The sequence below is a fragment of the Schistocerca piceifrons genome, chromosome 1, assembly GCF_021461385.2.
Source record: "Schistocerca piceifrons isolate TAMUIC-IGC-003096 chromosome 1, iqSchPice1.1, whole genome shotgun sequence".
Lineage (NCBI taxonomy): Eukaryota > Metazoa > Arthropoda > Insecta > Orthoptera > Acrididae > Schistocerca > Schistocerca piceifrons.
In genome coordinates, this window is record NC_060138.1 from 594,366,446 (window position 1) to 594,438,534 (window position 72,089).

At 43.2% G+C, this 72,089-nt stretch overlaps 1 non-coding gene across 1 annotated transcript; it reads left to right on the forward strand.

The window, feature by feature from the left end:
• Positions 1-29,624: 29,624 nt before the first annotated feature.
• On the forward strand, positions 29,625-29,699 carry Trnat-ugu. The gene has a single exon. It is a non-coding gene; the product is annotated as a tRNA-Thr (tRNA).
• Positions 29,700-72,089: the final 42,390 nt, after the last annotated feature.

The following is a 72,089-nucleotide window of genomic DNA, read 5'->3' on the forward strand; positions in this document are numbered from 1 at the left end:
GCTGAAGGTTTTCTTTTATTATTGCACTGGATTCCCTCACTTTATGCACAATACCTTCCGTACTGTCAAGTCTTAGTTTTCACCTTCTTATAATATACGGATCAACCAAATCTTTAACGAGTTCGGCGAGAAACATGAGTAAATATCCACCTGACCTAATGAATCCACTCCACCTTTCGTCTCATTTTTTTTAGTCATCAGACTTCTGGCTGGTTTGATGTAGCCTCTCCTGTGCCAACCTCGTCATCTCAGAATAGCACTTGCAACCTGCGTCCTCAATTATCTGCTGGATGTATTCCAATCTCTGTGTTCCTACCATGGGTGTCATCCTCTGATGTTTTAACACATGTCCTATCATACTCTCCCTTCGCCTTGTCAGTGATTTCCACATATTCCTTTCCTCTTCGGTTCTACGCAGAACCTCCTCATTCGTCACCTTATCAGTCCACCTAATTTTCAACATTCGTCTATAGCATCACATCGCAAATGCTTCGATTCTCTTCTGTTCCGGTTTTCCCACAGTCCATGTTTCACCACTACACGATGCTGTGTTCCTTCGTTAAATTAAGGCCAATTTTTGATACTAGCAGACTTCTCATGGCCATGAATTCCCTCTTTGCCCCTGCTAGTCTGCTTTTGATGTCCTCCTTGCTCTGTCCGTAATTGGTTATTTTGCTGCCCAGGTAGCAGAATTCCTTAATTTCGTCTATTTCGTAACCATCTATACCGCCGTTAAGTTTCACGCTGTTCTCATTCCTACTACTTCTCATTACTTTCATTTTTCTTCGATTTTCTCTGAATCAGTGTTCTGTACACATTAGACGGTTCATTCCATTCAGTACATCAGGTAATTCTTCTTTACTTTCAAGCAGCATAGCAATGTCATCAGCGAATCTTATCATTAAATTTTAATTCCACTCCTGCACGTTCCTTTTATTTCCATCACTGTTTCTTCGATATACAGATTGAACAGTAGGGGTGAAATACTACATCCCTGCCTTGCACCCTTTTTAATCAGAGCACTTCGTTCTTGGTCGTGCGCTTTTATTATCCTCTCTTGGCTTTTACATTGTCGAACGCTTATTCCAGACCAACAAATCTTATGAACGTTTCTTGATTTATTTTTAGTCTTGCTTCCATTATCAACCGCCAGGTCAGAAATCCCTCCCCGCTGCCTCTACCTTTCATAACGCCAAACTGAGTATAATCAAATACATCCTCAGTTTTCTTTTCCATTCTTTTGTATGTATTTCTGTTCAGCAACTTCGATGCATGAGCTGTTAAGGTGATTGTGCGATAATTCTCGCACTTGTCAGCTCTTTCAGTCTTAGGAATTGTGCGGATGATATTTTTCCGAAAGTCAAATGGTATATTGCCAGTCTCATACATTCTACACACCAACATGAACAGTCGTTTTGTTGCCACTTCCCCCAATGGTTTTAGGGATTCTGATGGAATATTGTTTATCCCTTTTGCCTTATTTGATCTTAAGTCCCCCAACTGGATCCCTTATCTCTTCTAAATCGACTCTTATTGCTTATATCACATCAGACCAATCTTCCCCCTCATAAAGACCTTCAGTGCAGTTTTTCCACCTGTCCGCTCTCTCCTCTGCATTTAACAGTGGAAGTCCCGTTGCACTCTTAGTGTTAGCACCCATTCTCTTAATTTCACCGAGGGTTATTTTGATTTTCCTATATGCTGAGTCATTCCTTCCGGCAATCATTTCTTTTTGATTTCTTCACAGTTTTCCTGCAGCCATTTCGTCTTAGCTTCCCAACATTTCCTATTTGTTTCTTTTATCAGTGACTTGTATTTCTGTATTCCGTAATTTCCCTGAAAACTTTTGTATTTCCTTTTCTCGTCGATCAACTAAGTATTTCTTCTGTTACCCACGGCTTCTTCGCAGCTACCTTCTTTGTACCGATGTTTTCTTTCCAACCTTTGAGATTACTCTTTTTAGAGATTCTATTCCTCTTCCACGATACTGCCTACTGAGCTATTCCTTATTGTTGTATGTACAGCCTTAGAGATCTTCAAGTGTATCTCGTCAGTCCTTAGTATTTCCGTATCCCACTTCTCTGCGTATTGATTTTTCCTGACTAATGTCTTAAACTTCAGCCTACTCTTCGTCATTACTACATTGTGATCTGAGTCTATATCTGTTCATGGACACGCCTTACAAATCAGTATTTGATTTCGGAATCTCTGTCTGACCATGACATAACCTAACTGAAATCTTCCCTTATCACCCGGCCTTTTCCATACATACTTCTTCTTCTTCTTGTGATTTCCGAACACAGTATTCGCCATTACTAGATGAAATTTGTTACAGAACTCAATTAGTCTTTCTCCTCTGTCACTCTTTGTCCCAAGTTTATGTTCTCCTGTAACTTTTTCTTCTACTCCTTCCCCTACAACCACATTCCAGTTCCTCATTACTATTTGGGTTTTATCTCCCTTTACGTACTGTATTACCCTTCCTCATATACTTTCCTTATCTCCTCATTTTCAGCTTGGAACGTCGCGTGCATACCTGAAATATCGTTGGCGATGTCGTTTAGTTGTTGATTCTGGTGACAACAACCCTATCACTGTACTGTTCACAGAAACCCTCACTCCGCCCAACCTTCCTATTTATAACGAATCGTACTTTCGTTATACAATTTGCTGCTGCTCTTGATATTACCCTATACTCATCTTACAAGAATTCCTTGTCTTCTTTGCATTTCACTGCCCCCTATTGTATCAAGATTGAGCCTAAGATTTTCTAGCTTCCCTACTACATTCAAGCTTCTGACATTCCACGCCCCGACACGTAGAACTTTATCCTTTTGTTGGTTATTCAAGCTTTTTCTCACGGTCACCTCCCATTCGGCAGTTCCCTCCGGGAGATCTGAATCGTGAACTATCACGGAATCTTTTGCCAATGGAGACATCATCACGACACCTTTCCAATTACAGGCCACATGTCCTGTGGATGCACGTTATGTGTCTTTAATGCAGTGTTTCCTTTGCCTCCTGCATCCTCATTGCTGATTCTTCCGTCTTTACGGGCAGTTTCCCACCCCAAGGAAAATAGAGTGCCCTGAATATCTGTCCGCTCGTCCGCCGTCTTTGACAAGGCCGTTTGCTGAATGAGGGTAGCTTCGGTTGCTGGAAGTCTTCGGCCGCCAATGCTGGTTATTAATCAAAATTTACGCTGTGGCTGGTTTCGATCCGAGAACGAGAACTTTTTTTGATTACTATTCGAAGACGCTACCACTAGACTCATCATAGTACATTATTACTTCAAACTTAGAAGCACCTTCAGCAATGCCATTTGATATACGATGCACTGTAGTAAGTAGAATACACTTTTACCCTTTTTGGAACTTATGACAGTAAAGCATGGGCTCGAGTGGAAACTAAAGCTGTAGTATGTTCCTCCCGGCTTTTCTTCGGCAAATATTCTCTATGTACAAATGTTTTATTTTATTGAAGTGTTCCTATAGGTGTCAGCCAACGTTTTAGTAAGAAATATGATAGATCCATGGATGTAAGGAAATGATCCACTGTGATATTTTGTCAGCTAACGAAATAGTCTGTTGCAAGATGAGTGACAACATTGAAACCAACATTTTCACCTCTTTCTTTTCCGTGTTTACCGAGATACGATAGCCCTTTCAGTGGACAGAGATTTTTAGAGTCACATATCGAGAAAATTTTTATTCCATACTTTTCAGGTTCTGAACTCATACACTGCTTAAATGCACACCGTCCACGGAATGGAACTAACTGTTCATCGATGGTTAGATTTCCATTTGGTAGATAACAGTTGCCAAGATTATAATTTATGTTCTCCCAAAAGTCTTTTAACTCAGCAATTTTATCTTTCTCTCTTTGAATACTTCTTGTAGCTTTAGCATCGAATCGCAGAAACAATAACAAGTCTACAAATCTCGGACGACCTTTTGTGGCTGCAAATATTAGTGGACCGTACTTCTTGCTCCACAGCATCATTACAATGGGCAAATTGCTTTCTAAATCACGAGCTATCAATAGAACTATCAGAGCCCCTGTCTCTACGCTATCACATTTTCTTTAATTATTCTCAAAATTCTTTTCCTGGTACATCCTTTCAGTTTCGTTGTCAGTGAACTGTATCATTTTCTCTAAAATATCTGAAGACATGCGTAATTCAAACGCATCTGTCAGTGTTACAATAGGTTTCAAGGGAGGAAGCTTGACTGTTTTATTTTATATTGCATCATTCCTTAGTTTTGTCTCCTCGGTGCAATTTTACTCCATACATATCCTTTTTTTTTTCAAGAAATACACCTTAGTACATTCAGTATTTTGGATATCATCTTCTAAGCTCGAAATAGCTGCTACGTCAAGTACCTCAGTTACATCACTGACAACACTTACATAATTGTCTTTCCCATCTTAACCTTCATCACTTGTTATGTAGTCCGAATCTTCAGCACTGAAATCGCTGGTATCATCAGTTTCTTCCTGTACTTGAAGAACGTCTTCATGTGTCAATTTGCTCCCAGACACGTTGTATGACTAGCAGCCAATACGTTATGTGGCTGCCAGATATCGTTCAACAATGAAGCATTACACTGCAGGTATGTACAGTCAAAGATACATGAAATGAGTCTGAGGGACTCGGCTCAGGTACTAATGCTTGAATATCGTTAAAAATCAATTTAGGCATTATAATCACTATATAATCTTAGCACTTATTATTTATATGAGCAAAAGGTAATGCTGGGTGAATAAGTAAATGATGAAATTAAAGTACAAATATTTACGGTTATTAAAAAAAGACCGTTGTGGCCGAGCGGTTCTAGGCGGTTCAGTCTGGAACCGCGCGACCGATACGGTCGCAGGTTCGAATCCTGCCTCGGGCATGGATGTGTGTGATGTCCTTAGGTTAGTTAGGTTTAAGTAGTTCTAAGTTCTGGGGGACTGATGACCTCAGATGTTAAGTCCCATAGTGCTCAGAGCCATTTGAACGATTTGAACAAAAAAGGAAATTCAGTATTTTAAACATAGCTGCACAACAGCAACGGTTCCACGTAATAAAATTATAAACAGCCGACCAGTTGCAATGGATAAAGAATTCTTTACCTAGGTTTCAACAAATTTAAATTTGTCTTCTTCAGAAGGTGGCGATGATACATCAGACCATACTAATGTAAAATTGCCACCTTCTGAAGAAGACAAATTTAAATTTGTTGAAACCTAGGTAAAGAATTCTTTATCCATTGCAACTGGTCGGCTGTTTATAATTTTATTAAAAAAGGAAATGTAACGTAATGAGTCTCGCAGAATCACCTTATATGTTCTGTAGTTAATTATTAAGGATTAAAATGTGTATTTTTGTACTATAAAACATTTTCCACGATTTATTAGATTTGTAAAGCATTTGTGTAACCAACCATACTGCTTCGTCTCTAATGTACATAATAAATAACCTACACACCGGGTAAATACGTGCGCTTTTTCGCCTGGCTTCGATCTTTCTGTTGGTGTTCTTGCCTTTGTCCTCATCTTCGGATTCTAACTGCGTGACAGCCGTAAAGCAGTTTAATCCGTGCCCATTTCCACGCCATTCACGGCCTTGCCATGTGTTGCCTTCGCCGTAGCTCTCAAGCCCACTCAAATTCTAACAGCCGCCGGATTACCTAGGCACCCAGATAATATAGACCACGCATGACGTTATTACGCTATACTGGAACCAGCATCTAGATCAGCTGGCTAATGGCGACATCCATTTGCAGCCGACTTTTGAATTATTGTTCAATTTACTGAAAATACTACGATTAAGATGAAGGTTTCTTTATTGCAATGGTGGAATGCTGCACAGTGTTAAGTTAAATCTAAAGATACGTGAATGGAAGTAATATTTCGACCAACAGGCAAAGTTGATTTATAAGACACAAAATTTGCGAACACGGTTTTCGAGAATAAATCAATTTATTTATAAGCTACAGCCGTTATTAAGCAGACGTGAATGATATTCTAACTGAAAATATTCATTTGGGCCTAAATATTACGAACTGAACGCTAAGAGTCATTACTGAATGGTTTATTGAAGAGAGAGAGAGAGAGAGAGAGAGCTTCAGAAATTGAACAAGTCAGTAACGCGTTCGTCCACCTCTGACCTATATGCAAGCAGTTCTTCAGTTTGGCATTGATAGAATTGTTGGATCTCTTCCTATGAGATATTGTGGCAAATGCCACAAACCACTGCTGTCAACCGTCGTGTTAAAAAAATTAGCAGTAACACGTATGTGTTTTATCTCACAGATATTGCGTCTCATGGACGCCGTTACCGCCATGGCCGATAGCCGTCTGACAGAACTGTGAAGTGCAGCAGCACTTTTGTTGTACAGCAGCGCTTACTGGCCGGTAGTGTTGGGAAACAGCGCACAGCCGTTCCACCAGCTTAGCGCTGGTAGCTATCAGCGGAACACCGTTACAGCATTAAGCGAATGTATACGGCGCGCCCGGACACTGTTGCAAACCTTCAGTCTCCACTGTCGACGAGGGGAACACGGTCTGTACGGAAAAAGATCAGCGGCTACTCCCGCTGTTAGCAAACCAGATAATGTCCGAAGGGACTACAAGTCATTCTGTTCAGTTATTCATCCTTCCTCTACAGACTTACAAGTAGGGTCTGACAAATTCAAAAATGGTTCAAATGGCTCTTAGCACTATGGGACTTAACATCTGAGGTCATCAGTCCCCTAGAACTTAGAACTACTCAAACTTAACTAACATAAGGACATCACACACATCCACGCCCGAAGCAGGATTCGAACCTGCGACCGTAGCGGTCGCGCGGTTCCAAACTGAATTTCCTACAATCGCTCGGCCACATCGGCCGGCTGAAAAATTCCTGGATGAAAGGAGGAAGAACAGTTTTGACGATACACATTTATTCAACATATCCCCCACTCCCCATATTGGTGCAGTTTCTACATCATTGAAGCACCGTTTCTAATCCACTAATAAATAAATTGATAGTCTAACTACCTCACAGCAGCACGTTTGATATCTTCGTTGTCATCAGAATCGCGACCGTTCACGTGTTTTTCAAATAAGCAAACAGATGGAAGACACAATGGCATAGGTTAGGTGACTAGACCCTTCAATTTGGGCATCACAACGTGACAAATGTGCGAAGGTACATTGACATGCATCGTAAGCATCGCTTTGTCCAAATTTGCAAGAAGTTTCGTGTTAATTCCTTCCTTCAACTGGTCGATGACATTGACATTCTCCTTTTATACAATAGCATCATCTCTGTTACAGAAAATGGGAACCATGTCATTTTTGGACATGTCTAGGTTTTGGGACTCACTGTGGAGAAATACCTTTGATTGTTCTTTGATTTCTGGATCATAAATACTGAGCCGCTAAGCCGCTAAGCTAAACAAAAATTGCTTTGTAGTATCAAAACGGGCCTAAACAGCTGTGGATGTCTCATATCGTGCTTTCTACTGATAAATATCCAGCACCTCCTCTCCAGAGAATTTCCACATGTCCAGCTTATTCAGAACAAAACTTTCACTCTGCAGCGAAGTGAGCACTGGTCTGAAACTTCCTGACAGATACGAACTGTGTTCCAGTCCGAGACTCGCTTGTTACCTTAGCCTTTGGCGGGCAAGTGCTGGGAGGAATTTACAGGCTCTCAACGGCGAGATTATCAACGGTCGGGCAAGTAGTCTTCCAACTGAGCTTACCAAGAGCGACTCACGACCACGCCTCACAGCTTGACTTCCGCCGTACCTCACCTCCCAACTTCCACACTTCACTCCTCTGAAACTTTCAGGACTAGCACTGCTGGAAGAAAGGATACTGCGGAGACATGGCTTCGCCACAACCTGTAGGATGTTTTTAGAATGAAATTTTCACACTGCAGAGGAGTGTGCGTTGATATGAGACTTCCTAACAGATTAAAACTGTGTGCCGGACCTAAACTCGAACTCGGAAACTTTGTCTTTCACAGGCCCACGAAAATAAAAAGTCCAGAGCTAGAGTCTCGGACGAGAATACAGTTTTAATCTATCAGAAACTTTCTAGATTATTGTTTGTGACGGACACTACCCGGTCAATAGCCAGTATGTCGGTTGTCTTTCTGGTGAATATTCGCTGGTCTTCAAAAAATCTGCGTCACTTGTAGCCGGGTCTCTCAGTGTTGAGGACCGCCTATTGCGAAGTTTACCTTCAACGGTGAAATACTCAATCTAAAATCAGACACCTACATTTAGACAGTGCTGTAGAAAGAATTATTATTCCCTGGTACTTGTGACATATCTATGTGACTGTTGTTTGCGGACTTCTCCTGCAGAAGAAACCTCATGAAGTCCCATAACCTCACAGATACAAATTGCTTGTGTTTCTACCATTCCATTTTCTACTTCAATTTAAATTATTTACAGGAATAGGAAACGTGTTGTTTTCTGTTAATAAAAGATACCAAGCTTTCATCAGGGGCGTCTCGTTTTCTTACTGTGTTCACTGGCGCCACTACATTTGTTCGCTTTGTCTGTCCGTGAATAACAGCACCAGCGCTTATCAATAGCGCGTACTGTGGTACCGTCTTTGGAGCGGCCTCTAGTATTTCCGGGTCGTCGTGTGTCGATCGAGTTGAGTTGGGATGGACCAACGGACCAGCAGTGGGGTCCGGACAGCCAGTACTCGCCTGACCGCTGGCGACACACATGCTCTGTCCGACGGAAGGATGTGGTCGCGAGAGTGCAGGACCACGTCAAGGACCGAATTCAGTGAGTTTTAGTTGAATGGACCGTGATATTCGAGTAGCGCAATTTTCACCTGTGTGTGTGTGTGTGTGTGTGTGTGTGTGTGTGTGTGTGTGTGTGTGTGTGGGGGGGGGGGGGGGTGGTCCACCAGTCCAAGTGCCCTCATGGCAATAATTTGTCAGTCGACGATTCATACAACCGTTGGTTGGTCGTTCGGTGGGTCGTCGCAGCGGACGACGTGCATTTGGTCTCCCGACCGCTTCTGGCTTCTGTGTTTGTGCCGGCTTATAATTCGTCTGTGTTGTTTCACAGTGACTGGTTTTAGTATTGTGAGTTGTTGGTGGAATTGTTTTCCAGGATCCGTGTGTATCTTGTGGTTTTCAATGAGCAGATATTTTAATGCTGTCTGCATACTGGATTTGGTGAGGAGTTGCGAACAGACATCAGGGGGGGGGGGGGGGGGACGTTGTGCGAAGAGTTAACTGCTCATGCAACCTCGACTATTCTGTGATCTCGCCTATGGTTGGCGTGGAGGGTATTTGCCCCCAGGGCCACTGAGCCTGGCGGCAACGAGTGAAGTGTTTCGAGGCGGAGAAATATTGCAGCCTTCTCTATGTGTTATTCATCATTGAATTTTGTATTATTCTTATTAGTGAAGTGCAACGAGCAGTAGTTCCTTCATTGTGGTCGCTAACACCCCATTTACCTGCCTTGGAAGTTAGCGTACTTTTCCGGCAGTGTATCTTTCCTCGTCGTGTTGATGCTGTCTGACCCGGCTTGTAGTTCGACAGCCTCTTGTACTGTACCGTGAATTTTTTTTTTTTTCGAGATTTACCTTGGTTCTAGTGTTTCCTTCGGCCTTGGGTGTTTTCTGAAGACGTAGTGCTGTCTGCCTCTTCGCCCTTGACTAAAAATATTCCATCGTTGTACCGGTGATCGGACGTTAGGCTGATTGGTTTGTCGGTCGATCAGCGCTTAAGCTCCCCCTAGTTTGAGTTGCCATCCTGTTACGTGAGTACAACTCTTGGCTGTCTGTCTCACCTTACCTTATGTTTGAGTTACCTTCCCAGGCCGACCTTTGGACCACTTGCTGAGAACCGCTTGTCCTGATTCCTTAGATTGTGATCTTTGTATTAAGGATATTTGTAATTTTCTAATTATTGATGGTGTGGCCTTCAGCCGAGCAATAATTTCACTTCTTTGACGATAAGGCCTTCAGCCATGTTACAGTAAGTTTTTTTTTTTAAGCAAACTTGTTTTAAGAGCAAGGGATTTATTTTAAAAGTGCTATTTGGAACTGTTTTCCTGACTTCTAATTCAGGCCTTCAGCTGTCTGTTGTTTGAGATTACTGTCGGTGGCCTTCGGCTCTAAAACTGTGGATTTTTTTTCTGTGATAGGGCCTTCAGCTGTTGTACAGTCAATTAGGATTTTTAAGAGATTGTTTTAAAATTTTAATTTCTTTAAATAAAGTTCACGTATTTGTTGTGCAACCGAGGGTAACTGATTACGGCCTCATCCACAATCGTAACCTTATCGTCCCCCATCCTGAGAAACCAGTTCTCACGGATCAAAGCCAAGAATTTTTCACGTCGCCTTCGAATGGAGCATATTTTGGAGTCCGAGTTCGCTGCTTGACCGCTTAGATGTTTAAATTTTACTACCGTAAGATGTCACCACCCGAAATACGATGAAAAAATACACCTAGAACTACTGTGACAGGATATGTCATACAAAAATTACCCGGAACATTTTTACTGTCTGTCCAACGTGTAGAAGGCCCACAGACATAGTAGCTGAAGGGCATCCAACGCCATCGACCAACAGTTCGATACACACTTTATAATCCTACCACTACTATTGTAATTTAGTATGCTTTAACCTAAATAACAGAAAACCCTGTCTCTATGTTGCCACGTATATTATAGACCAACAGAACAAATAGTCCTGTCACGGGAAAAGCCACGTATAACCAACCTATTAAAATTTAGTTTAGTTCCCAAATAAATTACACTATGGGAGGATAGGGCGGGAAGGTGTGCCGGTCCCCGGCACTAATCCTCCCGGCGGATTAGTGTCGAGGTCCGATGTGCCGGCTAGTCTGTGGATGGTTTTTAAGGTGGTTTTCCATCTGCCTCGGCGAATGCGGGCTGGTTCCCCTTATTCCGCTTGAGTTACACTATGTTGACGATTGCTGTTCAAACACTTTCTCCACGTAGCGTACACCATAATTACTCTTCCATGGAAACATTGGTATTACACTCGTCTGGTGTGAGACGTTGAGACGTTCCCGGAGCGGGGGGAGGGAGGGGGGGGCGGCACTGGGGGCGGAACCGCACAATAACCGTGGGTTCGGTGTGGGGCGGCGGTGGGGTGAGTGGACTGCTGTAGCCTGCTGTGGGGTTGTGAACCACTGAGGGCTACGGCAGGAACGAAGCGTCTCCGTCGTTTCTAGGTCCCCTGTTCAATACAATACAATGGGAGGATAGTTCAGTTAATAGGGAAATCTAATCAACAGAGTCACCCTTTTTACAGGATTTGACAGTGTGTTGTGTCTAATGGAAAAGTAAATCAGACTATTCAATTCTTTTCCTAAGATCTTACCCAGCGGTTAGAAAGAAACGCAGTACGAATAGCATTTTATTGAAGCTAAGACAACTTGGTTCCAAGTTCATTTGTAAAACGATCGCAGCCTATCCAGGCAATGAAACAGTGAAGTATTGGAAAAGCAGAAGTATGAATGGTGCCTACTTTCTTGCTACTGTTTGATTTGGTTCTTCAAATTAAATATTACTCCACTTAAACAATGTTGTACTACACCCTTACACATTACGTTTTAAAAGCGAAAAAGCCCAGTAGGTAACTTCAAAGAAGCTAACAAAATTGGCCAGGGGGTACCTTTAGAAAAGCACTTTCGTAACCAACAAACTTTACTAAAATGCTTACATACTAGAGCACACACATTTTATACTGGACATTTCACTTCAAGAACACCTCTTTCTTAATGCAACTTACTTTAAAAAGCTATTATTCTTTGAACTAACTCTGTATAGACTTTAACAGATTCTAGTAACTTGGCTACACTCTGACTCAATTTTACGTAAGCAGACTTTTATTATAACACTTGGCAATAGTTAAGAAAACACAAAAACAATTTAAATGGAGCCTCTTTTTATTAACTTGGCACTTCATACGTCTATAAAATAGAATACTCGGATTAGGCAATCACCAGGAAGGAACCCTAAATAGGTGATTAAGACGGAATACCTGAGTGAACCAGTTTCTTCAAAGCTCAAGACTGATTATTAACACACTGTTTAAATTTATGGTACATGCTGTACAAAAGCAGAAATACAAAAAAAAAATCTTATCTAGTGACTGTAGTCTTGGGTGTTGCGAACAATTATGACGGCTTCACTACCCATCGTACTGCCTGCAAGTCTCTAGCTGTATGGGCTCAATTTCTCTTCTTGGCGTCGTTCAATTTTACATACAGTATCCCAGCAACACGCAGCTATGCCATAAGCCATTTGCAGCCTGCATCCCAGCCATTTTGTGCAAATTTGCTGGCAAAGCTTCCCCTGCTCCACAAAGGTGTTGCCTCAATCACTGCTGCCTACAGACTGTGTGACTTACTGCCCGTGCTTGCTCTTGATAGCGCGCCAATTCACCCTTGCTACCTTTTCCACTCCCCAGAGCCACTTTCGTTTCAAACGAAAGCACACTGGCTTTTACATAACACAAATTTCTTATATTGCTCCTAAGCGTGACCAATTGTCAAATTTACATCAACATGAAAAATTAGTACACAAAAATATTTTTAATACAAAATGTCATCAGCAAATTATTTAACGTAATAAACAATTTACATGCTATTTTACATACATTACTCGCATACAAACCAAACAACTTCAGACTCAAGTACACCACACTTTACATTACAGACAATACAGTACCAATATCCGAAAATTTTAAAGCAAAAAATGATAAAAATTTAAATGAATGAATCTAGAAGAATACTGTGGAATTACAAGTATTGAAATATGAGTGGGACATTGAACAAATGGTTTCATTCATATTTAACTGGAAGAGCACAGAAGATTGAATAAACGGTTCACATAATCCGCAAAAATCAACAGATTCCTCCAACTGCGTTAAATGCTTCGATTCTCTTCTGTTCCACTTTTCCCGCGACCCATGTGTCCTACCATACGATGCAGTGCTCCAAACGTACATAATCAGAAATTTCTTCCTCAAATTAAGACTCTTCTTCGGCAGGAATGCCCTTTTCGCCAGTGCTTGTCTGCTTTTAATGTCCTCCTTGCTCTGTCCGTCATGGGTTATTTTGCTGCCTAGGTTGCAGGATCCTTTCTTCATCTGTTTCGTGACCATCAGTCGTGATAAGTTTCTTGCTGTTCTCATTTCTGCTACTTCTCATTATTTTCGTCTTTTTTCGATTTACTCTCTATCCATATTCTGTACTCATTCCATTCCATTCAGTAGATCATGCAGTTCTTCTTTACTCTGCCGAGCGGGGTAGACGCGCGGTCTAGGGTTGCCCTGTCACGGTTTGCGCGGCTCCCCCCGTCGGATGTTCCAGTCCTCCCTTGGGCATAGGTGTCTGTGTTGTCTGTGTTGTCCATTTAGATTAAGTAATGTGTAAGCCTAGGGACCGATGACCTATGTAATTTGGTCCCATAGGAACTTACCAAAAATTTCCAAATAAATTCTGCTTCACTTTCACTCAGGATAGCAATGTCATCAGCTATTCGTTTCTGTGATATCCTTTCACCTTGAATTTTAATTCCACTACTGAAGCTTACTTTTAATTCCATCATTGCTTCTTCGAGATACAGACTGAATGGTAGGGGGGAAAGAGTACATCCCTGTCTTAGACCCTCTGTAATCCTAGCACTTCTTGTTATTCCCTCTTGGCTCTTGTACGTATTGCAGATCACCATTCTCTCAGAATTTCGAACAACTTAAACTACTTTACATTCTCGAACGCTTGTTTCAGGTAGACAAATTTTATGAAGGTGTCTTTATTTTTCCTTAATCTTGCTTAGACTATCAATCGCAACCCCAAAATTGCCTCTATGGTGTCTTTACCTTTCCTAAAGCCCAACTGATCGTCAACTACCAATTATCTTTTCCGTTCTCGGGAATATTATTCTTGTCAGCAACGTGGGTGCAGGAGCTGTGAAGCTGATTGTGAGATATATCTCGCTCTTGTAAAATTTTGTAGTCCCCGGAATTGTGTGGATGATACCTTTACGAAAGTCAGACGGTATGTCGCCAGACTCATAGATTCTGCACACCAACGTGAATAGTCGTTTTGTTGCCACTTCCCCCTATGATTTTAGAAATATTGATGGAATGTTATCTATCCCTTCTGCCTCGTTTGGTATTAAGTCCTCCAAAGCTCTCTTAAATTCCGATTCTAATATTGGATCCCCCAACTCTTCTAAATCAGCTCCCGTTACTTCTCCTATCATATGAGACATATCTTCCCCCACATAGAGGCCCTCAATGTACTCTTTCCATCGACCCGCTTTCTCCTCTGCGTTTAACAGCGAAATTCCCGTTGCACTCTTAATGTTACCACACATGCTCTTAATTTCGCGAGGATTATTTTGACATTCTTATGTGCTGAGTCTTTCATTCTGACCATTATTTCTTTTTCTATTTCTTCGCATTTTTTTGCAGCCATTCCTTCCTATTTATCTTATTCCTTTGCGACTTTTACTTCTGTATTCCTGAATTTCCCTGAACATTTTTGTACTTTCTTCTTTCAACGGTCAAGTGAACTATTTCTTGTGTAAGCCATGGTTTCTTCGCAGTTTTCTTCTTAGTAATATGTTTTTCTTTCCATCTTCTGTAATTGCCCTTGTTAGAGAAGTCCATTCCTCTTCAAATGTACTGCCTACTGAGCTATTCCTTACTGCTGTATCTACACTCCTGGAAATTGAAATAAGAACACCGTGAATACATTGTCCCAGGAAGGGGAAACTTTATTGACACATTCCTGGGGTCAGATACATCACATGATCACACTGACAGAACCACAGGCACATAGACACAGGCAACAGAGCATGCACAATGTCGGCACTAGTACAGTGTATATCCACCTTTCGCAGCAATGCAGGCTGCTATTCTCCCATGGAGACGATCGTAGAGATGCTGGATGTAGTCCTGTGGAACGGCTTGCCATGCCATTTCCACCTGGCACCTCAGTTGGACCAGCGTTCGTGCTGGACGTGCAGACCGCGTGAGACGACGCTTCATCCAGTCCCAAACATGCTCAATGGGGGACAGATCCGGAGATCTTGCTGGCCAGGGTAGTTGACTTACACCTTCTAGAGCACGTTGGGTGGCACGGGATACATGCGGACGTGCATTGTCCTGTTGGAACAGCAAGTTCCTTTGCCGGTCTAGGAATGGTAGAACGATGGGTTCGATGACGGTTTGGATGTACCGTGCACTATTCAGTGTCCCCTCGACGATCACCAGTGGTGTACGGCCAGTGTAGGAGATCGCTCCCCACACCATGATGCCGGGTGTTGGCCCTGTGTGCCTCGGTCGTTCGCAGTCCTGATTGTGGCGCCCACCTGCACGGCGCCAAACACGCATACGACCAAGGCAGAAGCGACTCTCATCGCTGAAGACGACACGTCTCCATTCGTCCCTCCATTCACGCCTGTCGCGACACCACTGGAGGCGGGCTGCACGATGTTGGGGCGTGAGCGGAAGACGGCCTAACGGTGTGCGGGACCGTAGCCCAGCTTCATGGAGACGGTTGCGAATGGTCCTCGCCGATACCCCAGGAGCAACAGTGTCCCTAATTTGCTGGGAAGTGGCGGTGCGGTCCCCTACGGCACTGCGTGGGATCCTACGGTCTTGGCGTGCATCCGTGCGTCGCTGCGGTCCGGTCCCAGGTCGACGGGCACGTGCACCTTCCGCCGACCACTGGCGACAACATCGATGTACTATGGAGACCTCACGCCCCACGTGTTGAGCAATTCGGCGGTACGTCCACCCGGCCTCCCGCATGCCCACTATACGCCCTCGCTCAAAGTCCGTCAACTGCACATACGGTTCACGTCCACGCTGTCGCGGCGTGCTACCAGTGTTAAAGACTGGATGGAGCTCCGTATGCCACGGCAAACTGGCTGACACTGACGGCGGCAGTGCACAAATGCTGCGCAGCTAGCGCCATTCGACGGCCAACACCGCGGTTCCTGGTGTGTCCGCTGTGCCGTGCGTGTGATCATTGCTCGTACAGCCCTCTCGCAGTGTCCGGAGCAAGTATGGTGGGTCTGACATACCGGTCTCAATGTGTTCTTTTTTCCATTTCCAGGAGTGTATATCCGTAGAAATCTTCAGGTGTGTCTTGTCCTTCTTTAGTAATTCCACTTCCCAATTTTTGCATAATGATTATTCCTGACTAATCTCTTAAAATTCAACCTACTCTTCTTCATTACTATATTGTGATCTGAGTCTATAACTGGTCCTGGGTACGCCTTACAGTCCAGATTTCGGGGTCTCCGCCGTACCATGAAGTATTCCAACTGAAATTTTCCCGTATCAAATGGCCTTTTCCAAGTATACCTCCTCTTCTTGTGATTCTTCAACAAAGTATTCGCTGTTACTAGCTGAAATTTACTACAGCATTCAAGTGGCCTTGCTCCTCTCTTATTTCTTGTCCCAAACCCGTAATCTCCTGTAACCTTTTTTCTTCTCCTTCCTGTACAGTTGCATTCAGTACCCCATGTTTACTAGATTTTCATCTCCGTATTATCCTTTGAATATCTTCATGTACTTTTTCTATCTCTTCACCCTATCGCTTCCGTATCACTGAACTGTTCACAGCAACACAATCTCCGCCCTACCTTCCCATTTACAACGGAACCTACTCTCGTTATGCAATTTCCTCTGCTATTCATATTACGCTATACTCAGAAATCCTTGTCTTCTTTCCATTTCACTTCACTGACCCCTACTGCATCTAGACTGAACCATTGCATTTCCCTTTTCGGATCCTCTAGCTTTCTTACCATGTTCAAGCTTATGACTTTCCACGTCCCAACTCGTAGAACGTTATCATTTGGGGGTGTTGGTTATTTAATTTTTTTGTCATGGTCGCCTCCCCTTTGTAGTCCCTTCCCAGAGATCCGAATGAGACTATTCAGGTTTCTCTTGCCAGTGGAGACATGATCATGAAACTTTTTCAATTACAGGCCACATGTCCTGTGGATACACGTTATGTGTCTTTAATGCAGTGGTTTTCATTGCCTTCTGCATCCTCATGCCGTTGATCATTGCTGATTCTTCCGCCTTTACGGGCAGTTTCCCACCCCACGGAGAAGAGATGCCCTGAATCTCTGTCCGCCCCTCCGCACTCTTTCAAAAGGCCTTTGGCAGAATGAGTGTGACTTCTGTTGCCGGAAGTCTTCGGCTGCCATTTCTCATTATTAATCAAAATATAAGCGGTGAAAGTTTCAAGCTTGGGACCGAAGATGTTTTGATTACTGATTGAAGACGCTCCTCCTAGACCGCAGGTTATAATGTGGGGTCTATAATTGTTCTTAATACACTACTGGCCGTTAAAATTGCTACACCAAGAACAAATGCAGATGATAAACGGGTATCCACTGCACAAATATATTATACTAGAACTGACATGTGATTACATTTTCACGCAATTTGGGTGCATAGATCCTGAGAAGTCAGTACCCAGAACAACCGCCTCTGGCGGTAATAACGGTCTTGATACGCCTGGGCATTGGGTCAAACAGAGCTTGGATGGCGTGTACAGGTACAGCTGCCCATGCAGCTTCAACACGATACCACAATTCATCAAGAGTAGTGACTGGCGTATTGTGACGAGCCAGTTGCTCGGCCACCATTGGCCAGACGTTTTCAATTGGTGAGAGATCTGGAGAATGTGCTGGCCAGGGCAGCAGTCGAACATTCTCTGTATCCAGGAAGGCCCGTACAGGACCTGCAACATGCGGTCATGCATTATCCTGCTGAAATGTAGGGTTTCACAGGGATCGAATGAAGGGTAGAGCCACGGGTCGTAACACATCTGAAATGTAACGTCCACTGTTCAAAGTGCCGTCAATGGGAACAAGAGGTACCGGGACGTGTAACCAATGGTACCCCATACCATCACGCCGGGTGATACGCCAGTATGGCGACGACGAATACACGCGTCCAATGTGCGTTCACCGCGATGTCGCCAAATACGGATGCGACCATTATGATGCTGTAAACAGAACCTGGATTCATCCGAAAAAATGACGTTTTGCCAATCGTGCACCCAGGTTCGTCGCTGACTACACCATCGCAGGCGCTCCTGTCTGTGATGCAGCGTCAAGGGTAACCGCAGCCATGGTCTCCGAGCTGATAGTCTATGTTGCTGCAAACGTCGTCCAACTGTTCGTGCAGATGGTTGTGGTCTTCCAAACGTCGCCGGCCGTTGTGGCCGAGTGCTTATAGGCGGTTCAGTCTGGAACCGCGAGACCGCTACGGTCGCAGGTTCGAATCCTGCCTCGGGCATGGATGTGTGTGATGTCCTTAGGTTAGTTAGGTTTACGTAGTTCTAAGTTCTAGGGGACTGTTGACCTGAGATGTTCAGTCCCATAGCGCTCGGAGCCCTTAGATTTTTGCAAACGTCCCCATCTGTTGACTCTGGGATCGAGACGTGGCTGCACGATCCGTTGCAGCCATGCGGATAAGATGCCTGTCATCTCGACTGCTAGTGATACAAGGCCGTTGGGATCCAGCACGGCGTTCCGTATTACCTTCCTTAACCACCGATTCCATATTCTGCTAACAGTCATTGGATCTCGACCAACGCGAGCAGCAATGTCGCCATACAATAAACCGCAATCGCGATAGGTTACAATCCGACCTTTATCAAAGTCGGAAACGTGATGGTTCACATTTCTCCTCCTTACACGAGGCATCACAACAACGTTTCACAACTGCTGTTTGTGTATGAGGAATCGGTTGGAAATTTTCCTCATGTCAGCACGTTGTAGGTGTCGCCACCGGGCCGGTCGGAGTGGCCGAGCGGTTCTAGGCGCTGCAGTCTGGAACCGCGCGACCGCTACGGTCGCAGGTTCGAATTCTGCCTCGGGCATGGATGTGTGTGATGTCCTTAGGTTAGTTATGTTTAAGTAATTCTAAGTTATATGGGACTGACGACCTCAGAAGTTAAGTCCCATAGTGTTCAGAGCCATTTGAGCCATTTTTGTCGCCACCGGCGCCAACCCTGTGTGAATGCTCTGAAAAGCTAATCATTTACGCATCACAGTATCTTCTTCCTGTCGGTTAAATTTCGGGTCTGTAGCACGTCAGCTTCGTGGTTAGCAATTGTAATGGCCAGTAGTGAACATATTACCGACTTGCCACTCTATAATCATGAAGATGCGAAGCTAGTTCTTTTTGCTGATGTTTAAAGTATAGTTATCACACTCAATAAACAAGAATTAGCTGAGAAAGTTTTAAATAATGTCTTTGAAAAATTAAGTTATTCTCTGCAGCTGGACTACCATTAAATTTTAATGCAACACAGTGTATACAGTTCTGTAAAGTAAATGAAGCAACACCATAAATAAATAGTTTGAACAGAAGTCTATAATTTAGACGAATATTCCAAATCTTCTGGTGTGTGCATTGACGACAGACTGAATTTGAAGAAACACATGAGTTCGGCTACTTGTTCTATGGTTTTTGGGACTTTCGCGTAACTTTTCTCTAATACCTCCTCACTACGTATAGAAAGTATCGTCAGGCAATATGGAAATACGTCTTTAATCTATATGAAGGTCACTATCCCGAAAAATGAAATCTTCAAAACTTACTATAAACGTTGAAGGATTTAAACTAGTTCCACACTTTTTATTATTTCTGAATGTGTTCGATGTATTACTGTCTTCATAGCCGTTCGCGATGTTTCCACCAACACGATACGAGATACTAGGCAGAAAATTGCATACGTGACAGCGGACTGAGTTTCAAAATGGTAGATGTATTAGAGATGTACATTACATATTGCTGACGCCGGTCGTCAAAATCTTAGCACATACCCGAGACGAATTTTCTTATTAATACATTGTTGCCTTTATCCTTCTCCTCTACCAAAGCTTTGTAATAGCTTCATAGTTTCAGTCAAGTATTTTTTTATTTATTGGGCGTTTAATCATCTAGAATTTCGTCCGAAACTCTGAAAAACTCTTTACTTCACAGTTACTGAGAAGCATGTTAGAAACCTAGTGGTAGAGCTATACCACAACATCTCAGCTAAACGAAGAGTCGGTTGTGCCAGCACGACCAACAGCGGATGGTTAAAGAAAGCTGCGGCGCCCGGCGTTTGTGTGTAATACGAGAGACTGTCGTCGCTCCCTTTGTCTCTGGTAGAAGCTACTCTTACAGAGCACACGCTGTGAGTTCTCTAGGTTCATTAGCAAGTCAAAAACCTCTATACGTTGCGAAAGACGGATCCCATACAGTTTAACGCTATAGTCGGGCCGCGGTAAAATGAGACGTCTCGCTTGCTGTATCCGCAGCACTCTACTGGTCTATTCGTCTACTCTCGAACAGACAGAGCTCAAAAGCGTGAGCCGCCAGGACGAAATAACTACTTTGTGTATCATTAAAGGCAAAGAATAACACGAAAAAAAGTACAGAACACTTATCTCGTCATGTGTTTCTAAGTAGGCGTGCTGACTTATCAGAAAGGATATTCAGCAAACCTTAAAATTGGTGCGTTTTTGTTTTTTTTTTTTTTTTTCGTTGGTGACAGCTATTCCGTGGAACAAATAAGTAGCTACAGAAGCGTCATAGGTTTTAAATAATGTTGATAAGCATATCGCTCCATTTTAGTGTAATTCTCCTTGCAAATCATGGTTGCAGAACGATTACGTTAAGTGGAGTTTACGGTAGAGACTATTGTTTACATTATGGAAAGTAATACATTGCTTGTATTCTGTAACATTAGCTATTGCTATTTTCTTTCAGTGTTACATTTTTGCCGTCTATTGACGAAAACAAATCAATGGCACAGGCCATGGACATGGCAGGTGTAGCGGCTCCAACTACAAGCAGCGGTAACTTCGGGCAGCCACCTTAAACAGATTGGCAGACGAGGCTAGTCGCAATAGTTGATGAAACATCTCCTCATCTACTGATTACACTGCGGATATTATGCGGCAATTATTTTCAATTATGTTATGGATTTATTACAATCTCTGTCTTCCTCTACAGCTTTTGGCTCTACAGCTCCCTCTAGTACCATGGAAGTCATTTCCTCATGTCTTAACAGTTGTCCATAATCCTTCTCCTTGTCAGTGATTTACACATTCCTTTCCTCTCAGATTCTGTGCAGAACCTCCTCATTCCTTACCTTATCAGTCCATCTATTTTTCAACATTTGTCTATGACACATCTCAAATGCTTCGATTCTCTTCTGTTCGGTTTTCCCACAGTCCATGTTTCATTACCATACCATACTGTACTCCAGACGTACATTCTTAGAAATTTCTTCCTCAAATTAGGGCGTATGTTTGATACTAGGAATGCCCTTTTTGCCACTGCTAGTCTGCTTTTGATGTCCTCCGGGCTCCGTTCGTCACTAGTTATTTTGGTGCCTAGGTAGCAGAATTCCATGACTTCATCAACTTTGTGACCATCAGTCCTGATATTACGTTCATCGCTCTTCTGGTTTCTGCTACTTCTCATTACTTTCGTACATTCATACTCATTAGGCTGTCCATTCCGTTCAACAGATCATGTAATTCTTCCTGATTTTTCATTCAGGATAGCAATGTCATCAGCGAATCTTATCATTGACATCTTTTCACCTACAGTTTAAGTTCCACTCCCGAACCCTTCTTTTATTTTCATCATTGCTTTTTCGATGTAAAGACTGAACAGTAGGTGCGAAAGACTACATTCCTATCTTACACCCTTTTTAATCCGAGCACTTCGTTCTTGCTAATACATTCTCCGTGTACTAAGGTATCCGGCCCCTTCGTCGTGTACAAAATAGAAGCTTCTAAGTCAATGCAATTGACAAAAACGGCGATTTATGTCACTTGTACATATTGTAGATTACCCAAAATGTGTTCAAATGTGTGTGAAATCTTATGGGACTCAACTGCTAAGGTCATCAGTCCCTAAGCTTACACACTACTTAACCTAAATTAGACTAAGTATAAACACACACACCCATGCCCGAGGGAGGACTCGAAACTCCGGCGGGACCAGCCGTACAGTCTGATTGCAGCCCCTTAGACCACTCGGCTAATCCCTCACGGCGTAGATTACCCCCCCTCTCTCTCTAAAGCTTACCCCTATTTTTCTCAGTATTTCGAACATCTTACAAAATTTTACATTGTCGAATGCCTTTTATAGGTCGAGAAACCCTATGAACGTAACTTCATTTTTCTTTACTCTTGCTTCCATTATCAACCGCAGCGTCAGGATTGCCTCTCTGGCATCTTTACATTTCCTAAAGCCAAACTGATCGTCATCTAACACCTCTTCACTTTTCCTCTCCATTCTTCTGTATATTATTCTTGTCAGCAACCTGGATGCATGAGCTGTTAAACTGATTATGCGATAACTCTCGCACTTGTCGACTATTACAGTCTTCGGAAATGTGTGGATGATATTTTTCCGAAAGTCAGATGGTATGTCGCCAGACTCATACATTATGCACGCCAACTTGAACAGACGTTTTGTTGCCGCTTCCCCCCAATAATTTTAGAAATTCTGGTGGAATGTTGTCTATCCTTTCTGCTTTATCTGATCTTCAGTCTTCCAAAGCTCTCTTAAATTCTGATTACAAGACTGGATATGTTGCAGTACTTCTTCTTTTAACCGTGGTTTGTTCGCAGTTACCTTCTAGGTACCTACGTTTTTCTTTCCAACTTTTATTATTGCCCTTTTTAGAGATATCCATTCCTCTTCAACTGTTTTTGCTCCTTAGCTATTCCTTATTGCTGTATCCATAGCCTTAGAGAACTTCAGGAGTATCTCGTCATTCCATAGTACTTCCCTATGCCCCTTTTTTGCGTATTGATCCTTCCTGATTAATCTCTTGAACTTCGGCCTACTCTCCCTCATTACTACACTGTGATCTGAGTCTATATCTGCTCCTGGATACGTCTTACAATCCAGTATCTGTTTTCGGAATCTCTGTCTGCCCATGATGAAACCTAATTAAAATCTTTCCTTATCGCCCGGCCTTTTGCAAGTATGCCCCCTCCTACTGTGATTCTTGAAGAGGGTATTCGCTATCACTGGTTGAAATTTATTGCAGAACTCAATTAGTCTTTCTCCTCTCTCATTCCTTGTCCCAAGCACAAATGCTCCTATAACCTTTTCTTCTACTCCTTCCCCTACAATTGATTTCCAGGCCCCCATGACTATTAGAATTTCATCTCCCATAACGTACTATATTACCCTTTCAGTATTCTCATACACTTTCTCTCTCTCTTCATCTTCAGCTTGCGGTGTCGGCATGTATCCCTACACTATCGTTGTCGCTGTTGGTTTGCTGTCGTTTCTGATAAAAACAGCCCTATCACTGAACTGTTCACAGTAACACACTCTCTGTCCTACCATCCTATTCATAACGAATCCTACTCCCATTATCCCATTTTCTACTGCTGCCGATATTACCCTATACTCATCTGATTAGAAATCCTTGTCTTCTTTCACTTCACTGATCTCGACTATATCTAGATTGAGCCTTTGCATTTCCCTTTTCAGGTTTTCTAGCTTCCCTGCCACGTTCAAGCTTGTGACACTTCAAGCCCCGACTCGTAGAACGCTATCCTGTCGCTGTTTATTCAGTCTTTTTCTCAGGGTCACCTGCTCCTTGTCCGCCTGCTTAGCTGGGTGGTAAAGTGTTTGCCTCCCATGCAAGTAGGCCCGGCTTCGATTCCCGGCCGGATTGGCGATTTTATCTGCTCGTGGACTGGGTATTGTGTTGTCCTTATCATCATTTCATCCTCATCAGCGGCGTGCAAGTTTCCCAATGTGACGTCGAATGAAATAAGTCTTTCACTTGGCGGCCGAACTTCCCCGAATGGTGCCTCCCGGCCAACGGCGCCAAATGCTCAGCCCCTTGGCAGTCGCCTCCCGGAGATCCAAATGGGGACTATTCTGGACTCTTTTGCCAATGGAGAGATCATTATGACACTTTTCCAATGCCAGCCATACGTCCTGTGGATACACGTTATGTGTCTTTAATACAGTGGTTCCATCGCCTTCTGTATCCTCATGCCGTTGATCAATGCTGATTCTTCCGCCTTTAGGGGCAGTTTCCCACCCCTAGGACAAGAGAATGTCCTGAATCTCTGTCATCACCTCCGCCCTCTTTGACAAGGCCGTTGGGAGAATGAGGGTACTTCTTATGCCTGAAGCCTTCGGCCGTCAATGCCGATTATTGTTTTAGGTCCCAGAAGGCTTTGTCAAATGGGTTCTGCTGCGGCTGCACCAAGGAGGATGAATTTTCTACAGTAATTTAGTTGTCCTATCTCTGACTGTAGTTGCTGAGTGTCCTTGAGAGTCAGAAGCTTTTGGACAGCTTGAATATACTGTGGTGTGGGTTGTATTCCAGAGGCAGAGACATATCCTAGATATTAGTCTTATGGCACAAAGAAACAGCAATTTCTCTTTTTGCACTTGGGATTGGTGCAAAACCCGTCTGGCTTTTCCACGACGACGATCGGTGTGGCCCACAGGTACCGTCATAAAGGTGTTTTCCTCCGTAGGCGCTGGAAATCCACTTGTAACTTCTCCGTGAGCACGAAGAGAGCACTGGGAGTCTTTAAGAAACGGAGCATGGCTGGCGGGAGTAGTACGATATGAGCGTCAAAACCTGTGACGGCTGTCGAATATTGAAAGAAAACTGACTCCAGTTTGTTGCACAGTTATCGGCAATATCAGCTGGCTATCGGAAGCTGTACGCTGTTAGCAGAGTCATGGACTTCCAACGCCAAGGCGTTATAAAAGTCCAAACAAAGTAAGTTTCTGGGTGCCTGTGAATTGACCAATAAGATGCGTGCTGTGAAATCGAGAGAGTGGTGCTGAATCCGAGCAGTAAACTGTCCTTTGACTTTAATAGTATCGTTCCTGTAGATAGTGGAAGAATTCGTTTCAACCTGGAAAGCCCAGCAAACGGCATTGATTTCAACCGAGAGAGTTAAGAGTCTGAGATAGGGAGCACAGCCTGGACTTGTACTAAATTTACCGTGTAGGCCTTGTACCCCTCATATAATCGCAGAGTAGAGGAGTCCATACGGCACAATTTACGGTCATTTTGATGGACGACTGACAGTCTTCAGCTTTGTGTCCTTTTTCGCACAACAAGGAGCATTTTACGCAGCTGTTTCGGCAACGTTTGCCGCAGGTGGGTTATGAAACAATTGCTGCAGGAGGACAGTAGGCTGCAGGCGTCGTGCACCTGCCGGAGCCCTGCCCATAGCAGGCGATTCAGTTCAGTGGGGAAGCCGTGGTTAGGGCTGTCAGCGGTGATTCTGGTGCACTGCAGATACTTGAGGTATGTCCTGCAACGCCACTGAACACTGGAGAGATTGTCAAAAAACCCTAAAGAATGGGAGGCCTGTCTCCAACGTAGAATTCTTGAGTTTGAGGAAGTCACTGCGAAGTCCACCGTCTGGAAAGCAGACGAGCATCACGTCCAGGACTAGGAAAGCTGCGTAAGATTGTTCATATCAGGAACTGGCACACTCGAATTGGCAGTCTCTAGACAGGTCCTGAGACTTGGCTATCTACTCCCTAGGACTCTCCACAGAGCTTCTGGCCGTTAAAAACCTCGTGGCGGGCAATCGCAACAGGCGCTTGTGTATCGAAATATTTGAGGATACAAGATTTCAAACATCCATATGAGAGAGTTTTGCGCTCCACTTTCGGGTTTAGCTGCTGTAGAAAGTGGTAACTTTTTGGGCTTTTGTATACCAAAAAAAAAAAAAAAAACACGCGCTTCTGAGCGTCGCCTGTGTTACCATGGCCAGAAAATGTTGCTCCATCTAAGTAGTCCACGCATGGCTGGATCTGTATACCGAAAACATGGCGCCGTCGAGAAACCTGTCACCAGAGACAGGCAGACAGGCGGACAGGCGTTGGGAGAATTCCAGGTTTGACGTGGTGATGGCAGCGATAATTTCGACCAATACATGCACGGTCTGTTGCATGTTCTGGAGCAGCTGCAGTGGTTTATATATGTTGGAATGAACGAGCAGTATGAGCGTACTCACAGCAGAGGAGTAACACGCAAAGCAACTTTGTCTCTCTGAGTCGTAGTACACACACGAAAAATTAGGTACGCATCAAAATATCTCGTCGCCACTTGATATGTCCAGCAACGTTTTAGCCACAATGAGAACATACCACATGTACACAATGTAGAAAAAGTTTATTGAGAAGTTCATAAACAAAAGCTCCTTCTTGGCGTAAGTTAATTATAAGAACAGATTGTTTGTAGTGGTTCGTGGTAATCAGTGAATTTACATCAGTTCAGTAAGCAGGCCTATGGCCCCAGTTAAAAGATAAAGTGGATGTCAGAGTTCAATCTGTAGGAGAACAGTTACAGCGTGAGAGAATTAGCAGTCTCGGGCATAGGCGGCACTTGCTGGAGGGAGATACTCACTGGCGGCACCACGGGCAGCGGTGACTGCTTGTAGTGGGTCGGTGCCGGCCTAAATAATAAGCGGGGCCAGCGTGCAGCTGTATCTATATGCAGTCATGGACTGTGCGGCTGGTCCCGGCGGAGGTTCGAGTCCTCCCTCGGGCATGGGTGTGTTTGTCCTTAGGATAATTTAGGTTAAGTAGTGTGTAAGCTTAGGGACTGATGACCTTAGCAGTTAAGTCCCATAAGATTTCACACACATTTGTATCTATATTAGGCCACGTGAACCACGGAAGTAATCAGATCCGTGGGTTCAGTGATTTCTGCTGGATCAGGTGAGCATACTTCATCTTCTTTCTGTCTGCTAGTGCGACTCTTGTGGCTTTGCCAGATTAGGCGACTTGCAAGTTGCCTGTCTGAGGAGTGTTGTTGTCGGAGTGGGCGAACGGCCTGTACACACCAAGTGCAGTATTGTATCAAATTAAAACGAGGGCCATGAAAAACTCGAAATGATATTTTCGAAATGTGAAGCCTTAGAAGAACGTTAAAAACTAAGCGAAGGTCTAAAATGCTTACGATTATTAGTTTAGCACAGCAATCTTAGCAAAATTGTGACCAGACGATAGGACTGGGTTTTTGGGATTTATTATTATCTTCTTGCTTTCCTTTCTCAGACATTTTGTCTGGTTAAAAATGGAAAGTGACACGGACCTTGATCAAGCGTGACTTCCTTTTAACTGTACGGTATATGTTACATTGCATTTAGGAACTTTCGGGTTATTGAACATGTATCAATAATTACAGATTTCTGTAGTTGTATATATACGTTTGGATGTGGCTGTATTGCGTTGATGGACTGGTGGATATTGAGTGGTATGACTCCTGTAGTTGATAGTATAATGTCAACTTTATCCTGATGCCACATGTCCTTGACTTCCTCAGCCAGTTGGATGTATTTTTCAATTTTTTCTCCTGTTTTCTTCTGTATATTTGTTGTATTGGGTATGGATATTTCGATTAGTTGTGTTAATTTCTTCTTTTTATTGGTGAGTATGATGTCAGGTTTGTTATGTGCTGTTGTTTTATCTGTTATAATGGTTCTGTTCCAGTACAATTTTATTATTATTATTATTTTGATTCTCTGCCTCTAGAGGAGGATGTTCATGTTCTGCCTGATGATGTGGTCAGAGCATTTAGAAACATGTATGCATGAAGAATTACTTCATCTTCAATACACACATTTGTACGAGAGTTGGAACTTTAATAATGGCAACTATTTATTTACATCTCCTACAAAATAGATACGTGTTTCAAAGCTTTACTGATCATCAAAGTAGTCACCAGAATTTTGTATAGCCCGTTTCCAGCGATGTGGAAGTCGTAGGATACTCTTAGCAGTGCCAGTTGTGTTGACAGTTCGAGCGGCGCGGTCTATTGCCCGACGAATTTGTAGCAGTTCTGAAGCGAATGCCGTGAAGTGTTTCCTTCAGTTTAGAAATCGAGTTGAACTCACGAGGGCTTAAATCAGGGGAGTGCAGTAGGTGGTATAGCACATAGCAGCCACATCAGTCAAACAAATCAGTAACATCTTGCACTGTACGTGTTTGAGCATCGTCCTGGAAAATGATGGCCATGTCCTGCAGAAAGTGTCATCACTTCTCTCTCTAAGCTGGTCGTAGGTTGTTCCAAAAATGAACAGAGGTGAGAAAGGAGATAGTCAAATGCGTCGTAAGTATAATGTTTGTTTCCAATTATTTTCTACTTCATTAACGAAACAGTTATTATATATTTGCGTTCCGTGCGTTAGTATATTACGAACACACATAAATTACCGTGAAATATATGTAAAAGCTACAATTTATTCGTGAAGAAATACTTCCGAATGTATGTATATTTTCAGCTTACTCTACTGAAAGCGAGAATGTAAACTCATATTTAGTGCATGAGAAGGATGTATTTATGTTATCTGTTGCTATTATCATAGGCACTATCCTTGACACTTAGAATTTTCTTATACTTCGCTCGACTTCCTACTTCGCTAATATTTTTGTACATGTAATTATTTTTGCTTCAAAACAGAATACTCGTATGTTGAAGATTCTTGCCGTTGTGACCCAGATTTAGCAACAACTGTGGAATTTGTTTTCATGTGTTGGGAAACCGTCTTATCGCTTTTGACGATTTATCTCGTCCATGTGGTTTTACCTTGAGCTACAGGTGTGTTGGCTTATTTGGTATGTATTATATTCCACACAGATTTCTTACCTTTGCTGATGGAGCCGTGAGTGTAGCGAACAAAGTTGCTTTGTTGGGTAGATACACGACGTCTTTCTGCAAAAGGACAGGTCTTCTCCTGTTTACTAGCAGTTTTTCGTTATTAAGGAAAAACAACATTATTCAGTAAGTATCTGTAAGTTATAAGAAACACGTGAATAAATTGTCCTATAATGCACCGTTCAGTACCTCCCAGGGTGCCTAGGAATTGGTAGAATGACAAATGTGGTGGAATTTTTTATGGCACTAGATCTTTTAAAAACTATGTTACAAATTAATGTAAAAGTTAGCATATGCAGTAATCCGAACATCGTATTCGGAAGTCTCGCTTGCCGGCCACTTTGAGCGGTGCTACTATGTGGCTAACAGTGTCGCGACTGTTATGTCAGACTGTGTTAAGGTGCGGTTACCCGTTTGCGCCTTGCGCCAAGTCACAGTGGGATTGTACTTGCACAACATGCAAGTAGAGGCACGGCTGTAGATTGCGTGCATCTTACTCATCACGTGCGTGCCTCTAATTCCATTCACACCTGTGTTCACACTGGGCGCCTCTACTTCTATGTTGCGCGATCTACAGCCGCACGGCGGCTATACCTCGTTCCTCATAAGAATAAACCTGACGTAAACAAACACAAACGCGATAATTGGTCAGCAGCCGTAGCTCTCACACACTTGTGTTGTTCCGGTCTTGGAAGTAGGTCCAACTTATGTATTATATGTCTAATTACTATGAGTCTGTAAATGAAACTAAGACATTCTGATGTATTAGTAGCCAACAACGTTTTTAACTATATATGACGGTAGTATCTGTTCCCGAAAGAACAGTTACCGTGGATGACCATGCAGCTTTGCTAGAAATGAAATGATAATTAAATAGACACCCTAGCTGCAAGGGATAAGTCCCTGCAGACGCACTATCCTCTGTGCCCACGGTGGCTCAGATGGATAGAGCGTCTGCCATGTAAGCAGGAGATCCCGGGTTCGAGTCCCGGTCGGGGCACACATTTTCAACATGTCCCCAATGAAGTGTATCAACGCCTGCTTGCAGCTAGGGTGTCTATTTAATTATCATTTAACAACGTTTTTCTTAATCATACTTTAGCTAAGTAACTTTTATCTCAAAAATCGTGTAAAGTCACAGTCTCCGTAAACGTCACTTGTGCTCTGACTGTCTCGCTAATTGTACGTACCGTAAAAGTGGATTACACTGCTTCCTGTCTCGTTGTGAAACATGCAAGTGGAACACCGTCAACGGCGAGATAGAAGTTGCTCCTAATGTTTTTCACAAGGTTACAATCGATGGAAATGGTGCAGTGGTTATCACACAGGACTTGCAATCGGGAGGACCACGGTTCAAACCTGCGTCATATCCTGATTTAGATTTTCCGTGATTTCCCTCACTTCGCTTCTGCCAAATACCGAGATGGTTCGTTCCCTAATCCGATACGACCGATGACCTCGCTGTTTGGTCCCCTCCCTGAAACCAACTAACACAAGCTTACAGAGAAAAATCGGCTTTGACGTTTCTTGACAAATAATATGTAATATTTCAAGTATATGCGGTGTGCAATCTGTAGTGTCACAGATAAATAATCCCGTGTGCTTGTGGGGGTGGTTCGATACCCGTTGTGATCTGTAATTTTTTTGTTCAGTTTGAACACCTAAATCTTTCAAATATGAAATTCATCAAATATATGATAATTAACTCATACTTGGCCATTTTTCAAGAAAAATGCGCGTCATCTAGTTTCTAATTACATATCGCACGCAAAATTCTGGTTTTCATTGCAAATGCATTTCTCAGTTGTTGATACTTTGTAGAAGATTGATAAAAATTGTTGACGTTAAGAAAACATTACACAATTATATTTTTTGGAGAAAAATGAAAAGTCAATTACTCTGTTTCAATATGCTCACTGTTTTGTCTCATAGAAGCCATAGTGATAAGCGAAGTAGAAATATGGAAAAAAGTAATTTTCAGGGCGTCGAACACACTGTACCAAAATGCTGCATTTTTACACTTGTCACATTAACACTGCAATCTGAATCCAGTGGAATAGATCTGGAGCCAATTCAGGAATTTGTCGCGAGAAATAATTGGACATTTAAGATGCCAAACGTACTGAAACTAATGCACGAAGCTTTGTGACACGTCACTGTGGAACGATGGCGAAATGCAGAACAGCAACTCATAAAAGAGGAGGAGGAAATATGGACTTTTTTGGTGGCTTGGGATTCTATTGCTGGTTGCCTCGTTATCAACGTAGCAGTACTGAAATGTATTCCCCAGTCCGCTATGGAAGGAGTTCAGAGATTACCAGACGATTGGCTGTAATAAGTTCAGTGGCTTCAATATCTAAACACATGGTGAAATCCCAGCAGTGCGTTTTTACGCCGCACATGATCCACGCAGAAAAGTTCCCATGTTAAAATCAGGAATGTTCATCACTCTTGTTTTTAATTACAGTAGTGTGTTAGGGAAGATCGAGAGCATGTTATGTTTTTCGTCCGATCACCTAAGAAGCGTATCGCTTCAGTTTTGCCGTATATAATTCGCTTCTGTTTAAAAATTAAATGACATTCAAAACTATATTGTTCTCTGCCCGTCTCTTTACGTCCACATTGCAAAAATTGACTAGCACAGAGCAACAAAAATGTTCTTTGTGGTTTGGACCCTTATGGAAATGAATAACCGGCAAATCGGTGAGACAGCTTTTCGTGAATAATACCGGGTGATCAAAAAGTCAGTATAAATTTGAAAACTTAATAAACCACGGAATAACGTAGATAGAGAGGTAAAAATTGACACACATGCTTTGGAATGACATGGGGTTTTATTACAACAAAAAAACAAAGTTCACAAAATGTCCGCCAGATGGCGCTGGACGGCAAAACGTCAGTGACTGCGCATGACAATCGTGTATAAATGGAGCTGTAATGAGAGAGAGAATCAGATGCGCCAGCAGTCGCAGCATGTTGGCGTTACCTGAAAAGGCGCTTTCAGTGAAGCTGTATTATCAGAATGGGGAAAATGGTAGTTCAGCGTTACGATCCTATTGCCATAGGAAGGGGATTCGAACGAACTGTTGCCTGGCGATTTAGTGAAGCGGAGGGCATTTGCGGTGTGGGCGTTTCAAAAGATGGCGGAAGATGACGATTGGTTGAGTAACGTGTTGTGGACCGACGAAGCTCATTTCACGCTCCGAGGGTCTGTCAACGCCCAAAACTGCAGAATTTTGGCTACCGAAAATCCTAAAACTGTCGTGGAAACTCCACTGCACGACGAGAAAGTCACGGTATGGGTTGGATTTACCACATCTATCGTTATCGGGCCTTTTTCTTCGGGGAAGTGCGTGATTTTCGTTTTGTAACTGCTACCGTGCCCGGTGAGAGGTACGCCGATATGTTACAGAATCGCATCATCCCCAGCCTGACTGATAAACACATGCTGGAACGTACGATGGTTATGCAGGATGGCGCTCCACCCCATATTGCTAGACGCTTGAAAGATCTCTTGAGTGCGTCGTTTGGTGATGATCGTGTGCTCAGCCGCCACTTTCGTCATGCTTGGCCTCCCAGGTCCCCAGAACTCAGTCCGTACAATTATTGGCTTTGGGGTTACCTGAAGTCGCAAGTGTATCGTGATCGACCTATATCTCTAGGGATGCTGAAAGACAACATCCGACGCCAATGACACATCATAACTCCGGACATGCTTTACAGTGCTGTTGACAACACTATTCCTAGACTACAGCTATTGTTGAGCAACGATGGTGGACGTATTGAGCATTTCCTGTAAAGAATATCATCTTTGCTTTGTCTTACTTTGTTATGCTAATTATTGCTAATCTGATCAGATGAAGCGCCATCTGTCTGACATTTTGTGAAGTTTTGTTTTTTTTTGTTTTGTTTTGTTCAAATAATGTCATTCCAAGAATGTGTGTCAATTTGTACCTCTCGATCTACATTATTCCGTGATTTATTAAGTTTTGAAATTTATACTGACTTTTTGATCACCCGGTACATATCATACAGGGTGTTACAAAAAGGTACGGCCAAACTTTCAGGAAACATTCCTCACACACAAAGAAAGAAAATATGTTATGTGGACATGTGTCCGGAAACGCTTACTTTCCATGTTAGAGCTCATTTTATTACTTCTCTTCAAATCACATTAATCATGGAATGGAAACACACAGCAACAGAACGTACCAGCGTGACTTCAAACACTTTGTTACAGGAAATGTTCAAAATGTCCTCCGTTAGCGAGGATACATGCATCCACCCTCCGTCGCATGGAATCCCTGATGCGCTGATGAGGCCCTGGAGAATGGCGTATTGTATCGCAGCCGTCCAATACGAGCACGAAGAGTCTCTACATTTGGTACCGGGGTTGCGTAGACAAGAGCTTTCAAATGGCCCCATAAATGAAAGTCAAGAGGGTTGAGGTCAGGAGAGCGTGGAGGCCGTGGAATTAGTCTGCCTCTACCAATCCATCGGTCACCGAATCTGTTGTTGAGAAGCGTACGAACACTTCGACTGAAATGTGCAGGAGCTCCATCGTGCATGAACCACATGTTGTGTCGTACTTGGAAAGGCACATGTTCTAGCAGCACAGGTAGATTATCCCGTATGAAATCATGATAACGTGCTCCATTGAGCGTAGGTGGAAGAAACTAAAATGAGCTCTAACATAGAAACTAAGCGTTTTCGGACACATGTCCACATAACATCTTTTCTTTATTTGTGTGTGAGGAATGTTTCCTGAAAGTTTGGCCGCACCTTTTTGTAACACCCTGTATAAAGTTGATTCACCGTAAGATAGATAGATGTTAGTAGAATGTATACATGCTGTTTCAAAATCCATGACGGTGTGCTTTAGGCCCTTATGGTTCTCAGCGCCTCAGCTGAACAAAACGTAAAGGCAACAGTGACAGTGAAATGCTATTGAGTAGTTGCTTACATAGGTACAACTACGAATGAAGTATTCGTATCAATTAGCGTGCATTACGCACAGTCCTTTCGTGCCTGTGGAAAGAGTTATGAGGCACACGGGACGGCAGCAGTTAACCCAGTGCTGGTACGGGCTGCCGTGGAGAGCGAGGCTAGCAGGTGCAGGGGCAATTGTGGAGGCAGGGGCGGCGCGGCGCGGCGCGGCGTGCAGCGCGGCTTTTACTGCCCGGCGCGGCGGCGCCGAGCGATAGCCACGTCGGGCCCCATAAAAGACGGGCTCAGCGTGATGGGAGGCCGCTATCTCGATGACGCCGCGCTGGGTAATTTATAAAGGAAGTCAGCGACACAAAAACGGCGGCAGCAGGGGTGCACGGCCCAAACTGCGGCCAAACGCCGGGTGCAGCAACTTCGGCAGGCGTCAGCATCGCACCTGGCCTCTTCGGAGCCGATCGTTAAAGAGTTGGGCTTTCGCAGCCTGAGTCCGGTGTAACCGTTATAACGGAGGTCGCCTGCAGGCTGTATCGACCACACGAATTATTCGCCTACTTTGCTTCATTATGTACAAATCAGGATTTTTGCTCTTTAACTTATGTACCATTGCAGCCAGAAAGAAGTAATGAAATCATAAAGTAGAAACGTCTTTGATTCTGTGCATGTCAGGATGTGGCTGAGGTGGAATTGGGGTCCAAAAAAGAACAAATGTTAATTTTTCAACTCCAGTCGGCAAATTGCCTCCCGTTTATTGAGAAAACATTTACTGATGACCTAGCCGGGGTACATTATGTGAGTTTAGCGGCGCTAAGGTGCAAACAGATTGAGCCGGGGCTCGAAAAGTGCACGGAGGTAACAGGCCAAAGCGCCTGATCTCGTCGGGGGCCTGTCAGTAAAAGAGGGCGATCCACACGCCTCGTTCGCGCAGCTCGGCGCGGTGGGCGCTCACACGTGGTCTCTTGGACCTTTCTGATTGGCTGCTGTAGGAGCTCTGCCTAGGCAAGCGTCGCTTCCCTAAGCGTCACCCCGTCAGCAGAAAGGTTGTTTGTTCGTCGAGCACGTGAACAAGCCTTGGGATAGCGGCACATACTGGAAAAATCTGATGTGTCACCAACCCAGGGCCCGTGCACGGCTTTGTGAACATCCACTGCCATCCATAGCTCACGCATTTAAGAAAAAATTCCCTTTCCTTTATTGAAAATAAAGGACTCCCGTACTCAATCTGTCAGCACCTGTACAATTCTAAACTACAATGCTTGTGAGTTTACAAACCTGGCATTATGTCAGATGGAATACGCGCAAGACGCGCGGCAGCAAGCCAGCTCGCTGCACAAAGGGCTTAGTCGATACGAAGCTCCTCAGAGCTACGAGAGACTTCATGCCTGTGGCCAAATGACATTTCCAGCTACTGAGTAAAAGTGGGAAATACATGAGAAATAGTAACATTCAATCTAATGCAGTCACAGAGATTGTGTGTATTGAGTTCACGAGTTGATATCGAACTTCCTTGTAGGACCGTTAATTCACGAATAACACAACTTTTTTATAAACTATGATTTATTTAACAAATATTTAAAAGCAAATTACTAGCAACCCAATGCAACTAACCCCTTAATGATTTTTTCAAACTGAATTTTATGTACACAGTAAACACACAATAGCTTGATTTACCTGAAACGTATAGGATTTGATCAAATAAATCAGAAAACAATGTCATCCACAGAAACTCCTTGTATAGCGTCAGCATGTCTTCAGTTATACTGCTGCACCTTGAATAAGTACAGGAGTGGGTTTGGGGAATTCTTGTGAATTTAGCGCAGCTATGGCTGGAAGGCAGTAGTTCATATATGTTCATATGTGTGCGAAATCTTATGGGACTTAACTGCTAAGGTCATCAGTCCCTAAACTTACATACTACGTAACCTAAATTATCCTAAGGGCAAACACACACACCCATGTCCGAGGGAGGACTCGAACCTCCGCCGGGACCTACCGCAGTAGTTAAGGGACCGATTGGCATATCGGATGACAGGCGTGGCGATGTTCATATTTTGCAAACGATTCTGCGAGCAAGTTTACGACACCTCTTGCAGGCTAGAAGGCACGGCCCAACAGGTACTGTATAGAAATGTGAAGTAGTCAGGGCAGCAGAGGGCACCTATGTGCTGTGAAGAAACCATACGTTGCAGTTACAACACCGCCTAGTAATCTGCGTGTAGGGGCCGACGCGGGCTGAGGAAATCTGACGTTGTAATTATCAAAGAGCACTCACTTGTCCCCTACTGAGGAACTGCGTCACAGGCGTAGGGAAAAGACGAGCCCGGAGGGTCAAAGGAAGCAGTCATGTCGCCATTTTGTCCGCGTCTAGTTCCAAAGAGAATGAGGATTGTTTGAGTTGCTGGCCAACCACGACGACCTTCTGGTGATGGATATTGGCGGCCAACCGGCCTGCTGAAGCTACCTCCAACCTCCGCTGCACGGACTCGTCATTGCTATGACGTGGCGCGTCGCAACTTGGAGGTACGCCGGTGCAAGGAGCGAGAGGGCTGCTAGCCTCCGCTTTCTGGGTGGCATCGTCCGCAGGGGCGGGGCCGGGGCGAGAACTCACGGCCTCCCGGGATCAGAGCTGTCTGCGGGCACTGAACGAGCTGCCCTGGGTGCACGGCCGGAGCTGCTAAGACTCACTACAACGACGACGGTCGGCTGTTTCCCTTCGGCGCTCTACGTGGGGGTCCACGAGTCGCGCTTGAGGCAGCAGTCAGCCCTGTTCCGGGCCACGAGCACAGTTAACACAAGCGGCGGCCACTTAGCTTTGGCTCGAGTAGGAGCGAGGCTCAACAACCGGACACCGACGGCCCAGATTCCGGCATTTCGCGTTGGCGCTGACCCATGCACGCTGCGTGGCGCCACCGCTGAGTCCAGCATCTACGACGTAATGAAGGCAATGACACATTTGCCTGTGTTTCTCTGCACGCCTCGGCGTGAGTCATCCCTCTCTCCCAAACCATACCTCTCGATCGTTCCGACGTATTACAATCCATGAGCTCGGGGGAGGGGAGTTTGTAACAGTATCTTCAATCTTTTCCTAAATACGGTTAATATTATCTCCAAATAAATTTTACCTGCCAAATTATGTATTATGTTGGTGGATTATATCAGGTTATTACGTAAATCAATCACAAATTAAAGCGGCCGCTGTGGCCGAGCGGTCGTAGGCGCTTCAGTCCGGAACCGCACTTCTGCTACGGTCGCAGGTTCGAATCCTGCCTCGGGCATGGCTGTGTGTGATGTCCTTAGATTAGTTAGGTTGAAGTGGTTTTAAGTTCTAGGGGACTGATGACCTCAGAACTTAAGTCCCATAGTGCTCAGAGCCATTTGAACCATTTTTGAACCACAAATTAAATCTGGCATGTTTTAACGGTGAACTAATAGTATCACAAGGAAGAATAGAATCTGTGTACGTTCTCGGTATGGCATAGTCATATATCTTGACGTTCTATCCATCTTAAAGCTTTTATTGATAAATGCTATAATATTCGTGATAGAATGTGGGAGAGTAATCAGTATGAGAAGCAGTCTAAGCCGAAAAAAAAACAACGGACCATAAATGAACTATCCGAATCAAATTGACTTTCATGCAAGCAGCTATTTGGCTTGCCATTGATTGAGAGAGTTGTTGGATGTCCTCCTGACGAACATCCTGCGAAATTCTCTCCAATTGTCATATTATGTCGTCAAAATCCCGAAATGGTCGGAGGAGCTTCACATAATGCTTCAAACGTTCTCAATTGGGGAGAAATCTAGCGACTTGCTGGTCAAGATAGGATTTGACAAGCATGAAAACAAGCAGCACAAAGTCCCACCGTGTGCTATGAAGGGCAACAAAACGGGCCGTAGAATAGAACTGACGCACCACTGTTCTGTAATAGAGTCGTGGATGATAACCATATGGGTCACCCTAGACCATCATACCTGGTTGTAGAGCCGTGTGACAGGCGACGGAATCTCACTGACTGGAGTAGAATTGTGTTCAGTGACGAGTCCCGCTTCGAACTCACCCCGGTGACCAACGAAGACGTGTCTGGAGACTCGGCAGACATCAGTGGGATAATAGCCTGACTACTGAGGCGACACAAATTGAACAGCCGCGTGGACTTACTCGTTGCCACATTGCTCTTTAGTGATGTGTTTGTTTTACGACTGAAGGCCGTTAGCTTGCTACAAGTGATTGTGTACCGTGGCGAACTTCTATGAACGGTAGAGCTCTTCTTACATTTGACAATGGAAGCAAGACTAAAGAAAAATCGTATTATAATGTGAAATGGTGCAAGAAGTTCGAAATTCTGAGGAAAATAGGAGTAAGCTAAAGGGATAGACGGGTAATACACAATATGGACAAGAACCAAGAGGAAACAATAAAAATGGAGGACGAACAACGAAGAGCTCGAATTAGAAAGGGTTTAAGACAGGGATGCTGTGTTTCATCCCTTCTATTCAATGTATACATTGAAAAAGCAATGACGGAAATAAAGGAAAGGTTCACGAGTGGGATTAAAATTCAAGATGAATAGATGTGAGTGATAAGATTCGCTGGAATTACAGGATCTGTTGGACGGAATGAACAGTCAGATAAGTACAGAATATGTATAGAAGTTGTGGTGCTACAGAAGAACGTTGAAAACTAGGTGGACCGGTAAGACAAGCAATGAAGAGGTTCTCCGCATCAGGGAGTAACCTCCTCGGTGCTAGAGGGAACTGTAAAGGGGCAAGATATGTAAAGGTAGACAGAGACTCGGATACATTCGACACATAATTGAGAACGTAGTGTGCAAGTGCTACTCTGCACTGATGAGGGTGGCGGGGCAGAGGAATCTGTCATGGCCCGCATCAAACCAATCAGAAGAGAAAAAATATACAGTTGAGTACAACTGACGAAATTTCATCGTATTGTTTCGGGGAGATTTAGGCCTTGGGCTTAGAACTGGATTAGCTGAATGTATTGGTGACTTTGCCAAATAGTCCGCTAGTTTGCGCAAGTTAACTGCAGTCGTGATTATTATTATTATGCAACATGAGACGGAAAAGACACGCTTTTAATTACGTTTTGTAAGGCATTCATCTCATTTGATTGACTTTGACTGACAATAAAGTATTCCATCTTTAAATCAAAGTCGTCATTGTGTTGACTACATTACCTAATCTCCTATTCCATTTATTCCCTCAATTTTAAAGTGTTTGATGTGTAACTATTCGTTGATGTTAATGATTGCCTGCCTTTGTTTATGTAGAATCGATGTCTCCTGTAAAACTATACGTTTAACAGCGGGCGCTGTTACAAGGGTAAAAGAACGGTTTGGCGTTCTTCCACTTCTCAGGCACAGAGCTAAACGAGTGTACAGTGTGTCCACTCGCTCGCTGGCCATTAAACCAGCGACGTCAGGAAAGAAGTAAGAAATATTATTTATTGTACACGTACGGTATGGTAGTAAGAATACTTGATTACATTCATAGATGATTTGGGAGCATGCGGGGCGCGAAATTTAGCACTCAAGCCAGCGACCTTTGGCAGCAGCAACGACTCTACCGCGGCAGGGCATCTAGTCCAGCTGAGCTTGGATGGCAGACACGGCTACGCCATTCCGTGCCTCTTCAGCTCTGTGCCGCACTTCGTCAGTCGTAGTGACTGGTCGTCTTCCAGTCTATCAGCACCCGTGATCACATGTTCTCAGTTTCTGAGAAATTTGCCCAGGGAAACTGTCGGACACTTCCTGTGTCAGGTACGTCAGCTCCGCAGGCGCAACATGCAGTCTTGTGTTATGTTGAAAGATTACGTCACGGAAATTCGAACACAGATCACACTTGCCAGCCTTGATACGCCAAGGATGTCTTGCCAGCGGACCTGCCATCTCTTTTAGGCAACACTCGGACTAATATGGTTAAAGTTTTAAAGTTCTGTGCCATGTCAAATGTTTTTACAAAGATTTTAGGGAGAGGATCTTAGCTTGCTCACTGTGTGACAAGCTCGCCCATATTTTATGTAAGTGGCCAGCCAATAACAATTTCCTGTGGACTTCTTGTTGCTACGTTTTCCCCTTCCTTACGTTTTAATTCATTATGTAGCATTTTCCTTCTTTCCGGCTTTCTTTGTGTGTGTGCTTCAGTTTTATTAGGTCTGCCCACATTCTTTCCCTTAAATGTGTGTCGGGGCGCTGATGACCTCTACGTTGAGCGCCCATAAGCCCCAACGCACACGCACATGCACACGCACACGCACACGCGCGCTCCGCTCTCCATATTACTGACTAAGCGAACTACTCGTGGCACCCTATTCCACCACGCCAGGCGCTGAGCTCGTTAAAGGGTGATGACTGTAGTCTGGGAACGTTCGTTCGGCTCGGATCATCCATACATCTACAATGACATCATACTCAGCAAGCTACCTAATGGTGCGTGGCGGAGGGTACTTTCGGTACCAGTACCTGATCTCTCCAACCCTGTTCACTAGCGGATAGTGCTTGGGAAGAATGACTGTCGCTATGCCTCTGTATTGGCTCAAATTTCTTGAACTTTCTCCTCGTGGTCAATACGCGAGATGTATGTGGGGGGAAGTAATACGTTGTCCGACCCCTCCCGAAAAGTGCTGCCCCGATATTTCAATAGTATTTATCTCCGTGATGCACAGCGTTCTCTTGTAACGTCCGCCAGTGGAGTTTGTTTAGCATCTCCGCCACGTTCTCTCTCCAGTTAAAAGATCCAGTGACGAAACGCGCCGCTCTTCGTTGGACATTCTCTATCTCCTCTATCAGTCCTACCTGATGGGGATCCCAGATAGATGAACAGTACTCAAGAATCGGGCGAACAAGCGCCTTATAAGCCACTTGTTTCATGGATGAGTTGCATTTCCTTAAGATTCTTCCGATGAATCTGAACCTGGTGTCTGCTTTTTCCAGTATCTGTTTTATGTGGTCATTCCACTTAAGATCGCTCTGGATAGTTACACCTAGATATTTTACGGCAGACGCTATCTCCAGCTGTTTGTCATCAATAGTATAGCTGTACAGTAGTGGATTTCTTTTCCTGTGTATGAGCAATATGTTGCATTTATTTACGAACATGGTCAACTGCCAAAGCCTGCATCAATCATCAATTCTCCGCAGGTCGTTCTGCAAATTCGTTGCTACTTTGGTATAGATAACTGCATCATTTGCAAATAGCCTTAAAGAGCATCTGACGCTTTCTACTATATTTTATGTATACTGTAAACAACAACGGTCCTATCACACTTCCCTCTAGTATTCCGTATATCTCCTCTACATCTGTCGATTTAGTTCCGTTAATAGCGATGTGTTGAGTTCTGTCTGCAAGAAAGTCTTGAATCCAATCGCAAGTCTGCTCCGATAATCCGTAAGCTAGTTTTTTTTTTTTTTTTCATTAAGCGGCAATGCGGAACGGCGTCAAATGCCTTACTGGAATAAGGGAACACGGTATCAGCATGAGCGTCGTTGTCCGCTGCGCTGTGAATCTCCTGGAGGAACAGAGCGAGCTGAGTTTTGCAGGATCTCTTTTTGCGGAATCCATGTTGATTTTTATAGAGATGTTCATCTTCGAAGGGTAAGTCCACCTTGAGTCTGTCTACAGAAACGAGAATCGTTACAAGGGACGTCGTGGTTGCACTCACGTGTCCAGTGTTGTCATGTGGCAGACCACTGTCGGTGTCTCTTTTTGGTGGAGATGATGCATCATCGGTCGTTGTGTTGACATACCGCGCTGCTCCAAACGTCATCTGTCGCTCCTTATGGATACGTACTTGTCCTGCTCCAAACAAGCCCATATCTTGAATCAAGACCAAGACGTCACGTGAGTTAACGTTGCTCCACAGCCAGGCAAACAAATTGGGGCACCAACCGCGTGGAACCTTGCAGATTCTGCACCATATTAAATATAGCCCACCTGAATCAATAAATTCCTTATCCAATTGATAGTTTTGGGTTCCCGTCTAATGTGAGCAGTAATATCATGGAAAGATAAACCGATAAACCCTCGTCTCTACAGGCCACGACCCAGCCGCTGTCGGATTCCGACACGTGCTGGAAGATGTTTCCTCTTGTTAGACTTAATACCATGTTTTCACAATCAACTGACATTCAAATTCGTTTCCTAAATCCATAATCCGCTGCGTAACCTTTCCATCTAAAAAAAATAAATAAATAAAAAAAATAAAAATTTAAAAAACGGTTCAAATGGCTCTGAGCACTATAGTACTCAATTGCTGTGGTCATCAGTCCCCTAGAACTTAGAACTAATTAAACCTAACTAACCTAAGTACATCACACACATGCATGCCCGAGGCAGGATTCGATCCTGCGACCGTAGCAGTCGCGCGGTTCCGGACTGAAGTGCCTAGAACCGCACGAATAAAAATAAAAATGAACTAGCGAACCCGTCACAATTGTTAATTATGTAACGAAATTGGATATGGTCTTTCGCCCTCCCCTCTCTCTGTCTATGTCGTCCTCCCCCTCCGCTCTCTTTGTCCATTTCCTCCTCCGCTTTCCTCTCTGTGTCCATCAGCTCCTCCCCCTCTCTTTGTCCGTCTCCCCCCCCCCTACCGTCTCTCTTCACTTCCTCCTCCCCTCTCTTTGTCCGTCTCCCCCCCTACCGTCTCTCTTCACTTCCTCCTCCCCTCTCTTTCGTTCTATATTCTTCTTCCCCTCTTCTCTATGTCCATTTCCTCCCCACTCCCTCTCTGCCCATCTCCTCTTCTCCCTCTCTGGGTCCTTGAGCCTTATTTACTGTTAATGTAAGTGAAATCTTGATTGGTAATTGAAATTGCTGAAAATAAATGGCTAAATCAGTTGGGATCACAGGTATACGGGGCACGAGACACCTCTCCTGTTGATGGTGGTCTGTAAGGATAATAGCTTCAGTGACAGTATTTCACATAGTTTTAATCTGCAAATGGATAGGGTTACAAAGGTTCTGGCGGTCCAGATTAGCTAGTGATAGTAATAGCAGTAGTGGTAGTAGTATTCCAATTACAGCCCGGTGAGTCACAAACGTAACTTTCCTGTTCTCTGTTAAAACCTACAGAAAAAAACATAGTTATCTGCACAATTTTTGTTTAAAATTATATATATCAGAAGAATGAATATATAAAGGAATAGCAATTTGTCTAATCCTTTAAATGCCCTGCTACCGTAGCTAAACCTATCTGTGAGAAAGAAAACGAAACCGCACATTTTCACAGCACAGTGTAGCACAGCATTTTCTTTCACTAAGTTGTTTTCAACAGAAAAAATGTGCAACGTTCTTCGCAAAATATGTATAGCTTATGTCCGTACGAACGTTTATTAGATTACCTTGTAAAAATTCGAAGTCAGTCAAGAACTTTTCACGATTTTTACTAATAAAATGTCTTTACATATTAGTATGTACGTAGTTATATACCACACATATTTAAAAATATATAGCTCGTGTCCGTCCAGTTGTTTATTAGAGTATCGTTTACAAATTTGAAGTACGTGGGTCAAGAACTTTCGGAGATTTTTACTAACAATGTGTCCCTGTTTTATGAGACGTATATATTTTTTATATTAAAATGTGTAGCCTTTGTCTGTCAACGTTTGTTAGAGTATCGCGTAAAAATTTCAAGTAAGTGGGTAAAATTTTTGGAGATTTTTTCTAAAAATCTTTTCTCTTTATATAGTACATATAGATTTATATACCATAAGTATTTAAACAAATATGTAGCTTATGTCCGTCCGAATTTTTATTGGAGTCTCGTGTAAACCTCAAAGACGACGTTTGTGGATGGACGGCAATTAAAATTCACTTTTTGTTGAATTTTCTAGCGTAGCATATTTACTGTCTAACAGCCCGCCTGCTTAGCTGAGCGGTTGCGTGCTTTCCAACCTTGCAGCGGGCCCGGGTTCGATTCCCGGCCGGGTTGGAGATTTTCTCCGCTCGTGGACTGAGTGTTGTGTTGTCATCATCATTTCATCCTCATCACCGGCATGCGAGTACCCCAATGTGGCGTCGACCGAAATAAGACTCGCATTCGGCGGCCGAACTGGATGGGGCCTTCCGGCCGGCAATGCCATACAATCATTTGATTTACTGTCGAACATACTGCGGACTAGTTTCGAATACTATGTTCATTTTCAAACAATTTCCTGTGTCTTAACCAGGTGAATCGGCATTATATAATGCCATGGAACAGTTAATTGTGTACTGCTTATTTTATGTTCTATTAAATAGTTCACAACAGTTCACATGATTACGAGTCACGGAATGATTTTAAAATGAACATTGTGTTCTACATTTACTTGTCAGTGTTGACTAGACATCTGTTATTGCACAGACTAATAATTTCTGAGATATCCTCCTGAAAGAAGCGATTTCTTTTTTAAATTTGTAACAGTATACTCAATAATGGTGACCTGCAGCTAAGCACAGCTTGGGATCCGGCCATTGGAAGATTAAAGGGGGTGTGGCAAAAGCGCAACAAAGACCTTATTCCTATATGGCGCTGGAGCGAGCACCAGTTACGTCACATATGGCAGCGCGCATCTACAGGGTGTTTCAAAAATGACCGGTATATTTGAAACGGCAATAAAAACTAAACGAGCAGCGATAGAAATACACCGTTTGTTGCAATATGCTTGGGACAACAGTACATTTTCAGGCAGACAAACTTTCGAAATTACAGTAGTTACAATTTTCAACAACAGATGGCGCTGCGGTCTGGGGAACTCTATAGTACGATATTTTCCACATATCCACCATGCGTAGCAATAATATGGCATAGTCTCTGAATGAAATTACCCGAAACCTTTGACAACGTGTCTGGCGGAATGGCTTCACATGCAGATGAGATGTACTGCTTCAGCTGTTCAATTGTTTCTGGATTCTGGCGGTACACCTGGTCTTTCAAGTGTCCCCACAGAAAGAAGTCACAGGGGTTCATGTCTGGCGAATAGGGAGGCCAATCCACGCCGCCTCCTGTATGTTTCGGATAGCCCAAAGCAATCACACGATCATCGAAATATTCATTCAGGAAATTAAAGACGTCGGCCGTGCGATGTGGCCGGGCACCATCTTGCATAAACCACGAGGTGTTCGCAGTGTCGTCTAAGGCAGTTTGTACCGCCACAAATTCACGAAGAATGTCCAGATAGCGTGATGCAGTAATCGTTTCGGATCTGAAAAATGGGCCAATGATTCCTTTGGAAGAAAAGGCGGCCCAGACCAGTACTTTTTGAGGATGCAGGGACGATGGGACTGCAACATGGGGCTTTTCGGTTCCCCATATGCGCCAGTTCTGTTTATTGACGAATCCGTCCAGGTAAAAATAAGCTTCGTCATTAAACCAAATGCTGCCCACATGCATATCGCCGTCATCAATCCTGTGCACTATATCGTTAGCGAATGTCTCTCGTGCAGCAATGGTAGCGGCGCTGAGGGGTTGCCGCGTTTGGATTTTGTATGGATAGAGGTGTAAACTCTGGCGCATGAGACGATACGTGGACGTTGGCGTCATTTGGACCGCAGCTGCAACACGGCGAACGGAAACCCGAGGCCACTGTTGGATCACCTGCTGCACTAGCTGCGCGTTGCCCTCTGTGGTTGCCGTACGCGGTCGCCCTACCTTTCCAGCACATTCATCCGTCACGTTCCCAGTCCGTTGAAATTTTTCAAACAGATCCTTTATTGTATCGCTTTTCGGTCCTTTGGTTACATTAAACCTCCGTTGAAAACTTCGTCTTGTTGCAACAACACTGTGTTCTAGGCGGTGGAATTCCAACACCAGAAAAATCCTCTGTTCTAAGGAATAAACCATGTTGTCCACAGCACACTTGCACGTTGTGAACAGCACACGCATACAGCAGAAAGACAACGTACAGAATGGCGCACCCACAGACTGCGTTGTCTTCTATATCTTTCACATCACTTGCAGCGCCATCTGTTGTTGAAAATTGTAACTACTGTAATTTCGAAAGTTTGTCTGCCTGAAAATGTACTGTTGTCCCAAGCATATTGCAACAAACGGTGTATTTCTATCGCTGCTCGTTTAGTTTTTATTGCCGTTTCAAATATACCGGTCATTTTTGAAACACCCTGTACATAAGGACGGAAGCGGCAACCAAAAGGCAGTCACTACTAGATAATCACCGAGGGGTACTCGGTCAAAAGCTCGTGGATTTTAAACCGCTTAAGGCGGCAGGAAGCTCGAGAGAATTTTATCAGTATATATCCCCGCGAAACCACGCATTCGTATACTTCTATTCTTGTTTGTTACATTCAATTCCTGTCATGTCACAATTGCCGAGGATGTAGTTTGTTAGGAATGTAAGAGCAAAGTTTCGACTGCTGCGAATGAAAAGAACAGAAATGACTTCTATTCTTATTTGTCACAAATACTTGACTGATCTTTGCCGAGTATGTCCTAATTTCCAAGCTTGCGGTTATACAGAAGCTAACACCCCAGCTAAGCTGCTGCGAGTGAAACGAAATACCACGATGCAAAACTGGTTGTTCGGAAGTGCCACGGTACTTGCAGCACCCATATAAAAGCGCCGGAAAGTCCACGGAACTGCGAGCGGTTGCTAAAGCAAATACACTGTTTGACCGAAGGCTCCGATTTTTGGCGGTTTCTGCCGACTGATGACTTCCGACGGGACGGTGGAGGAAGCAAACAAATAAGGCGAGGGGAGATGTAATTTAATTGCTCCTTCTGCCAGCTTTTTTTCTGTTACCAAGTTTCGGTAGGTACAGTCTACTGTGTAAATAAAAAGAGAATTCAGGAATAAACTTACTGAGGCAGATTAATAAGCATTACGCAAGTTGGTAGTCCTTGTGTCTACAGGCGGCTATATTCTGTTCGCCTGAGTTGAAACCTCATTTAAACAAATGCAAACGGGATATATACGTTGGTGATTAGATATCATACTAAAACCCTGTGTACAGTAGTTGCCATAGACTTTGTTTTCCTTACATTTTTTAAGGATTATAAACATTCGAATTTCTTTCCTTCAGTGAAACACTCACCTTTTCGTTTGCAACATTTGTCATCAATAAATATTAGTAACATTTTTCAGTAATGCTTCGTTTTTATTTAACCTACTGGAAAAATTATAATATTTCCTAAATAGTTGTATAAAAAACTGCAGAATGGCAATTTTACACGGGCGAGGGGTTCAGCTTCGGCAGTTCTCCCACGGGTGCAACATCAGCTTGGAATAGCTCTAAATGAACTATACATCACACGGGTCTCTTTGATACGCTGACAGTAAGCGTGTAACTTTCTCGCAGCCAAGTAAACCATTATAAGGGAGAATCGTGAAATGATGACGGTATACACAGTACAGCTCTAATTGCTTGTCATGAAGCCTGCATTTTCAAATATTGTAGTATCTGTAGGCCAAGAGAACTTGTAATGACTACTTCCTCTGGTAACATCTCAGGGGCATCAACGAATCCTGATCAACTGACAGCAACATTATTATTTTTGTAGCTTATTATAATTTGGTTACTAATACCTTGAATTACTTTATCCACCACGCAGTCGGAATGTAGCTCATACATGAATTTAATTTTTGAAGTCGTTTTTTTGTACTTGTTGCAGTAAGTGTTTTTTCTTTTTGTTTCATTACTTCATTTTCTATGTTTTTAATAATCTCACAAAATTCTTTGCCTTTCCACGGTTCGCGCGGCTCCGCTCCCCCCCCCCCCTTTCCCCCGACGGAGGTTGCAGTCCTCCCTCGGGCATGTGTGTGTGTGTGTGTGTGTGTGTGTGTGTGTGTGTGTGTTGTCCTTACCGTAAGTTAGTTTAAGTTAGAGTAAGTAGAATGTAAGCCTAGGGACCGATGACCTCAGCAGTTTGGTCCCATAGGAACTTACCATTGCTACTATCTCCTGGGATTCACAAATACAGGAAATGGTACAAATCCGGAATATCATTTTGTTTTTGATTCACATATTTCTCAGTTTTTCACATTAAGCAAACAAAACATCTGCAGTTCATACTTCAGGACGCATTTTAATACTTCCTATATTTTCGAATACATACCACACTATGAACATTGCTAAATTGGGCTTAACACAATTCCGATTATAGGGTACAAGTACGGAATAGCCCATTCGTTTCAAGCTTGTTTAATAATTCACTACCAAAGAAAACGCTGTGAAACATTGTAACACAATAGAAAAACTCACGAAATAACATTTTCAGTTATTAAATTCCTTTGTGTAAGTAATTTCACTTGCAGAAATAACTTACATGTAGTCCTTTATCGTAACCTGCACATTCAGTGTGCGCCCATATTTCCCACAGTAGACACACTACCTACTCTTCCCCTGCCTCGTCTTGCGAAAATTTACCTGAGAGAAACAGACGATTGCCATCTTCATTGGTGGGATCACTGTTGCCCAGAACGCTACTGAGTGTGAACGATTCATCTCTCACACTAAAAACATCATCCTCTGAATCAGGTGATCCTTGATGGCCTCTGTTTCTTTGTCTCCATTTAACTTTTTGCTGCCGTCGATATTCAAGAGATCTCTTGTACAGAGAAAAGGTTATGACTGCTAAAGGACCTACTTTTCTTCTCTCGTCCCCAGCCTTTACCTCTTTTGTTCAACGGGTGGGATTTTCCAAGGTGTAATTTCAGATGTGGCGGCAGGTGTTCCTCCTCCGACTTCAACATTAGCCTCTCCACTTTCAGAAAACACAGGTCTTGCAGATGGTTCATTGACTGGATCATTGGGTAAGTCCTTCATTGCTGTCCATGAAATCTGTATCCGTGCAAATATGAGGGTTTAACGGTTATATTCCTGTCAGCTTAAACCCACTGACTGCTATCTTCTCTATTTGGCACTTGTGGTAGGCCTTCCCACTCAGTTCGGCAGTCTCCATGTTACTTACTGGACGTGGATTTTCCTTCATCCATAGACGTACCTGCTCGGAATAACAGGCTCCCAAAGGACTTATGAAAGTTCTATCGAGTGGTTGCATCTTATAGAAGGCGTGAGGAGGCAGACACAAGATGTTGACATGGTTTCGCATGCTAAATTTATAACGTCTAAATTTTTTGGAGTGGCCCATTTTATTTTCTGTGACATTTTTAACTGCTGTTTGCATAGCAGACTCATCCTACTGCTTTAGAACTTGTGAAGTGACTTCTGAAGTAATTCCTATAAGTGAAGCAGGTTGTGAAAGTACAGAACAAATATGAGATACCAGGTTACAAATATGGAATTCTAGAATTCCATTTGAGTGACAGAGCCATCTTGAAATTCAGAACTGGACAACAAACACATCATTTTACGACTTAATAAATACGCTAAACAACCATTTACAAAATTTATTATTAATTTATGTATTATGACAAGAATGAAACTGAAAACCAGCAACCTGCTACAGTTATTCCTCCTAGTGAATTCGTTAAAACAGCTTCGCTCACTCGGAATGGTTGCCAACTGTAATACGAAAGCATCCCAAAGCAGTCTACAATTGGTACACGTAGTTTTCAACCAGCTCACGAAAGTACAGCACTTACAAGGCGAGAAACCATAGTACTCCATATTACTACCTCCACGCACATATATACTTCTTCCCCTGCTGTTACGTGTTTTTGTTTATGACAGGTCTCTCTTCACTGTTTCGGAATTCTAGATCTGGCTTAGGGAAATAAAACTTCTGTTTCACTTGCACCTTTAATCGCTACAAAAGAACAATTGACAGGACTTTGTACGTGTCTGATAGAAACGAGATGCCTCTGCTTTTGTTACCACAATTTCGATTCCCTTGTTTGTCCCTCGTTGAGGTGAAGCTCTCCAGTTTTCCAGTCGTCGGGGATCTTCCCTATTCTCTAGTTTTTTTATACAAATAGGTTGTACACCATTTGTGGATGTTAATGTATCCGCTGTTCAGATGTTACCGAATTTCCCTTTAATATATTGTTATTCTGATTTTCTTAATCTTTCTCTTGAATCCAGCTTTGTATGTCGTTGTAGCATCCAGGTTCCGTTACGCGCGAGCTGCAGAAAGCCTGCTTTACCGAGCAAGGTGGCGCAGTCGTTAGCACACATGACTCGCATTCGTGAGGACGACGGTTCAAACCCTGGTCCGGCCATCCTGTTTTAGATGTTCCATGACTTCCGTGAATCGCTTCAGATACACTCCGTGATCAAAAAGTATCCGGACACCCCCAAAAATACGTTTTTCATATTAGGTGCATTGTGCTGCCACGTACTGCTAATACACCAAATCAGCGACCTCGGTAATCATTAGACATCGTGAGAGAGCAGAATGGGGTGCTCCGTGGAACTCAAGAACTTCGAACGTGGTTAGGTGACAGGGTGTCATTTGTGTCATACGTCTCTACGCGATGTTTACACACTCCTAAACATACCTAGGTTCACTGTTTCCGATATGATAGTGAAGTGGAAATCTGAAGAGGCACGTACATCACAAAAGCGTACAGGCCGACCTCGTCTGTTGACTGACGGAGACCGCCGACAGTTGAGGGGGAGGGGGGAGTTGTTCGGGTGAGATCAGACAGCGAGGTCATCGAATTAGGGTAGGACGGGGAAGGAAGTCGGCCGTGTCCTTTCAAAGGAATCATCCCGGCATTTGCCCGAAGCGATTTAGGGAAATCACGGAAAACTTGATCATGATGACCGGACGCGAGTCCAGTGAGCTAGCCACTGCGCCACCTCGCTCATTCCGACAGTTGAAGAGGGTGTAACAGGCAGACACCTATCCAGACCATAACACAGGAATTCCAAACTGCATCAAGATCCACTGCAAGTACTATCACAGTTAGGCGGGAGGTGAGAAAACTTGGATTTCATGGTCGAGCGGCTGCTAGTAAGCCACCATCACGCCGGTAAATGCCAAACGACGCCTCGCTTTGTGTAAACATTGGGCGACTGAACAATGTGGCGATCCGATGGCAGAGTGTGGGTATTGCGAATGCCCAGTGAACCTCATCTGCCAGCGTGTGTAGTGCCAACAGTAAAACTCGGATCCCTCAGACCCAGCGTTCACACTTGCAACCGACCAGGAGGTCACACGCATCCTGGCCCAACCAGCGCGCAACATCATCCGACATCCTAGGACATCTGAGGTCAAATGGGTCATCATGCATACCACCGCTAGGAAGGCCTCTTGTCACGATGACATTCAAAACCGTGTCCCCCAGGAGTTCACGGACAAAGCAGTAGACTACCTCACACACATCACGAACGCCATACTTAAACACCAACACTTCCCCACCTTTTGGAAGACGGCCAAGGTCTTGACGTTCAGGAACCCAGGGGAAGACCACTCCCTCCCACAAAATTACCAACCATCAGTCTGCTGTGTGCGCTCAGCAAGATCTTTGAGAAGGTAATACTAAAACGACTCACTAGGCACTGTATCACATACTACAAACTGAGACCGGAGCAGCCGGCCGCGGTGGCCGTGCGGTTCTAGGCGCTTCAGTCCGGAACCGCGAGACTGCTACGGTCACAGGTTCGAACCCTGCTTCGGGCATGCATGTGTGTGATGTCCTTAGGTTAGTTAGGATTAAGTAGTTCTAAATTCTAGGGGCCTGATGACCTCAGATGTTAAGTCCCATACTGCTCAGAGCCATTTGAACTATTTTTTAGACCGGAGAAAGTTTCAGGAATCACCACTCGATAACACTACAACTCCTCCGCGTCGTTGAATACATAACACACGGATACAACACAAACAAAGCAACTGGGGCGGTGTTCCTGGACGTCGAAAAGACTTTCGATGGTCTTTGGCACAATGGCCATAAACGCAAACTCAGCGACGCAGGGTTCCCCGACGGGCTCGTACGTCTCATACATTCATATCTCACGGACAAGAGTTTCAACACCGACGTGCAGGGCAAACAATCGACATGACATGTTATCCAGGCAGGAGTACCCCAAGGAAGCATCCTAGGGCCTTTACTGTTTAAACTCTACATAAACTACCTCCCAGCTACACACAACACGACGGTGGCAATCTACGCGGATGACAGTGGCATCCTTGCGCAAGATTGGAAGCCGTCTAACAGTAACTCACTACAGACTGCACTCAGAGGGGCAGAGCCTTGGCTGGTGAAATGGTGTGTTAGAGTAAACGTCGACAAGTGCGAAGCCGTTCTGTTCACTAGAAGACCGAAACTACCGCGCAAACATCAGCACTGCAACCCAATAACACTACAGGCACGCCCAATACGTTTCCGCGAGAAGGTCAAATACCTCGGTGTCTGGCTGGACCGCAAACTGCTCTGGGGGGACCACATTCAACACGTGACCAACAAAGCAAAAGCGAGGCTTAAACAACTCTACCCTATGCTTAACAAGCGTGGCACACTGAATAGGAGGGTGTCTAGGTCCATGTACATTACACTTATTCGACCCATGACGACGTAGGCAGCCCCTGTCTGGGTATACGCTGCGCCCACACGCCTGTGCCGTCTGCAGCTCATACAGAACAAAGTACTCAGAATCATAAGCAACGCTCCGCGCTACACACGCACCGCGGACCTTCACCTGGAATATTCGCTAGATACCATCTTGCAGGTATTCCAAAAACTCTCCACATGACTGTAAAATAACAAGAGACACCCGCGCAACCCGTTTATCCTTTATCTGGGTAACTACGACCACAACCATAGATGGAAACATAATAGACCAAAGACACTATTGGCAAGGAACTAAACATCTATTGTCTATAGCACGCTAACACGACAGTACTGGCGAGCCCCTGCAACACAGCTACTACTGGTAACCCCAGATGATCGACCCGCAGAAAAACAGGCAATTGCAGGGAAACCGTACTGCACAAAGCACGCAAACCGGCCACACACACCCCCTACACTGCGAGACGATCTATGACCGATCGCCCATTAATGTATAACGACCTTGAACTGTTACAGGGACGCAGCAACTGCAGCAAGCCCACAACGAGCTTCCGCAACGACAAAGGTTACGATGCACGATACCTCGCACCAACATAACCACACCTTGCATGCACTGTCACAGCTAGCAAGCCGCTACTGCTTCCCGTCCTATTGTCGCAGATGTTTTTTTCCCTTGGCGCTTGCCTTGGCACTTTTTTTCCTCTGCCCTTACAACCGCTACCCTTCGATCGCTTTCGTCCACTTTCTATCTCCTGATGGACCATGTGAATGAGTAATCTTACCCAGACGCTTGGATAACATCACAGCCCGCATCCTGTGACTCCTGATTCAAAAATTAACATGTTAACGGAGGTGACAGTAGAATTTTTGGTTTGGTCACCACGTTGATGTGGGCGTGGAGGGGCCCCATCCTTTCTACTGACAACACGATAATTCCCGCCTCATTTTGTAACGACGATTCCGCCTCTCGTGACATCTAGTGCTCAGTTCCGCATTAAATAACGGTGCTTCTGGTCATATAGAGCAGCAAGTGGATACCTAGCTACAATTCTTTTATATCGTGTCTTGTTACACCACTGCACAACTATCTTATAAATCGTCTTTGCTGTCCCACCTGTGGACTACTATTTTTTGTGTGGTTCTTCTGTGTCACCTGATCAGAGTACACTATGTGATCAAAAGTATCCGGACACCTGGCTGAAAATGACTTTTAAGTTCGTGGCGCCCTCTATAAAAATGCTGGAATTCAATACGGTGTTGGCCCACACTTAGCCTTGATGACAGCTTCCACTCTCACAGGCAAACGTTTGATCAGATGCTGGAAGGCTTCTTGGGAAATGGCAGCCCACTCTTCACGGAGTGCTGTACTGAGGAGAGGTATCGATGGGGTCTGTGAGGCCTGGCACTAAGTCGGCGCTCCAAAACATCCCAAAGGTGTTCTGTAGGATTCAGGCGAGATTCAGTGCAGGCTAGTCCATTACAGGTATGCTATAGTCGTGTAACCACTCTGTCACGAGCCATGCATTATGAACAGGTGCTCGATCGTGTTGAAAGATGCAATTGCCATCCCCGAATTGCTCTTCGACAGTGGGAAGCAACAAGGTGCTTTAAACACCAATGTAGGTCTGTGCTGTGATAGTGACACGCAAAACAACAAAGGGTGCAAGCCCCCTCCATGAAAAACACGACCACACCATAACACTACCGCCTCCGAATTTTACTGTTGGCTCTACACACGCTGGCAGATGGCGTTTACCGGGCATTCGCCATACCCACACCCTGCCATCGGATCGCCACATTGTGCACCGTGATTCGTCACACCCCTCAACGTTTTTCGACTATTCTATCGTCCAATGTTTACGCTCTTTACACAAAGCGAGGCGTCGTTTGTCATTTACTGACGTGGTATGTGGCTTCTGCGCATCCGCTCGACCATGAAATCCAAGTTTTCTCACCTTCCGCCAAACTGTCGTAGTACTTGCAGTGGACCCTGATGCAGTTTATAATTCCAGTGCGATGGTCGGGATGGATGTCTACCTGTTACACAATACGACCCACTTCAACTGCCGACGGTCTCTGTCAGTCAACAGACGAGGTAGGCCCGTAGACTTTTGTGCTGTACGTGTCCCTTCACGTTTTCACTTCACTATCACATCGGAAACAGTGGACCTAGGGACGTTTAGGAGTGTCGGAATCTCGCATACAGACGTATGACACAAGTGATACCAGACTACCTGATCACGTTCGAAGTCCGTTAGTTCCGATGAGAGCCCCATTCTACTCTCTCAGGATCTGTAATGACTACTGAGGTCGCTGACATGGAGTCACTGGGAGTAGGCGGCAGCACAACGCACTTAATACGAAAATCGCATGTTTTTGTGGGTGACCGGATACTTCTGATCACATAGTGTTTATTGTGTTCATCCATTTGATTGTTAAAAATGCGAAACTTTCGCTGGAAGTCTGTAACTGAATTTGAAATATTCCTGTTGATCATTAAGTCTGTGCCAAGGTGCACCATTTCTTCACTACTCCCGTGACAGCTAACGGTTTTACTATATTTTAATCATTAGTCTCCAACGCATCATTTTTCTGTATCACAGTTAAATAATTTCTTTCTTGTGTTATTTAGTGCTCACTTAATCTGTAGATTATGCCCCTGCCTGCTGGTAGTTATCTGTGCGATCGGCATGAGTGCGCCGAAACTGTTAGAAGTGCTTCATGAGTGCAAAGCGGTGTACTGCTGCAGCTTACATGGGTTTTAGCGGCAACTGCAGCAAGAGCTCTGCTGGTTATCCTAGTACTTAAATCGATGAACTTAACAGTTATATAAGAAACCACACTGTGCCGACATGAAGTGAAAACATAAATCGACTGAAACAGCTCACAAAAAATACCATATAAAAACTGTTAAGTGGACAAAAGACAGCGTCAGTGGGGTATCAGACACTGGTGTTGCATTTTGCCAGATATCGGAAAGCGTGTAAGTATAAACAGGTCAAATCCATTCCCTAAATCAAAAAAAAAAAAAATGGTTCAAATGGCTCTGAGCACTATGGGACTCAACTGCTGAGGTCATTAGTCCCCTAGAACTTAGAACTAGTTAAACCTAACTAACCTAAGGACATCACAAACATCCATGCCCGAGGCAAGATTAGAACCTGCGACCGTAGCGGTCGCGCGGTTCCAGACTGCAGCGCCTTTAACCGCACGGCCACTTCAGCCGGCATTCCCTAAATCACCCATGTATTTACGAAGTATGATTAGTGACTGTAGCACATCTAAAAGGTAAAGCACCGACCTCAAACGGTGTTTCTGAGTAAAGCTAGATAGCGTGAATGAGGACGGTGGGATCACAGCCACCGAACTGGCCCTGTGCAGCTTACCTACACGTATATATTTGACCTCAAGATGTTCTACAGCAGTGTTTTCGGAAATCTACATTGTCTCATTAATTTCGTCTACCACACTACGAATTACTTACAAATCACCATTCTAAGTTGTGAGATTTATGATACTGTCTTGTAAACATCAAATTTCTTAAACAGTGCCACAGATAAAAAAAATTAAATGATCCTATTACATCGAGACCGGGATACCCCATTCGGGGACGTTCGGCCGCCAAGAGCAAACCTTATTTCAGTCAACGCCACACTGGGGGACTTGCGCGCCGGTGATGAGGGTGAAATGATGATGACAGCACAACAGACAGTCCATGAGCGGAAAAAAACTCCAACCCGGCCGGGAGTAGAACCCGTGCCCACTGTAGGGAGGTTGTATTTGGTCGTAGAGGACATCACGTGACATCTATTGAAGCTCGTTGTTCATCCCTTGACTCAGTTTTCTTGTTACAGAGACCAGCCGGTTCTCTGACCGAACACCCTAAGCTATCGTGCCGGTATCACTCAGCTAAGCAGGTGGACAATGTCACAGATATTCTCTCGTGATAGAAAGGTAAGAAATTATTGTTGCAACCTGTGGCGAGGGGTGTGTGTGTGTGTGTGTGTGTGTGTGTGTGTGTGTGTGTGTGTGTCGGCTCGATGGAAATGGATGTTCAAGTCCGGTTGACACAGTCGTCGTCCGTCGATCGCGACAAATTCGATATGTAACTGTTAAAAACAAATCCCTCGCTTTGTTTGCTTAGTTTCAGATACTATCTCCTTTAACAGATATCCGCGTATCGATAGAGCAGCACGCCGAAATGTATATGCGGCCCTCGATTATAATTGAAGCAATGGTGTTCGAAGGATGTCTGTCTTCTTTACTGCTACACACAGCGATTGCACCACTTGGTACCGCAACAACTCCCTTTATGTGAAACAATAAACCAAATATCCTTCGCGTGTTCGCGACGAGCTTATAAGCGAAACTTGATAACAGTAGTTTTTACGCCCGGTTTACAAATGAATGTTCAAACGTAGATAATATGATACCTCGAATTATAAGTTCCACCATTCAAGCCAATGCCACATTATAGTCTTGCGAGGATGTTGATTTGTGAAGTATTGTAGTGTCGTTAATGCGTCGCTACGGTGTTAATTCAACAACTCCTACCTCGTAAATCCAGATATAATATATTCTCTAAATAACGTACAGAAAACGTCGTAATACAATGTTCAATTACCGTTCCCAGTTAGTAACGTCACTCAATCACCTTTAGCTAAAAAAAATTGCTCTGAGCACTATGGGACTTAACTGCTGAGGTCATCAGTCCCCTAGAACTTAGAACTACTTACACCTAACTAACCTAAGGACATCACACACACCCATGCCCGAGGCAGGATTCGAACCTGCGAACGTAGCGGTCGCGCGGTTCCAGACTGTAGCGCCTAGAACCGCTCTGCCACTTCGGCCGGCCACCTTTAGCTTCGGCGTTCTATCAAGAAAATAATTATTCACAGTTACACAATAAAGTTCAATTAAATGATGTAGATGACACGAAGTATTAAAGTTATAACTGAGTTTATTGAACTTCTGAATTATCTAACCACTGCACTGGAAAGCACACCGATCTGTCATTCAGGGAACTGAAGCTACGATTTACAACAGCAGTTCTGACATTGACTACAGCTTCCGACTACACGGCGTACCTTTGAATTGTGTATACATTTCCTACTCAACTCTATTTGTAGAGTTTATCTCGGTGTCTGTTACACTGCTGTGTCCTTCAATGTTGATCACAAATCTCGACGACTAACTCCCAGAATTGATTAAGTATCACACGAGTTACTTTACACTCGCGTATAATATCTGTTCCGTTGTCTGGCTAAACGGTAAATGTTCTATCAACTTGCTTCATAACTTTGACTAATACGTCAAGACGATACTTGAAAAACCTTAAAATTCCAGATCGGTCTGAAACAATCTAATATCGGCCAATAAGCGTGCTTCTATCGCGACGTCTGCAAGAGAGCGAATTAATATCTCTATTGAAGTTTTTCATTGTAGTCGCAGCGAACTTACAGCTCGATGCGGCTGCAATACTTTTCTTGGATAAATGTTATCTCTGATCACTTTATCTCGTCTGGGTTTTAACCTTCGTAAAGCATATATTTTGAATTCTTTATTTAGAGTTTCATGCTTCGTAGATTAATTGATCATCTGATAATCTTTCATTTAGTTCTTTCCGTGGAATAGATGTTATTTCCTTAGTATTTCCGTTGGTAGAACTTTCAATAGTGTTCATATTTTGATGCCAGTAGCTACCGTCAATGTCAGGATAAGTAACTTTTATATCTTTTGCTGTCAAAAGGGATGTCTGAGGGGCTCTATATGTGGGGTGTTATATAACGGAGTTATGTTGTTGTATGTTGTAGGGCATAGAACTGAAAAAAACTTTCTCATTGTCGATACATTTGTCGTTAAAATGAGACCCAAATGCATGTGTTCGAGTTGTGTATGTAATCTTAAATTTATAGGCGCTATTTATCACTCTTTGTATTGCCCTACCCTCGTTTGATCTTGCATGGTGCAGTGCTTATTGTACTCATAAAAGAGGTTTTTTTTGCGTTTACACCTACAGACATACTCCGCAAACCACCATATGGTGCGTGGCGGAGGGTACCCTGTACAACTGCTAATCATTTCCTTGCCCGTTTCACTCGCAAGTACAGCGAAGGAAAACCAATGTCTGTATGCCTCCGTAAGAACCCTGATCTCTTCAATCTTATCTTCATGCTCCTTGCGCGAAATGTACGTAGGCGGCAGTAGAATTACTCTGTAGTCAGACTCAAATGACACTAAATTTTCTCAATAGTACTCCCTGTAGTGATTCCCATATGAGTTCCCGAAGCATCTCCGTAATACTTGTGTGTTGTTCGAACCTACCGGTAACAAACCTAGCAGCTCGCCGCCAAATTGTTTCGACGTCTTCCTGTAATCCGACCTGGTGCTAATCCCAGACACAGTAATGGTACTCAACAATGGTCTCCTTTACAGATGAACCATACTTTCCTAAAATTCTTCCAATAAACCAACGTCGACCATTCACCTTCCCTATTACAAATCCTAACATGCTCATTCCATTTCATATTGCTTTGCAACGCTACACCGAGATATTTAATGGAAGTGACTGTGTCAAGCAACACACTGCTGATGCCGTTTCCGGACATTATGAGTTTGTTTTTCCCACTCAACTGCATTAACTTACATTTTTCTACATGAAGAGCAGTTGTCCTTCATCGTCTTTCAGCTGTTTCTCTATACCAGCGATGCACATTACCGCGTCCTCCGTACGGGAAACTGTGCAGTGATCAAACGACAATATGTTTGTACGATTGTCCTGCGTGAAACGAGCTTTTAAATGAGAAAATTAAAGCTACGGTTTTACTTTTGCTGTCTTTTACTGCCACACCAGACCGGCAGCGAGTGACTGTATAGAAGCCTTAGACCCACTTACTAGTTTTACGTAGGATCAGAATTTTCTGCAGTTTATGGCGGGTCATGGCCCATCGAACATAGGCCGGTGTGAGGTGGAGGCTACACCATTAAGTTAAGTAACGGTTTAGACTTTGTACATATGTACTGTTTGTGTTCCCCCTTTTTTTCGTTTATAAATGTATAGCTATGGTGTTTTTTTAATCATTGACAAAGTCACTTGTGGGTTTTATTGTTCTGAAGAAGGTGTAGTTATCTACGCCGAAACCTAGGTTAACACAAGGTACTTTTTTCGCAATCGAGGCGGGTTTCTAGTTTTTTTAATACAAAAGAGCATACCTACTCAATTTTATAGAATTTCATTTGTATTTTGTTTCTTGCTTTTCTTCCCAGAGCTCTGCCAGTTGTTCCGTACATAGCTTGTATTTATTAACCTTCTTCCAAATGTCTTTGTCATACTTAAAACTAATACGGCATCCTAGATAACTGAAGTCTGATATTTGTTTTAAAATTTTCTCGTTTATTATTATTTTCGATCTGACTTGATTCTCCCCTTTAAAAGCCATTATGTTTATCTTATTTGTATATATAGTTGCGTTATACTATATTCTGTTTTGGCACAATCTCTCTACTACTCTAACGTATAACAGTGTATTTTAAAACTTAGTTCTATTTCATTTTTGCACTTCACGACTAGATAGTCAACGTGTAAATTAACAATTTATATACACCTACATTTATTAAAATTGCAATCGACATTTCCGAACCTGTACTTATAATTACTCGTATAGTTTTTTACGTATAGAGTTTTTATGGCATTAATAAGATGTTTAGAAAAACCTTTTCTTCCAGATATAGTATAAAGCCATTTAAATATATATTTTCTAACAAAGCATGTTTGTGCATGACGTTTCATCACATCTAGAAGAATCTCAGAGGGGTTCTTTCGTAAAACATCCTTCAATGTGACGTTAACAAATTACAGAGATGGATTTGTTAGTCATTCACTTTTTGTGAACCATTTAACTATTTCATTAGTCTATTTATTAGTGTTTTGTTAGCAAAACTCCCCGTTTATACAAAACCACTCAGCTGCGGGACCAGCAATGTGACATGAATAAATACTGATGCAGAAAACAGTTCTGTGGTAAGAGTGGCGATGTGAAAGAACTGATTTGTCACAATGAACTTCCAGTAGTTCATCAACTGGTCTGACTATCTGTAGGTTAAGCACGATTCATTTCCCTTCACTAAAGGGATATATGTACGAATATTATGGCGAAGAATTCTTACATCGTTAGCACACAAGGACTTACACTAATTGTGTACTCCCACACCGTCATTTAGTAAATGCAGATTACGACTAGGTCAAAATACTGCGTTATAAATAAGATATTCTCCTCAAATGGTTCTCCAAAACGGATATTTACGCAGTTTATCTGCGGACAACCCACAGCCGAAATAATTTGCATGCCTTACGTATCAGTTTCTGAACCACATAACAAAAAATTCTCACCATTTTATACGCTAGTGTAGGCGAATGTTGTCCCGTTATTTAGTTTTCACTCACGGAACAAACTGGTAAGAAGATTCAGTGATTGTTTTTATTAGTAGTAATATTATTATTTTCTATGGATAGTCTGACGAAGGTTCGTCCTAGTGGATGCTAAGTGGCTACTTGACTGTAAAAATGATGAATGCCTGTACGGGTAGTGCAGTGGTTGTAGTGATGGCGACAGAGAGAAAGAAGGCAGTGAAACTCAGTACCACCACGTAGAATAGCACCGACGGGGTGTTGGACTAAATGCCTGCGTTCTATGGACGGTCCACCAGCAACGATGCAACCTGGCTCGCCCTCGTAAGTAACTGCGGAGAAGTTTGGAATTTAAACGGCATCGGCGCTTAGTCCGGTGACCAGCAACGAACCCACTGCCTCTCATCTACTGCGGAAGTACTGGCAATATAAATTTTTCCAACGTCAGTATCCAAACTGGCTATTCTTTTTTTTGTCATACATTCATGTGGTATCAATTTTGGTTACTAACTGCTTATATTAGGCCTGAATCTACGAATAGAACCTCTAAAATTATTATGAGAAAGGCGCATGGTCAAAGTGAACAACTAGAAAAGTAACGACAGGCTGTTATAAATCATTAAAAAACACGTAATCACTGGGATATGTTAATGTGCATTGCATTTATAGTGTACTTTTTAATTTTCACAAAAGACTGTATGCTGGATTAGATCTGACGTTCCATACTGAGGTCTCTCGTTCATAGAATTGAATGAGATATGTCTCCAAATACCTCAGCACAAACACGACCACCAGCAACAATTCTCAGAAGACTTCAAAAGCTTAACTCTTTACTCTGGTGCTTTCCTAAATAACTGCTGCCTACTGGTCATAAATGTCTATTATTGGTCGAGAAATGAAAGTATGAGTTCGGTTGTAGCCGCGGACACAGCAAGTTCATACACTGCACCCTATTTCCCATTTCCAAACATCATCAACATGCAGACTACTGGCAGTCCATTGCAGAGTGTTCTTCAGCGATACGAATTAGGCTTGTGCGATCTTCTTTAACCGTTTTCAAAATTCTACAACAACTTAGGTATATCACTTTTGGAATGACTCTCTGAGCTGTAACAGTCAAATACATGCATCGAAAAGTCACACATCCTTTCTTCTAAGTGAATGGACTTCCCTTAGCTTAATTTGAATTCCACCATCTTCTGTTATTTACTTGTGTTTCGAGAAAGGCACACATTCGTTGTGGGGGTACACTATTCAACTGATTTGAGTGCACTGTAGCATTTTTCTTATTTTTTTTCGTTATTTTTTCATTTACTAATGTTCTGTACGAGGAACAGGACACGCTGGCTAGCTTATTACAGTGTTCAGATCTTCCAATCATCATTTCATTTCATTTAGCTATTAGCTCTAATGACTTCTTCATTTCCAGTTCTTGTGCACGTCAAGCATCAGGCATTTGCGTGTTGGGATACCCATTTTTCTCTGTTTTCCTTGACTTTTTCTCCCTTTATTACCTAAAATTATATAACACACTGGAGTGTACCTCATAGAACAGTGCCGGCCGGAGTGGCCGAGCGGTTAAAGGCGCTACAGTCTGGAACCGCACGACCGCTACGGTCGCAGGTTCGAATCCTGCCTCGGGCATGGATGTGTGTGATGTCCTTAGGTTAGTTAGGTTTAAGTAGTTCTAAGTTCTAGGGGACTTATGACCACAGCAGTTGAGTCCGATAGTGCTCAGAGCCATTTGAGCCATAGAACAGTGTTCTGTTTGATTATTAACAATAGTTTCTAATATTTTGGGTTCTTTTCCCTGAGTAACCATGTTTCAGATTCCTTTCCGTAGATAAACATCTGTTCCCGCCGGAAGTGTGCCATTGTCTGTACAAGTAAGAGACAGGATAAACCAGTGCCTTTATCTATCGGAATATCTGCATCGAACTAGACTTTCCATTCTCTCACTGCATGATCCAGGTATTTTCTTAAAAGTGTCATTGATACAACAGACACTTGTCCGAGCCTTTGATTTTGTATAGGCTATGTTAATTTATAATTCAAATCCAGAATGATAGTTGTACCTTTGTACAGGGTTCTCAGAGTGTCTGTATAATGTAGAGGATAAGTAATATTTTTAAAATTTTCCTCCACATACATTCGCTATTAACATTATCAAAAACGTTCACAATGTGTATGAGTATTAAATAATGTACCTGTCATAAATCTATTTCCAAAGCACACTTGCTCTTCACTTAAACTCTAGGATACTGTTATTCAAAATCTTAGCATACAATTTATGTTCAGTGTCCACCAACTGATTGCTCTGCTATTTTCAGGTATTTTCGAACTACTAGATTTTTCTTAGCTGGTGCGCTTTTGATATTATTAGCTAAAGGAACATAGCAACTTTAAATGTAACAGAACACCGGTATTCTTCAACAGTCTGCTTCCTTCAAAATTTTTCACCCTTTTATGTCGTCTTCTTCTTTTGCTTGTGTCTTTGTCCTGCAGTTTTCGCAGGGTCGGCATTTTTACAGTCGGATGTGGCATGGCCAATTTAAATGGGAGGCCGGTGCCCTTCCTGCCGCCACCCCCCCTCCCCCAGGACAGAAGCTGTGTACCCCAGCTGTCTGTGTCTAGTGTAAACCATGAAATAGTGCGAATGTGTTCCAAATGTCTGCGAGTCGTGTAACTGAGGCGGGATGTGGGGACCAGCCCAGTATGCACCTAGTGAGATGTGGAAAACTGCCTAAAAACCACATCCAGGCTGGCCAGCACACCGGCCCCCGTCGTTAATCCGCTGGTCCGATTCGATCCGGTGCCGGCGCGCCTACCCGAGTCCAGGAGCAACGCATTAGCGCTCTCGGCTACCCTGGCAGGTCACCATTTTATGTCGTCTATTAGTTAATTACTGTTATAAGAGTTTTAAATTCTGACAGAACTGTGAAAGTTCTTGCATTTAGATAACTCGCGGATGAGAGACCTCATTGGATGTGTGGAGACCATCAAACGTAATAAATAAAAAATCGTTACTGTCTACATATACACGATATGCACTGTGATTTGTCACAGTAACAAGTTCGCTTTTATTGTTGAACATCAAACACTGTAGAATATTTAACTTCTTACTCAAGGAAGCTTATACTGTTTGATACGATTCCAGTTTACAGAGGCCTTCACTCCTTCCTGTCTTTTCAAATCGGCACGATACAGTCTACACCCGCTAGCTTTAAAATAAAATCGCAATGTCGAGTTCAAATCTTTTTCTATTCTTTGTGCCTTTAATCAACACACCATAGATTCTCGCAGAATTTGTATCATTTTTATCACTAGTCATGGATTTTAATAGGTCGTCAATAATCCAGTCTCGTTTAATCAACTGTTTGCATCAGGTTCATTACGATTGCCCTTTTCAACATTCGCAATTAATGTGCGACGTTCCGTGATTTGGTGTTACGTTACGTCGTAAATTACTGAATGACCCATCTGATATGACAAAACGTGTCTTGCACTAGGTGCCAATGACACTTTCCTTTCGAGGATAGATCTCTCAATGAGATAAACACTCAAAATTAATTGTGATTCTTCACTGGCAAAGAAGTCATTAACTCCCGCTTTTACGAATTAGACTCCCTGTATTGCTTACCTCTCAGGTCGCTAATAAACGCTGCAATCAGCTAATTACCTTGGCATTTGGCTACATGAATTTAACGCTTAACGCTTCATTGCCTGAATAGCTCGCAAAGTGCAGGAGTACATTTAATTATTACGATACTAATTATGATCGTTGTGCTGTATGTTGTGCGAACTAGTGAATAACTTAATAGCTGATCTCGGAGCAGATTAATGAACTCCCAAAATCGCACTGTTTCGACATAAAGCAGTACAACAGTTTACGTTGAAAGATACAGTAAACTGAAGCTTGAAAAAACCATTCCACGAGTATTCAAAATGAAATTGTGGCAGAGATTTGGAGTTTTAATAAACAATAAAAGTAGTGGAATGGCCTATTCATCCATATCTACATCTACATACGTTCTTCGCAAGCCACGGTACGGTGCGTGAAGGAGGTTACCTTTCCTGTTCCATCCAGTCCGTAATAGTGCGAGAAGAGAAAAGAATGTGACTATTTCTCCGTACCAGCTCTACTTTCTCTCATCTTATTTGTCCTTAAGGGGGGAGTGGGACGTCAAACGGGCCCACTTGGAGCAGGAGAGGCACCACAGGACATTTTAATTTCCACTGTCTATACTTTCACATATAAATTCGTAAAACTTTGTCAGCATAATCAGGAAGCATCCGGGATTCACACTCATAGCAGTGGAAGTTCAAGAACATAACAAAATAAATTTTTTACATGTGAAATTTCATCATTTTTTGCTTACTATTGGCTGCAATTGTTGCTATAGGTACATTTTTCTTCACAAGTAAGAGAAATTCTGTGATGAATTTTGCACAGCATACAAACCATACTTACAGGTGTATGAAACTATAGAATTTTACAAATCTGTTATAAACTGTGGTAAAAATTGAGATAATTAACTACAAAATTTGATTTTTTTTCTGAACATAAATTTTAAAACGTAACAGCTCATTCATTTTTTCATAAATTAAATAGATTTTTGAGTTGCAGACACCTGTATGTATGGTTTGTATGCTGTGCAAAATTCATCGAACAGTCTTTCTTACTTATGAAGACAAGTGTACCTATAGCAACAAATGCAGCCAATAGTAAGTGAAAAAATGATGAAATTTCACATGTAAAAAAATTATTTTGTTATGTTTTTGAACTTCCACTGCTATGAGTGTGAATCCTGAATCCTTCCTGGTGATGCTGACAAAGTTTTATGAATTTACTTGTAAAAGTATAGACAGTAGAAATTAAAATGATCTGTGGTGCCTCTCCTGCTCCAAGTCGGCCTGTTGACGTCCTACCCCCCTTAAGCGAAATGTACGTTGGCGGCAGTAGAATTATTGCTCTGCAATCTAAATTATTTGAGTAGCGTTTCACGAAAAGAGAATCGCCTTTTCTCCAGACATTCCCATTAGAGTACACGAACCATCTCCTGAACACTCCCGTGTTGTTCGAATCTACCGGTAACAAATCTAACAGCTCTGAATTGTTCCAATGTCTGCCTTTCATCCGACCTGGTGGGAATCCCAAAAACTCGAACAGCACTCAAGAATAGGTTGTACTAGTGTTCTATATACGGTCTCCGTTACGGATGATTCACACTTTCCTAAAATATCCCAAGAAACAGAATTTGAGAATTCGATGTCCCGAGCTCAGTACTTACGTGCTCACTCCATTTCAAATCGCTTTGCAGCGCTACGACCAGATATTTAACCGTCGTTACTGTGCTGCATTCGACCATTACGGGATTGTTATTCATACCTACAGCCATTAACATTACATTTGTATACATTTAGAGAAAGCTGCAATTCTTCGTACCAACTGAAATTTTGTATAAGTCATCATGAACTCTTGCATAGTCACTGAACGACAACACCTCCCCATGCACCACAGCGCCGTCAACAAACGGGCGCAGATTGCTGCTCATCCTGTCTATCATATACTTTACGTGAATAGAGAATACACTGCAAGCAGCAACCACAATCTTCGGTAAAACAATGAAACCCCTGAGGCTGAGATCAACGCACATTTTCCATCATTTTTTCTCTCCCGGGAGAAAGAGTCCTGCGGCCTAGAACAACCACTTCGGTGTAGCTTGGAACTTGTGGAGAGAAACAAGTAACAAGTTGTAACTTCGAGTTGGTTCATGAAGCGTGCATATAATCCGAAGTTGGTTGATATCTGCAAGCGAAAGGCCTGTCCGAATACAAATTTCATCTTGTCAGCAATATGCAGGAGCTACAGGAAGTTCTGAGGAAGGCACAGACCGAAACAATTAAGATTTTAGTCTACATATGCAATGTTTAACAACGTCAAATACAGAGCAGTACCATGTAATTCAGTTGTGGAGCACGGATCTGTGCCGGCTCTGTGACCGAGCGGTTCTAGGCGCTTCAGTCCGGAACCGCGCGACTGCTACGGTCGCAGGTTCGATTCCTGCCTTGGGCATGGATGTGTGTGATGTCCTTAGGTTAGTTGGGTTTAAGTAGTTCTATGTCTAGGGGGCTGATGACATCAGATGATAAGTCCCATAGTGCTTTGAACCATTTGATGGATCTGTGTCATTTATCTTATGTCACACGAAACGGATTACAAATTTCTGAAGACGATGGCCCCACACGCAGGAAAGCTACAAGTCTTAGTAGGACAAAACTGGCCTTAATAATCCCTTTTAAAACACTACCAGTTGTCTTCCATTTGCGTACATTAATACGTGCACACTCTTCCCCTTGGGGTGGGAAACTGCCCTCAAAGACGGAAGAATCAGCACTCATCAACGGCGTGAGCATGCAGAAGGCAAAAGAAACCACTACATTAGACACTTAACGTGTATCCATAGGACATGTGACCTGCAATAGAAGTGTCATGATGGTTTTCTCATTGGCAAAATATTCCGGAATAGTCCCCGATTCGGATCTCTGGGAGAGGACCAGCAAGGTCGAGGTGACCATGAGAAATGGTATAACAGGAGTAGGATTCGTTGTGAATAAGAAGGTAGGGCAAAGAGCGTGTTACTGTAAACAATTCAGTGATAGGGTTGTTCTTTTCAGAATCGACAGCAAACCAACACCTACAACAATAGTTCCGGTATACATGACGACGTCACAAGCTGAATATGTAGAGACAAAGTATATGAGGGTATTCAAGGGGTAATTTAGTATGTAAAGGGAGATGAAAATCCAAGAGTAGAAGAAAAGGTTAGAGGAGAATATGGTCTTGGGACAAGGAACGAGACAGGAAAAAGACTAATTGAGTTCTGAAATAAATTTCAGTTAGTAATAGGGTATAAGCTGTTCGAGAATAACAATAGGAGGAGGTATACTGGGAAAAGGGCGGGTGACACGGGAAGATTTCACTTAACTTACATGATGGTCAGTCAGAGATTCCGAAATACGATTTTGGATTGTAAGGCATATCCGGAAGAAAATATAGACTAGATCACAATATAGTTGTGATAAAGAGTAGCTGAAGCTTAAAAGATTAGACAGGAAGAATCAATATGCAATGAAATGGGATACGAAAGTACTAAGGAATGACGAGATACGCTGAAGTTCCCTAAGGCTGTACATACAGCAATAAAGAATAATCCAGCAGGCAGTACAGTTAAAGAGGCATGAACATCTCTAAAAAGGGCAGTCACAGAAGCTGGAAAGAAAAACATAGGTACAAAGAAGGTAACTGCAAAAAATCCATGGATAACAGAAGAAATACTTCAGCTGATCGACAAAAATGGTAAGTACAAAAATGTTAAGGTGAATTCAGAATACAGAAATACAAATCGCTGAGCAAAGTTCAGGGAAGCTAAGACGAAATGGCTGCATGAAAAATGTGAAGAAATCGAAAAATAAAAGATAGTTGGAAGGACAGACCCTTCATATACGAAAGTCAGAACACCCTTCGGTGAAATTAAAAGCAAGGGTGGTAACATTAAGAGTGCAGCCGGAATTCCATTTTTGAATGGAGAGGAGAGAGTGGATAGAGGAGAGAGTACATTGTAGGCTCTGTGATGGGGGGAGATTTGTCTGATGTGATAGAAGAAGAAACAGGAGTCAGTTTAGAAGAGGTAAAAGTTACAGTATTAGAATCAGAATTAAAAAGAACTTTGGAGGACTTAAGATCAAATAAAGCAGAATGAATCGGTAACATTCCACCAGAATTTCTTAAATCATTAGCGGAAGTGGCAACAAAACGACTATTCACGTTGGTGTGTAGGATGTACGTGTCTGGAAATATACAGTCTAACTTTCGGAAAAATATCATTCGCACAATTCCGAAGACTGCAAGAGCTGACAAGAGCGAGAAGTATCGCACAATCAGCTTAATAGCTCATGCATCCAAATTCCATTCAAGTTGTCGACTTAGAAAAAGCGTTCGACAATGTAAAATGGTGCAAGATGTGCGAAATTCTGAGAAAAATTTGGTGAGCAATAGGGAGAGACGAATAATACACAATACGCACAAGAACCAAGAGGGAGTAATAAGAGTAGACGACCAAAAACGAAATACTCTGATTAAAAAGGGTGTAAGACGGGATATAGTCTTTCACCCCTACTGTTAATTCTGTACATCGAGGAAGCAACGATGGAAGTAAAAGAACGTTTCAGGAGTGGAATTAAAATTCAAGGTGAAAGGGTATCAATGATACGATTCGCTGGTGACATTGCTATCCTGAGTGAAAGTGAAGATGATTTACACGATCTGCTGAACGGAATGGACAGTCTAATGAGTACTAATATGGACTGAGAGTAAACTGAAAGAAGACGAAAGTAATGGGAAATACCAGAAATGAGAAGAGAGATAAGCTTAACATCAGAAATGGAAAACAAGGTACATGAAGTTCAGGAATTCTGCTACTTAAGCAGCAAAATAACTAATGACTGACGGAGCAAGGAGGTCATCAAAAGCAGACTAGCACTGGCAAAAAGGGCCTTCCTGGCCAAGAGAAGTCTACTAATATCGAACATAGGTCTTAATTTGAGGAAGAAATTTTTCAGAATATACATTTAGAGCACAGCATTGTATGGTAGTGGAACATGAAGACTGAGAAAACCGGAACAGAAGAGAATCGAAACACTGGAGATGAGATGCTACAGACGAATGTTGAAAATTAGGTGGACTGATAAGGTAAGATATGAGGAGGTTCTGCGCAGAATCAGAGGCAACAAATATGTGGAAAACACTGCCAAGGAGAAGGGACAGGATGATAGGACATCTATTAAGACATGAGGGAATGACTTCCATGGTACTAGAGGGAGCTGTAGAGGGCAAAAACTGTAGAGGAAGACAAAGATTGGAATACATCCAACAGATAATTAAGGATGTAGGTTTCAAGTGCTACTCTGAGATGAAGAGGTTGTCACAGGAGAGAAATTCATAGCGGGCCTCATCAAACCAGTCAGAAGACTGATGACTTAAAAAAAAGTAACTCTGGCTGCTTAGTAGCTCCTCCGTTTTTTTGGAATGTGCTTTGCAGTGAAAGGCGTCTAGATGCACATCAAATCAGAGCAGAGCAGCACCAAATGAAAAATCCGTATTATTGCCTTCCAGTATGTTGCTCAAGTGATACTTTCACACATATTCATGCAGTATGGGTAAACAGAATAGTTTCCATGCCAATTCACTTGAGTGCACCTGGCACCCCAGTGATGAATGGATGAACCTGTTTTTTCTTCAGTCAACAGTTATCACAATGGTTTGATGTGGCCGGACACGAATTCTTTCTTTGTGCCAACCTCTTAATCTCAAACCAGTACTTGTACCATATGTCTTGAAATATTCGTCTTCCCTCTACAGTTCCCTCTAGTACCATGGAAGTTCTTCAATTCTGTCTTAACAGTTGTCCTGTCATGTGTTATTTTGTTCGAGACGATAATCCAGTGCCTGTGATCTTCGGAAGTGTGATGCGATGTTCTTTCGGAAATTCATGAATGTCCGAAGGAACAGGCACTGCGGTGACTGCAGTCGTTATGAAATACATGAAACGTATTCACAGTTACGAAACCTAGATGCATCAGCTGTATATTGGAATGACGACATATCGACTACCTATCCAGTGGCGAATATCTGCTATATTCCCTATTACAAGCTGAAATCGATTGAAGAACTGATTTAGTAGTTCTGTTCGATCATTCCAACTACGAAGCACCTATTCCCCCGTTATTCTTTCTATTCCTTCCCCTACTACCGCATTCCGACCGTCCATGATTATTAGACTGTAAACCACTTTTGCCACGTGAATTACTATTTCAGTATTCTCATATGTTTTCTCCAGATCTTCATCTTCTGCTCGTGACATCGGTATGTATAGCTGAACTATTGTTGGAACAACCATATCAACGAACTGTTCACAACAATTCACTCTCTCCTACTTCCCTATTCATAATGGATCCTACATCTGTTAGACCATCTGCTGTTGCTGTTGATATTACTCTACATTCGTCTGATCAAAAATCCTTATCGTCTTTCCATTTCCCTTCACTGAACCCCACTAGATCTAGATTGAGCCTTTGCATTTCCCTTCTCAGATTTTCTAGCTCTCCTATTACGATAAAACTTATCACATTCCGTGCTCCGACTCTTATAATATTATCCCGTCGTTGGTTATCCGGTATTTTTCCCATGGTCACCTCCCCATTAACAGTCCTATCCCGGAAATCCGAATTGGTGACTAATCTGGAAACTTTTGCCAATAGAGAGATCATCATGACACTTTTTCTGCTACTGATCACATTGACACGCCCTGCTAAGCCCGCAGGACAGGACAGGACAGGTAGTTTAGGTCGTGGAAAATGGCCAAAATAAGCAGGCTGTCAGTTACACTCGCACATACATCCTTTTATTTTATCAAACATTACAAGAGCCAACACGAATTAAAAAAAAACAGCTATAGTTTTGGAACTTAATTAGCAGCTGAATGCACCGTACAATCTCATGCCTTAAGGGCAAGACTAATTTAAAAACGACTGAAATCCAATAACTTAAAGCTCAACCAAAATCAGAAATTTGAAAGGCAAAGCCTTACCTTGAAACAGTTCCTTAATTAGGCTGAAGGCCAGAAGGATCTGACACATTAAGAGCAAAACAACTTAAATTCAGAATCGGCTGAAGGCCCAACGCTTAAGACTCAATAAGATTAATTTTAAGAATACCAAAGTTTTTAAATTAGGCTGAAGGCTCAGACTATCTGACGCCTTAAGGGCAAAACAACCTTAATCTAAAAATAGGCTAGACGCCATACAAGTACAAACAACAAGAAGAAACAAGAAAAGGCAGTATAACAAAGGGGGCTCAGAACTTCCGAGGGTAGGCCTGGAATTCAAACCCTAACGCTCACTTAGGTGAGACAGGCAGTCGGCCTAACCATTGCCGATCCGACGTTAACCCAACCGACAAGCTAATCTCCGCTTCACACGACCAGCACACAACGAGTTCCCTGAAACAACGTAGAAGGTATTGGTGCCCACAACCAATTATACATTGAGCTGTCAAACTACACACCGTGCTGTACAGCGACAACATGATGAGGAAAATACACTGCCTGAACGTACGCCAACGGCCAGGGCAGTAACCGGAACGTTAATAGCCACAAGGCAGAAGATTCCGCTGGTGCACTTCAATTCAAATAATCGAGTACAGTTAAACTCCATCGGAGGGTGGCTAAAATATGCCAACTTGAAAACACACGTTGTTGCTCGTGGGAATATCCCAACAGCCGACAACGAACTCCAAACGACACAATGTGAACAGTCGTAACTTTCTGGTAGATTAAGTCAAAACGCAACTTTCATGTCCAGGATCGGTGAGCCACGAACCTCGTAACAATGAGAACAGCGCCACACACTCCGACACCACATAGAGGCCGCCAACGAGCCCGGCCAAACTACGTGCCGCCGAGATTTCCTCGCTGCTCCACGCCAGTCGACCAACTCCCAGACCCGGAATCGGTGAAGGACCAAATATACGTCGGCCGATGAGACGACCAAG